Here is a 70665-nt window from a genome sequence, read left to right as displayed (position 1 = left end):
TTCCTTACATTACTTGTTACTTGAAAAAAGTTGGATCTCTGTGGGTGCCTGCATGTCTTTGGACTGTGGGAGGAAGCTGTGTACCTGGAGTGCCCTGCCCTGATGGCCGAGTCAAACTCATGACCTTCTTACTGTGAGGCATCAATGCTAACCACTCTGTACCCACGCCATCCTAAAAAATCCTAAACTGGAAATGTGTGCCTCCCTGCAGCACTGGGCTCTGTTACTGTTATGTCAACATAGCAATAATGTACAAAAGTAAACTTGATATGTTAGCCTCTAAAAAAAAATAAAAAGAAAGGAAACAGACCACAAAAAAGACCCAAGAGAGAAACATTTTCAGCATTTTATTTGATTCTGGTGTGGCTGGCACTGAAACACAGGTACACGGAGTCTAATTACTAACAATAATAAACTAACAATGCTAGTTTGTTGTCCCATTGTGCTGTCCGTGTGCAGGCCCAGAACACAAACATGCACTTTTTAGTTCATTATTTCAATGGATGTAATGCAGTGTAGACATACAGCTGTAAATGCACCCTCTGAAATGATTCTGTCGGACACACACTAGTGTTAATTGTTGCTGTTGAAATGCTGAATGTCATGATTACATAATGAAAGAGTTATTGCAGAGGTACTGGGTTACATTGTGTTTCACTATGCCTATTATGGAGGCTGCCTTTTTAACTGTGTATAATTACTGTCAACAAAATTAGTGGGAATATATCTGGTCTTTAGTGCATTTGCTTCCTCGGTGTTCCTCAGCACGTGGGCCTGGAGTGACGGTAGTTTAAGGTTTGCGTTTACTCTTTTCAAGTTTGTCACTAGGAACACAGAAGCAAATTTACTCTTCTTAAGAGTAGATGTGGAACAGCCATCTCCCCATCACGTTTTCATCTTTTCATACATAGCAGTAACCAGTGGTATGAACCAGACGTGGGAACCAACAGCCCTCCAATTAGTAGATAACGTTTTTCCGTTCTCCTCCTCCAGTATACAATTTAGCATTGTCTTCCTGAAGTATGGACACGTTGGTCTAAAACTTGGATAGACTTTTGTCACAAGGGCGACCTATAGCAGCAGCCGGAGGATGCATGTGCAATTCAAATGATTTGGTCAGTAAAATTGGAAAAGTTCTCCTATTTTAATAAAGTTTTGCTCCTTTGAAACCAGGAAAAAGGCATTCAAAAACAAAGACTGTACAAGTTAGCAGAAAATATGGAAAGAAGGGGGTTTTGTCCATGCAACTGTATGTGACCGTGAACCTGATGGTGAGAACTTTGCAGTTCACAGTGTTTTCAAATTTTTGCATTCCTGTTGTGTTTATGACATCAGAACAAAGCCAATGGCCTTATTTATAGTTATGATCAAACAGTTACATACACTCTTCATGGGCATGATTGTGACATAATCTTGGGCTCTTAAGGATTTCTTTAAGCTGTTCTGTGGCCAGGGTGGGATGATTGCACAACATATATCTTTAATGATTTTAAATAACAAGAATCATGTGCACAAGTTTGAATTTATTTTGGATTTTCTCTAATTCACACAGGGTCAAAAGTATGCATAGAGGCTCCAGTATATGCTTATGAAACCACTAGCATTTGATTCAATGTCCTTTTGCAATTCAAAGCTTTTAAACATAGTCCACAAACCTTTGATTGGATTGAGTTTGGGGCTTTGGGAAGGCCATTCCAGAAGCTTGCTTTATCCGTTCCAAAACCAGCTTTGATGGAGATCATTGTCATGTTGGAACACCTATTTGTGTCCCAGTTTCAACCACCTGGCTGTTGATTTGAGGTGAAGTTGAAGAATTTGGAGGAAGTCCTTCTTCATTATTCCATCCAATTAGTGCAGAGTACCAGTACCACTGTCGGCAAATAGAGCCCCAGAGCATGATGCTACTACCAACATACATGACAGTACAATGTTCTTAGGTTTGAAAGCCTCACCTTTACTCCTCCAAACATGTCTCTTGTAATTGTAGCCACATAACTCAATCTTTGTCTCATCAGCTCATTGGAGCTAGAGGACTGCTGCCTCAGAGCAAGAAGGTCGTGGGTTTGATTCCACCATTTGGCCAGGGCAAACCGTGGAAACCAACCAGTTTAACTGAACTCTGCCAATTCTGACAAGCCAGATCCTGATTTATATTACATTATATTACATGTTGAGAATCAGTTATCAGTTAGAATCAGTCTAACCGCTCAGTTAGAGCTGATGGGTTAGAGTTTGGATACTTGTCATCTTATTAAATTTTAGGTTTTCAGGTTAATCACATGTTTCTCATTGCCCCATATTCCTTGATATCAACACATGAGCTCCTGACATAGATGAGACTTAGGTTGTGATAATTAGAGCTGGGCGATAGAACGATAACGATATGTATTGCGAAATAACTTTTTCTCGATAGAAAAATTAAACTATTGAGATAGGCCTCATCTTGCTTGTCCTCTTTAAAAAAAAAAGAAGAAGAAGAAGAACAGCCTATCCAAATTAACTAGCGCAGAGCCGAACCAATCACAGCCGCAGCGTCACGTCACGTGACTTGTTACGTACAGCACAAGTGCCAAGCCACACATGTGTATTTGTTTGGGAAGCAGCCAGCCGCCGTGCCGCCCGGTAATGGAGGAAATGAGTGTGCCGACTAGAGAAAAATCAACCGAGAGCTTGACCAGAGGTTACCGAAGAGAAAACAGATGATGGTTCCAATGCCGGAGAGATTGTCGAACGGAAGAGCCACAGAAGTTCGGTAGTGTGAAGCTATTTCGGCTATTTCAAGTCTGACAAAAACAGAGTAGCGCGCACTGTAAATTGTGCCGAACGCAAGTCTGGAAATACAATAAACCGGTGCTGACTGGAAGCGCTAATTCGTCATTCGGCTTTTGTTAGACTAAAGTTATATATAAATAATTGCACCTAGGATTTGAAGAATGTTCCGGTAGCATCTTTATTTTAAAACTGTTTGAAAAGCTAAGCTATACAACAAGGAGAGATTGAGAATTTCCTTTTAGTTCTCAGTTTATCTGATATTGACAAAAGTTAGTCAATTTTGTCTGATCTTCTGTAAAACAAAGTAAGATTGATTTTTAGAATTAATATTTTGTTTCTAAGTGGAATTGACAATTTAGTTTGTTTCGTTTGTTCTATTTTGAAACTTAAACGCTTTAGCGGCTGCCTTTTGTGTAGTTTGCAATATTTGCCTTTATTTATCTGAAAAAGTTGTCAGGCGTTGTGTGGAGGCGAGGAAGAAGGAACCCAAACGCAGGACTCACAGGTAGGTGAAGACTGGTGGATGTTTATTATAAGGAGTGGAGGAACAGAGGGTGAACGGACACTGACTGGCTGGAACACTGAATGGCTGACTGACTGAGAGAACACGGGGAGGACAACATCACACGAACATCATCAATGACACGACAAAGAACGAATGGAAACAGAAGACCTAAATACACAGACTGATGAGGATGATAATGAGAGACCGGTGAGTACACAGCTGAACATAATCTGGCTAATGGCACGAGACGAGGTGACAGGAACAAACAGGAAGTGACGAAATAAACTGAACGTGAACAAAACGGAAAGCACTGGGTCACCGACCCAGGAACCCTGACAGTACCCCCCCCTTCAAAGGACGGCACCCGACGGCCAAAAGGGAAAAAGACCAGAACAGGGCGGGCGGAGGGGGCCCAGGACGGAGGGACGGAGCCCACAGAGAGACAAACAGTTCAGGCGGGCGGCCGCGTGGCCGGCGGCCGAGACGAAACAGTTCAGGCGGGCGGCCGCGTGGCCGGCGGCCGAGACGAAACAGGTCAGGCGGGCGGCCGCGTGGCCGGCGGCCGAGACGAGACAGTTCAGGCGGGCGGCCGCGTGGCCGGCGGCCGAGACGAGACAGTTCAGGCGGGCGGCCGCGTGGCCGGCGGCCGAGACGAGACAGTTCAGGCGGGCGGCCGCGTGGCCGGCGGCCGAGACGAGACAGTTCAGGCGGGCGGCCGCGTGGCCGGCGGCCGAGACGAGACAGTTCAGGCGGGCGGCCGCGTGGCCGGCGGCGGCGGCCGCTGAGCTGGTCCGGTGGGCGGCCGCGAGGAAGGCGGCGGCGGCCGCTGAGCTGGTCCGGTGGGCGGCCGCGAGGAAGGCGGCGGCGGCCGCTGAGCTGGTCCGGTGGGCGGCCGCGAGGAAGGCGGCGGCGGCCCCTGAGCTGGTCCGGTGGGCGGCCGCGCCGGCGATGACGTCCAGAACGTGGCTGGGGCAACGGTGCGGCAGCCGCAGGACCAGGCGAAGCGGAGGCTGGCGACGCGGCAGCCGCCGGACCAGGCGAAGCGGAGGCTGGCGACGCGGCTGAGGCCGGACCCGGCGAAGCTGAAGCTGGCGACGAGGCTGAGGCCGGACCCGGCGAAGCTGAAGCTGAAGCTGAGGCCGGACCAGGCGAAGCAGAAGCTGAAGCAGAGGCTGAGTCCGGACCAGGCGAAGCAGAAGCTGACGCTGAAGCTGGGTCTGAGGCTGGACCAGGCGAAGCAGACGCTGAAGCTGGGTCTGAGGCTGGACCAGGCGAAGCAGACGCTGAAGCTGAGTCTGAGGCTGAGTCCGGCCCAGGCGAAGCAGACGCTGAAGCTGAGTCTGAGGCTGAGTCCGGCCCAGGCGAAGCAGACGCTGAAGCTGAGTCTGAGGCTGAGTCCGGCCCAGGCGAAGCAGACGCTGAAGCTGAAGCTGAATCCGGCCCAGGCGAAGCAGACGCTGAAGCTGAAGCTGAGTCCGGCCCAGGCGAAGAAGAAGCTGACGCTGAAGCTGGGTCTGAGGCTGGACCAGGTGACGGCACGGGAGCCGGGGGTGACGGAGCCACAGCTTTAGGGCCAGCGGGCACGGAAGCCCCTGGCTGTAGACAGGCAGGGCCAGCGGGCGCGGAGGCCCCTGGCTGGAGACAGGCAGGGCCAGCGGGCGCGGAGGCCCCTGGCTGGAGACAGGCAGGGCCAGCGGGCGCGGAGGCCCCTGGCTGGAGACAGGCAGGGCCAGCGGGCGCGGAGGCCCCTGGCTGGAGACAGGCAGGGCCAGCGGGCGCGGAGGCCCCTGGCTGGAGACAGGCCGGGCCAGCGGGCGCGGAGGCCCCTGGCGGGAGAGCGGCCGGGCCAGCGGGCGCGGAGGCCCCTGGCGGGAGAGCGGCCGGGCCAGCGGGCGCGGAGGCCCCTGGCGGGAGAGCGGCCGGGCCAGCGGGCGCGGAGGCCCCTGGCTGGCGAGCAGGAGGGCTCACAGCTGGCTCTGGGTGCTGTGGCTGCAGGTCCGGGAACTGAACTGACTGGACGGGAGGCGACTGGACGGGAGGCGACTGGACTACAGAGGACTGGACGGGAGGCGACTGGACTACAGAGGACTGGAGGACGGGAGGAGACTGGACTACAGAGGACTGGAGGACGGGAGGAGACTGGACTACAGAGGACTGGAGGACGGGAGGAGACTGGACTACAGAGGACTGGAGGACGGGAGGAGACTGGACTACAGAGGACTGGAGGACGGGAGGAGACTGGACTACAGAGGACTGGAGGACGGGAGGAGACTGGACTACAGGGGACTGGAGGACGGGCTGAAGAGCAGGTGAGGGAACTGACTGGAGTGGAAGCTGAACAGCAGGTGAGGGAACTGACTGGAGTGAAGGCTGAACAGCAGGTGAGGGAACTGACTGGAGTGGGAAAGCTAAGGGATGAACAGAGGTTGGCGACGCTGATGGTTGAGCTAATGACAGAGTTACCGAGGGGGATAAGATTGCGGCCTGGGCTAATAAGGCTGGTGCCTGAGCAGGGGAAACTTCAGCTAGCCTAACCAGGGACAGTGCGAGGGCGTGAAAGGTTGGATCAGGAGGTGGATGAAGAGGTGAAGTAGTAGGTGGGCCGGTTAGCTCTTCCAAGCCTCCAGGGAGGTCAGGCTGGGTTGAGGCTGCCCTCAGCCTGGGCGCTGGGACAGGCATGGGAGGTGGCTGGACACCAGTCACCCCCACCCGGGAAACAAGAGTGGATGTGGAGGTAGACTGCGTCGCAGCTGCCTTCCTCCTGGGAGCTGGCACCGGTGTGGGTGTAGGCCGGGCCCTAGACATCTGAGGAGGTGAAATGGCTGAAGAAGAAGGCCAAATCTGGGCTGCCGTGCTGGTGGGGAATGGCTGAGTGATGGGTGTGGAAATGGTGACCGGGTGTGTGCTACTGGCAGGTTTATCAGAGTTCGGTCTGTTTCTTCTGCCACCACGATTTACAGTCTTTGCGGGAGCACAGCAGAAAAACTCTTCCCAGTCTACATCATCCAGGAGGGAATCTCCCCATGAATCGGAGATGAGTCCCTTAGTTAATCTGGGTGAAGTGTCAAATGAGGAGGGTGGAAAACAATTACTGGAACTCACCACCGGGAGTTGTTGACAATAGTCCGTGTTATGGCGGCGTGTGCGCCGCTTTCTCCGGGAAGAGGAAGCGGCCGGGGTGAACAGCTGAGCCTCTGGCGCGGTAGCCTCCATTGAGCCGAGGTGGGAGGCGTAGCCGCGGTGTCGTGGCGAAGGTGGAGGTCCGGCGAATGAGGCGGCGGGTGTGTGAACGAGGAGCGGAGCGGCGAGAGAGGGAGCGGCCGAAACGCGGCCTGAAACGTCCGCTCTCCGCGGCAAATGCTCCGGGGCAGGTGAGGCAGCAGGTGGGGGAACGCGGCGTCTCCGAGGCCCGCCCAGAGCCAGGCGAGTCCCCTCGAAGACGTGCTCTCTCTCCGCGAAGAGCCGCTGTTTTCCCCTGACCAACTCTGCCCAACGGTAAAGCGCTGCCACCTGCCGCTCGTTGAGGTCCGAGTCCGCTGGGTCCCAATCGTGTCTTCGTGGCACGGGTCGTGTCATTCTGTCAGGCGTTGTGTGGAGGCGAGGAAGAAGGAACCCAAACGCAGGACTCACAGGTAGGTGAAGACTGGTGGATGTTTATTATAAGGAGTGGAGGAACAGAGGGTGAACGGACACTGACTGGCTGGAACACTGAATGGCTGACTGACTGAGAGAACACGGGGAGGACAACATCACACGAACATCATCAATGACACGACAAAGAACGAATGGAAACAGAAGACCTAAATACACAGACTGATGAGGATGATAATGAGAGACCGGTGAGTACACAGCTGAACATAATCTGGCTAATGGCACGAGACGAGGTGACAGGAACAAACAGGAAGTGACGAAATAAACTGAACGTGAACAAAACGGAAAGCACTGGGTCACCGACCCAGGAACCCTGACAAAAGTCTCATGTTCCTTAAGTACATCTACCCTGTTGAACTTATTATGGGAAATAAATATTTAAATCAAAACAAGCTGCTGATTATTTATATAGCAACGGCACATTTAAATCTTACAAATATAGTTATTTGGCTTATATCATGATATATATCGTTATCGCCTGAAATGAAAAAAGCATATCGTGATATGAAAAAAACTTCAATGTTATCTTTCCTCAACAACTATCAGCAGCTGTTTCACATCTTTCTGATCTGAGATTCAAGCTCTAGACCCAATGTGAGAAATTAAATGTGCATGTATCACACTACACGATCAAAGGGGTGAGTATACGAGTACAGTGGGGTCGTTAAGATGACCTGTGAGTGAGGGGGTTTTCTGTAGTTATGATGTGTGTGAGTGTGCACATTGTATGTCAATCCAACATCAACAGACAGACAGTGGGAGGCAGAGGAGCAAAGGCCTGAGGGTGAACAGCTGAGTGTGACTATAGAGAGATTAAAAAGGGAATGTGGGTCTTAATCCACTATTGTATCGCAGTCCTCTGAGCCTCCACTCGCTGAGAGGGGCAAAGAAAAGGCCAGCATTCCTCCCAGTCCTCACTACACAGCACACAGACCAGGGGCTACAGACGCCATTCTCTAGCCATCTGGCCTTAACCAAACACTGAACAGCCCCTCAATTCTGGTCTGCTCCGGCCCTCCTCCCCTACCTCCACGCGCAATCCATCTCCTTCACCCTCTCACCCCCAGTTACACAGCTATGTCACAAGCAGGTTGTTACTACACTAACCATATTGAAGAAAGTGGAGGTGCACAGCTTTATTTTTCTTTTTTTCACTTCAATTTTATGTATATGCTACCAAATTGCAACAATAGTTAACTCGAGGAGCCTACAATAATACAGAGAAAACTTCAACAATCTAACAACCTACTGGAGCAACCAGGAGCAACAGTGGGAAGGAAAAACTCTCTTTTGACAGGAAGACACGTCTGGCACAACCAGGCTCAGGGAGGGGCGGGATAAAAGACACGTTTCTTTTACCAGGTGCAAATTTATCTTGGTACAATAAAAATACACAAATTAAAGATATGTCTTTGATTAATCGATAAATATTGTTCAAAAGGATTTTTTATACATGATCTCTTCAGTAGGGGTGCAAAGATACACAAAATTCACGGTTCAGTTCGGTTCGATACTTTGGTGTCACGGTTCGATATTTTTTTGATACAAAAAAAAAATGTTCATGCCTTTTTAATTTGTCATTTATTAAAATTATAAATATATATTTTAACTCAAAAGTACAGTTTTTAAATGTAATGTTGCTGAAACAACAAAGTAATAAAAAAAATAAATCTATCTGCTCGAGAAATCACTCATCTTTGGAAAAGAGAGTTTATTACAGAGAAATGTCTCTTTCCAAAATAAAAGCTATACTATACGCTTCTTCTGGGCTATATTCTCAGCAGCATATTAAACATATCAGGTCCCCATAAGGAGAATCATGTGCTAACGGCTGTCTAAATGACTCGGGTAAAGTTTGTAGCATGCGTGCTTGTTGTTTTTGTCTGCTTCCACTTGTCTTTGCACTAGGATGATGTCGGAGTAAATGTGCAGTCATATTCGTTGTGTTCCCACTAGTGCTGTCAGCGTTAATCTGAAATGACGTTAACGCCACAACACGGCAAATCTCCGTTAACGAGCTACCGCGGATCGCCCCGTGCGTGGGGCTGGACGGCCAACACGTTAACGAGCTAACGGCGCTAATGCACTAGTTCCCACCATGTAATTGAGCATTGCTGGCACATCTGACATACTGTTTTACTTTAGTCCATGACGCGCTTACCTTCAGGGTCATACGTCACATGAAAACCAAAATAGTTCCAAACGCCAGATCTGAATGAGGGTGGGGGAGGTTCAATTTGCCATGTTGCAACGAGCTTAACTTCTGTCTGCTAGCTTGCCCTGCGCTCAGTGAATCTGCGTTCGACTACTCCGCCTAGGCTGCACTGTCGAGCGCAGATCCACTGAGCGCTCAACACAGACAGCATCGTCAGAAGAAAAGTTGATAAAATAAATTAAAAATTTTGTATTGTTCGATACATATGCGTACCGAACCGAAAGCACTGTATCGAACGGTTCAATATCGATACGAGTATCGTTGCACCCCTACTCTTCAGTAATGGGGGAAACGTTATGTCTGATTTTTACATCAAACATGCACAGGGTGACCATGAACACTTGACATCAAGTTAATGAGTCATTCAGTGCCTTTTTCCTGTATCACAGCTTTTGCTAAGCAATGCATCACAATGCCGTCCTCAGCATGAATACTGAAGTAAAATATCTGAAGTATCCTACAAATATAGTACAAGCAGCTCGAGATAAATGATTAGGGCATCATCACCTTGCCATATCACTAAATCGCTTCCTTCCAGATGCCGACTTTCTGTCCTTTCCCATCGTAAGAGAAGTAGGTCAAATTCCTCGCTGCTCATATTCTAACATCTACCTCCTGCCTGAAAGTGTGAAGTAAACTCAGTGCTGTGTTTCAATATATTTGAGCAGCGAGCCTGTGGTTTTGATCTAATGGGAATATTCTGTATTTTTGCAACTAATAAAGAGGAATTTTATTTAGACAAAAAAGAGATCATAGTTTTGTATTTGTTAAGTTGAAAAACACAGGTTATATTTCAAGAGCTGAAATGAGACGAAATGAAAACATCATGAAGGAATGACAGTGATTGGCACTGCTGCGGGTGAAATATGTAATGGAAAGAAAAACTGTGACTGATTCCATTTTTTGCCGGCAGAATCACATTGCTCTGTGGCAAACGTGGATTGAGCAAAGATAAGCCTTAGGATCTCCACATTTGACAGACATCTTTCATTTTTAAGGCCCAAAATTGAAAGGGTACAAAATGTTTGAAGTGTCACTAAATCAGTGCAAAGTACCTTGTAAAATTAAAAGATTATTGCCATTAAAAAGTAATGTGTTACACAACATTATTGCCTTTCATTCCCTTCCTGCAAAAGGTACAGTGCTGTGCAAAAGTCTTGAGCCACACTGTTTCTTTGTATTTTGTTTCCAAGGAGCCAGACTTGTAATTCTCTTGAAGTGATCTGAAGCCGTCTAGTTCTTCAGGCTCTCTGAAGGATTTTCTATGGCTGTCTTTTCAGTTTAGTCCTTCAGACTGAAAATTTCAGATGAATGCTTTTTTCTTTGTTAAGCCACTTAACACTGACTTATGAATGCTTCAAACATAAAAAGGCACCTAACTGAAGTGATGAACCGGTGTTGTTTCTGCACATAACAGACAACTTTGCAAAAACCCCATTTCAACTTTTGTCTTTAGGCGCTTTGTCACAGACACATAATTTGTTCCTGTGTCTTTAGTTGAATCTGCAAAAAGGCCACAGGCAGCAAAGTTTGATGGGCATAAACATAGTATTTTGCAGCAACAAGGCGATTTCCAAAGAGCACACCACAGAGTAAACTGCACACCAGAGACATGGTGTACATTGTGCCCTTAAAAATTCGGAGGAAACTGGACAAGCACAAGACAATATACAGCAGATGAAAAGTATCTGAAAGTCATGTCCTTAAGAAATTGGGGGGAAAACATGCAGTGAATATCTGACCTGCCCTTCAGTTAATCCATCTACTGCTCACCAAAGCCTCATTGGAAATGGTCTCAGAGGAAGCTGTCTAGAATCAAGGAAGAGAAACCGGGAAAAAAAACTGAGTTATGTGAAATTTACACAAGAAATTCCAAGTTTTGAGTTTTTCTGAGTTTACCTCTCTCCTACCCCCCTGTAAAACATGCCCAAGGCTCTGTCATGATTTGGGTCTGCATTTTAACCAGTGGGGTTGGGATTTGATGGAATTATGAATGCAGAAAAATAGTGTCAGTTTGATTCACCATCCATCTGGAATGTATCTGACTGGCAAAAGCTTCGTTTTCCAGCATGTTGATGATCCCAAACAAGCATCAGTGCAGGAAAATGGAAGACTATGGAACTCTGTCAATTGTGGATTGGCCATTCAGCACATTTCAGTCACACATAAACACAGTTTTACCATCATTGGGGAACGTAATTATTTGTTTCATATAGCTCCTGAAATACACATTTGTGTGGTCAGTGCATAACTCCAGTAAAGTGAGCTCAGCTCGTTAGAGTGCTTCTTGTCTTTTAGAGTAATCAACTACTCTGTTTTTGTTTATTCGTTTAAACAATTAGCACATTTGTTATAGGAACATTCCTGCTTAACAGACTGAATGACTGTTCCAAGCTTGATGCATGATATTGTAACAGATTCTTACTTTCAGGAATATGTGCAGGTATAATCTGACTTCCCAGAGAAGGCCTGATCTTAATATTCTCATGAAACACCATCCCTCAGTAACTATGTACCTTTTTTAAGGAAAAATGAAAAATGGCCTGTTTTTGTATTTTCCAAATACAAGGAACCCTTTCCTGAAAAATACAATTATAATTTGGCATGCAGCTCATAAATATGTGGGCGATCCTCCATCGCTTTCGCAGGTGTGAAAAGTTCACACCTGGTAAAAGTGATGGAGGTTTTAAAATATGGAAAAATAAAGGCATTCAAAAAATTAAAGACCTATATGCAGACGGCATGCTGCTCACATTTGATCAGTTATGTAAAAATTATTTAATACCCCCAAAGCACTTTTTTAAATATTTACAATTGAAAAACTATTTGTCATCAAAACTGCAAAGGATTGCTGAACTTCCACCATTGACAAAAATAGAGGAGGTATGCATTAAGAATACAAAAGGGAAAGGTTTTCTCTCTATATATTATAATTTACTGATGCTTTCCTCCAAAGACTCAGCAGCAGATAAGCTGGATGCTTGGAGAAGGGAGATCCAAGAGGACATAGATGAAAATGACTGGAACCAGGCTTGCTTAAAAGCACAAAAACAAACAATAAACACACGCTTTAAACTACTGCAATATAAATGGCTCATGAGAACCTATATAACACCTGTCAAGCTTCATCATATGTCCAATGATATTCCGGACATCTGTACTAAATGTTTAGTTGAAAAAGGAACTCTTCTTCATTGTCTATGGGAGTGTCCTAAAATCCAGGACTTTTGGAAAGATGTTATCAAATATCTGTCCAAAGTGTTTAAGGTAAAAATCCCTTTAAAAGGAAAACTCTGTGTACTTGGAATATATCCAAGGGAATTTAAGCAATCGGAAAAAAAAACTAAATTACTGGACTATGGACTACTTCAAGCCAGAAGAGCCATTGCGCTATGTTGGAAGAGTATGGATGCTCCCTCCATGGGACTCTGGAAGAAGGAAATTTCAGTCTCTCTAGGCCTGGAAAGACTAACATATATTGCCATGGGCAAACAATGGGACTTTGTGAATATGTGGAAGCCATATATGGATATTTTAGGGAGTGGAGGTGAAGGACATTTATGAAAAAGAAGGAAAAGAAGAAGGGAAGGAAGGGAAAATCTTGTCTATCCTATCCCATTGTATTTTTGTATTACTGTGAGAACTATGCTCATTTCTACATTTGAATGTGATGTAGGCAGGTTTGATGTATGGATGGATGTGTGAATGTGAGGGTGTTCAACATTTGTTTGTATTGTACTATAAAAAATTTCAATAAAAATATATGGGGAAAAAAATGGCCTGTTTTTGGATTGAAACAGCAGCTTTCATCATAAGGTGACAGAGCTGCTGTGGTAAAACCATCAAAATAAACAGAGAAAATTGTAAATAACCACAATGATGGCAGAAGCTCCAGTTAAAGAAAGTTAGCACAGGGTTTCAACTAGTGTCTACAAAACCGTTTTTACTGTCTTTGGCACCTTTTTATTGGCTGCTATTCCAAAAATTTGCCATGTACCTGCTGCCTCATGAAGGAGAATCACTCGTTCCTCTGTCTCTTTCATTTCCCCTTTTTGCTCTCTTTCCCACTTATTTATGTATTTTCAGTCACATTTACATGTGAAAATATTTGCTCCTCATGTGCTGTGTCCTGTTGTCTGACCCCATAACACCTTCTTCCACCACATTTCCATGTCTCCTTTACTCGCTCCCACCAACTTTATTCTCCCATCTGTCTTCTTGTAAGTGGGTGGCAGTGAGCCAAGTACTGACCAACTTGCTTTCACCATAACAACCAGCTACGACATCTTGATTTGATGGGACTGAAGGTTACCCAAGAATCACTGCCATTCCTGAAGGCTGGGGGTGCTACACCCAGCCTTCAGGAATGAGTAGTTTAGGAAGAACGTACAGGTAGGAAATGGCAGTTACGCATCACTGTGGTGTTTAACCTCCCTGAAATACTACATGGAACTCCCTAAAGAGTAGCTCATCCTATCTCACAGGGCAAAATGTAATAGATCCCTGTACTTTGCACATACAGACACACACACACAAGCAAGCTACTGCCACTCTGCTTTTAGATGCAGTGAAATGGTGCGTTTGTGTGATAATGTGGAGTGTGTGGAATTCATAAAAAAGTCATTATTTCCACATCCTATTTTAAGAGCTCCGATAAAAATGTCATTAGCCGAATAGTGCTATAGTTTATTCAGGCCCATTAACTCCTCCACACTGTGCTAAACAAACAGTCAGGCTAATCCCGTACCAGAAACACTAAGTCAGCCAGATCCTGCCAAACACGACTCAAACATGCAAGCATTAATAACATTACTACATCAAGACAGTCACCAGACAAAGAAAAAGTAAAACTGAACATAACCTTGTAAAAAAAAAACCTCCTAAGACCCGAACTCTTCCACGGCATGCATTTTTAATTTCTCTTTGATATTTGGACATATTGGGGCCCGATGAATGTAAAAACAAAGAATTACCAGATTATTTTTGTTTCTAAGAAAAATAAGAGCCACATATGAGGATATTCGATTAAAATTTCGATAGAACAGTAGCAGTATAATGTCCTCGTAAATAGACATCATTTGTAGAGCAAAATTGAGTATTTTGGTCTAAATAACCCAAAATGTGATGTCCACATATGTGGACGCCAGGTCCTAGGAGGTTAAAGCAGATTTTGCTAAGAAATACAAACCAAAGCTTTTGGGGGCATTAAGCTAGAAAAACAGTGAAATCAAACTAGATCTTTTTGCACACACTGTACAGACTTACCAAAATAAACAGTGGATGTACTGTCATGTATTTGTGTTTACTGAGTGTATTATTTCTCTTGTTTCTGTCTTATAAAAAAATAGAAAATTATATGAACCATTGCATGCAAATATAAACTATACTTCTGTAATAATGGATTGGATTTACATAGCGCTTTTCAAGGCACCCAAAGCGCTTTACAATGCCATTATTCATTCACTCTCACATTCACACACTGGTGGAGGCAGCTACGGTTGTAGCCAGAACAGAAGCGAGGCTGCCATATCGCGCCATCGGCCCCTCTGGCCAACACCAGTAGGGTAAAGTGTCTTGCCCAAGGACACAACGACCAGGACAGAGAGCCCGGGGATCGAACCGGGGACCTTCCGGTTACAGATACGCTTCCCAACCCCCTGAGCCACGGTCGCCCATGTAATGTAATCACAAGCCCAATTCCAAATATGCTGGGATACTGTGTAAACTATAGCTGAGACATTTAATTGTTTCATGAAAATATTAGCTGAGTTTCATCAAAGCATCTTAAAAAAATTGGGAGGGGACAACAAAAAAGGATATTTTAAAAAAACAGGCGCATGAACATTATGCAGCTGGTTAGCTTAACAGGTAACAGGGCAGTAACATGACTGCGTATAAAAAGAGCATCTTAGAGAGTCAGAGTTTCTCAGAAGTACATCTAGGCAGAGTTTCACCAATCAGCACAAAACTGTGAGAAACTGTGAGAAAATTTCAGAATAATGCTCCTTAACATAAAATTTCAAAGACTTTGAATATTTGATGACAGTATCATCAACAGGTTCACAGAATCCAGAGAAATCCACATGCAGATTACCAGTGTTGGGAAGGTTACTTTTAAAATGTATTCCATTACAGATTACAGAATACATGCCCCAAAATGTATTCTGTAACGTATTCCGTTACGTTACTCAATGAGAGTAACGTATTCTGAATACTTTGGATTACTTAATATATTATCATGCTGTTTACAACTACATGAATGTACTATTGCTGTGATTTATTACTGTTACTGAAGGTCCGCGGCTCCGAACCGTAGTAAAGGGACCTCTGACTAATACGGTGGGTTCTGTGTCGGGCTCGTAGCCGAAAACTAGCTTTACTTTGTTGTCTGGGTCAACTTTGCTAGCGAGAGACAGAGAGAGGAGTTGAAAGGCTGCTCCAACAGAACTTATTGTTTTTGGAGGAAAACACGAACACGGTGTACAGTCGAGTCTTAATAGCTTACTTACAACTGGGCTCGTCAGGCTCTCTTCTTGGCTGCAGTGGTTATTATTATATTTACATGCTTCCAGCTCCCGTTTTTGCTCGATGACAGCTCGTACTTTTCGACTCTCTTTTTTCTCCCTCCCTCGCTCACAGACACATAACGTGTATGACAGTCCATTCTCCCTGGAGCACGGACTACACTACCTATGATGCTACATTCTTTAGAGCTATACCTGTAGCATTCTGCCTATTAGCTTAGCACAACAACAACAACAAAAAGGCCTCTCTCACCCAGGAAACACGCAGAGAGAGAGTGTCACCCTGTAACCATGGCAACCGTAACGCTGCTGCCTGGAACAACAGAACGTAGCTGTCAAACAAAACCCAAACAGTCCTGACCCGCGACAATATGAAACAGGGAAGTACCGCCGTGTAATCCATTTATTTCAACAAAGTAACTGTATTCTAAATACCACCTTTTTAAACGGTAACTGTAATGGAATACAGTTACTCATATTTTGTATTTTAAATACGTAACGGCGGTACATGTATTCCGTTACTCCCCAACACTGCAGATTAATCAAAATTAGAAACATGGCTGCCGTGTCCTCTTGGCTAAAGAAGCAAGGAACCATCCAGCTTGTTATCAGCACTCAGTTCAAAAAGCCTGTATCTCAGATCGTATGGTGGTGCATTAATACCTAGGCACATCTGGGAATGCCCCATCGATGCTGAAAGGTACATACAGATTTTAGAGCAACATTCAGGGAAGGTCTTCCATATTGCAGCAAGACAATGCTCCAAACAACTTGGCTACGTAGCATAGGAGTTAGAATGCTGAACTGGCCCGCCTGTAGTCCACACCTTTCACCAACTGAAAATATTTGGTAGATCCTGAAATGTTAAATATGAGAAAGAAGACCCAGGACTGTTCAGCTAGTACTGCTGGGATGTTGTGTGATTTGCAGATGTTTGCATTATAGTTTTTTTTTTTTGTTTGTTTGTTTGTTTTTTTTACATATTTTACACAGCGTCCCAACATTTTTTTGGAATTAGGGTTTTAAGCTGACAGCTGGATTCTTTTATCTTTTTTTTGTTTAGATTTCTTATATTTTCATTCTAATTTATCCAAATGACAACACGATAATAATATATTTGTAGATTAGTAAATCAGTAGTGGCCCAGATCAGAGGAAATCAAGTGAAATGGTGCAAATAAATTGTAAAATTAATAGACTACAAATTGAAAAGAGAAAAAAGCTCATTTCCCTGTCACCCTGTGGCAGTCCCAATCTATAGATCCCTCTCAGCTGTGGTACCATGCCCAGACCCGCACAGTTGTGATCGCAGTCCTATAGAGGAATAAGGAGACAGTTCATGGTGGAGCTGAAGTCATCGGCAAGGCATCCGCCAGAACAACCACCAAAACAAAGCATCCCTGTGTCCCTCTAACACAAGATTGATTTTAAACAAGAGGCCGGACTGGCAGCAGCAATGGAACTAACAGATACAGTTTGACCTTGTTTGCTCTGTACTCTCATCACTGTTTGATGATCATTGGTATCTCTGCAGGTCAATTAGCTAAACATTCCCACTGAAAACTGTAATATTCTGGGCCAAAATGAAAAAGTAGGAGGAATGTACCGTGGCTGTACACGAGTTCTCGGTTAAGGGACAATACCACACACACACACATCTCCCAGAGCGCTGAGCAAGGCTTTATAGAGATAAGCAAGAGGCTGATCTTGAAAGTTGCAGCCAAAGCACTGGACTATGGAAAGTTTCCTTTGGATGTGGCGCCCGTCGCCCCGAGGAGCACAGAGACGGAGGTCATGTCCGCCCTTGATAGCCTGCTGTTTTATTCTCCTCTCTCCAGAGTCACAGTCACAGTTAATCTCAGCTCAGCGCCCCGCTGTGCCCGACCCCAACCTGCCACCACCGTCTCCGTGCCCGCCACATCACCATGGCAACAGGGACAGGCTGTGTGGCAAGCTCGTGCACGAAGTCACACACTTAAAGAGTAAAAATTAAAGATGTTCTGAGTTGCAATACACATGAAAATATACTGAATCTCTCTGAACAGTCAGAGATGGCTGTACCAAACACGGACTGGACTTCTGTAGTCTACTGTACTGTAGACCCCGCCTTCTCTCTCCCACTCGCTTTTGGAGAGACAATGGTCAAATCAATAGGCCACAAATACACACAGAAAAACAAAGTGGCCTGTGTTACGTCCCTGCTGCTTTCAAATAAACAAGAGTAAGAAAACACAAAGAAGGCACTGACACCACACACACACACACACACATGCACACACTGCAGTGGAGCAGAGGGCTCCTGTTCATTTATTCTATGTTGTAGGAGTTTGGGAGCTGGTTTATGCATGGCAGCCGAGTGCATCTGCCCTTCACATTAATCACACTACAAACTCAATCTAACTAAATTCAAGCATTTTCAATCAACGTTTTCTTGCTAAATCTTTAGCAAGATCCTTACATGCTACATATCTGTATGTCTGAAGAAAATACAGTATGTGGGTTAGAAAGAGCGTGTGTGCGTGTGTGTAACTGTTGAAAACCTATCAGCATTCTGTGAATGATGCTACAATATTTATTAACTTATTATCGGGACTACCATACTTTCACCATGTGTGTGTGTGTGTGTGTGTGTATACAGATGGCCTTTCTGTGTTGGTATGACATCATCCACATGCTAAACCTACACAGACATCACATCACATATTCCAGAGTCATAGCTGCCTACACTCAGCACAGAAGCACATCAGATAAAAGAGACATTTCTAAAAGGACCTGTGTTCTACAGAGAAATAAAAGAACCAAATGTGGTTATTCAAGATATAATGGAAGCTTGATTGGGTGCCACTACACTGCATTGCATTTGAGTTTTAATACGCTGCTGATAATTCAGCCCTTTGTCTTATGGTGTGTGAGCATTACTTCCCAACATGGAAGCTAAAAAACACACAGAAGGTCAAGAGCTTAACTATATGCTGCTTAGGTCATCTAAGGAGGCCCGACTGTGCTTGTTTAAAGCTCTTTCTTAGTGTTTTTGAACACTACTATTGTAGTTTAGTATACTTTACAGTTTAAAATAATCTCTATTTATCCTTGACGCTGCCACTCAGTTCACACATTGTCTGAAACAAATTTCCACCCCTTTTACCCTCCCTTTAAGCTAGCTTACTTCTGATTGGCTGCCTTTGTATACAGAAAACAGCAGGTGGGTGGGGCTTCTGTGCTCAAAGCCAAAGCTGTGTTCCTGACCCTATTAGGGATGCCCACACTCTATGACATCATACAGAGTCAAGAGCAGAAAAAACTGTGTGAAGTGGTGTGTTTGGAGCAGTCTGAGCTGGCCTCAGTGTTTACAACTGTGTTTATTACATTTTGGTCCACTTTCACAACTCACTGTTTTCAGAGTAAAATCTCTAAGGAGAAGCTCAGTGATTAACACTAAAGAACAGAGAAATAAAGTTAGTTAACTGGAAAAAACATAATGCTGCATTTAGCTGGTAAATTTTCCTATTAACTGTTAGGCTGACGTGACCTGACAGATAACATCATTTCATACAGGCGATATCAAAGTGTTTACACTGTAAATGCAGAGAAAGTGTTTGCTGGGATTATTACCAAATCCACAATCAGTTCTGCTGCCTCAAATTGGCCAAGGAAGATTGAAACAAACAAACAAGAAGATAGGAACACCTGATTTACCAGTGATGAAGTCACCCGCCTCGGAAAAACTGGATCGGTATTTTAGAATGGACGCTTATTACTGTATTCAAGACAATTTAATGAGGTTTACACTAAAGAGAAGTGAATATGATGCTGCTGATGGCAGCCTAGCATAAGAAAGCAAACCAACCCTGTCCAAAGCAAGTTACACAGTTCACTTACCAGCATTTCTAAAGCTCAGGATGCGTCATGTAATATTTCTAAAATAGAGAATGGAAGAAGTTGGCTGGAGCATATTCGAATATATATGACTTTATAATTTAACAAATAAACACTAGAAAAGTGTATTCAGAATTCATCTGTACATGACTGAAAAGTCTGCTGTGGAGCTACAATCTCTAACGTGACGTGAAATCTCTGGTCAGACTGACTCCACTGTGACTGATATTTATCTTGCTGTACTAAAGCTGCAATAACTTGCGTGTTTACCTTTTTTTACTGTAATTAAATTGAGAGAAAAATGAGTTCTGAAAAATGTGTTGTAAAACAAAAAAGTAAAAAAAAAAAAAAAAAAGTCTGTTGTGATTGTTCCTGCACTGCCTGTCTCTTCTATCCTCATCTCAGTCTGGGTTTGGGGCTTCAGGCTTCCAGATAAAGCAGACTCTGGCTCCTGGCTCTGTGCACCGTTAACAGATCAGCTGTGGACCCTCCAATTCAAACATGCTTCATTCTAAGTCATGTGTTCTTAATGATTCCAGGGTATACTAAATTGGAGTAGGGTATAAGCATTTCTAGCAAAACATTCATGAAATAATATTCTGTGAAATAGTTGTAGAAGTGCAACACATTGTCTTAGCTAAGTAACTGCTTTGTGTGTTATCTGTTTCAAAGTATTTCATCTTTTGTTTTTGTTTATTTGTGTATTGGGATCCTCTTTAGGTCAAACCACAGCAGTTGCTAGTCTTTCAAACCATAAACCAAGAAAGAGCAGTGACTTAGGCAGCACTGAGTTACATCGTGTGTGTAGAGATGCAGCTTTGTGAGGTGGTTTACCTCAGTTTGAATTATGCTTTGAAAACGGTCTTAAATTACTAAACTGAAGTTGCATGTAGGATAATTCAGTACTTGACATGGATATTGGAGCTGATTGGCTAATGGCCGATGATAACATTGCTTTCATTTAGCACAAAAGTAAAGAATATGGTTTAACTATATTGCCTTGATCCATTTGATAAGGATCCTACATGGAGTTTTCTTGACTGAAGATGTCCCGGTGCCTTCTCTCTGTTCCCTCTCTTGGACGTTTAAGCTTCACTATCCAGGACAATGCACCGTTCATACACTGCAATACAGTTTTAACATGTTTTTGCTAAACACAGAATGTTTCTTTGAACTCACCCGAACTTGGAAAAGCAATAACATTCAGCATGTTTGGAGTTCTTTCAGGTTGCAGTTTTCCCTGCTGGTTTATAAAGACGCAGGAGAGAAATCTGCTGAACTTTAAGAGGTGCAAAACAAATCACAGCAGTGATTCTGTGGAACTCTCTTACTCAAAGTGAAACTGCTGCAGCTCAGTGTCAGCGTCACATTACTCAAGAATGCGTCTGTGCTGCCATCCAGTGTCTGTCCGGAGTACTGCAACAGGGATATATTGTAAACATCACTTATTATTTGAGCAGTTGATATGAAGGTTTTTCACACCTATGCCAGGTTTCATATGACATCACCAGTCAAGTAAAACAGAGACATGGGTGTTTAAAGTGAGACGATTCAGAGCTAGGGCCAAATACACATGTTTAGAGAGTGATTGTGGGCACATGTGAAGATTGTCCATCAATGTATTGCTGCTTATCTACTTCAGGGTCACAGGGTGCTGGAGCCTATCACAGCTGTCACAGGGCAAAAGGAATCACAGAGGGGAGATTGTCAGCAACCACATACTTATACATACTCATACCAAAATAATGAATGTATTTAAAGAAAAATAACATTTTGTAACACAGCTTTTTATTTAACCACCCACAGAGTAGACAGTAGCTGGCCCCACATGAAAACAGTGGCTGTTTGATCACAATTCCTCCTTGTTGCTCTGAGAGTCTGGTGCTGAGGTGGAGTCCTTCTTAACTGCTTTTACTGTCTTTTTTGCGGCTGGTTTTGTTTTCTGTTTATCACCCTGCTTCGCTTTTGTTTTTGCTGTCTGTTTTCCATCTTTTGCAGCAGCAGCTTTAACTTTGCCTGTCGTCTTTGCCTTCGTTTGATCTCCAGCTTTAGGCTTTGTTTTAGGCGCAGCTTTGGTTTTAGTGGTTCCTTTACTGGCTGTTTTCGCCTCCCCCGCATCCTTCAGCAGGTCAGTCTGTGCATCGCCCGACGTGTTCAGCTTGAGCTTCTGCTCTCCTACTTCTTTTTTTCTGGCTGGAGCTTCTGGTGGAAGCGGCTGAGACTCGGTTTGCATGGCCTCATTTTTACTGAACTCTGCATCCACTGGTGTAGAAAACATCTTCAGCAAATCCTGAGCCTGGATTCTTTCCTATGGGACAAAAAAAGAAAATGTTTGGGAGACTGCAAAATGAAACAAGGAACAGGTGTGAATCACAAATTTTCTTTGAAGTTGTGCTGGCAGTCAGAAAACATAACATCATTATCTAGAGCTGAGTTTCATATTTCTGCACAGCAATAACTGACTGTGTGCACTGTTTTCATCTTAGGCTGTCTTTATAACTTTGTGGAAATAGTCTGATGCACTAAATCCTGACCCATCTTTCTCCATTTTGGAAGAAGTTGTTGTTTAAAAAGATTGCACACAGACCCAAACCTAAAGCCTATGCATGCTCACATCTGGTTACAGTGGTTTTCCTTACCTTTTCCTCGTGAGCAGGATCCAAGGTGAACCACAGAGCAACAGCACACCTCTGGCCCCGGGTGACAGCTTTGACACCGTGGGGGTTTTCTTTCCCTGCTCCAAAACCAACCACACGACCACACTTTGGATGCACCTCCGCCTTGAGAAGACACACACCACGCAACACAATCAACAGCGATGTGGTTAAAAATGCATTTTTGTTAAATGCACAGTGGCTTTAAAAAGTATTCAGACTCTCTCAGTCAAACCCTGTGGATAAACTTAGCAGTTTGTCCACATGTACACGTAATAATCTATAACAGGAACCTCATTAAAATTAACAGTTTAGATCTCTGTGCAGGTTTTCCACAGGGTGTAATTCCTGCTTTTTAGTTGGGCCCCTTAAAGAAGGTCAAACATCTGCCATGAAGCAACTCCAGTGCTGTCACGACTATTTGATTAGGGTCATTAAAGTGCTGAAAAGTAAACTCTGACCCCATTCTCTGATCTCTGCCTTCTAGAGCAACTTCAGGTGTCTATAGTTAGAGCAATAGTTAATGTCAGTGTTTTTAAGTGCATATTTCACTTTACATCAAATTTAATACTAAATTTGCAAAAGACGTGCACATCAAGTGCTCCTTAAAAGTAAGCACATTAACGTGAGTTCAAAATGTGCACCCTACATGATCCAGATGTGTTTATTAATGTGAAAGGCCTTGTAATTGTCTCGTATATGCCATTTTCACAGGTAATTATAGGTCTAAATCAGCGGTCCCCAACCCCCGGGCCTCGGACCGGTACCGGTCCGTGAGTCGTTTGGTACCGGGCCGCGAGAGTTGAGGCTCAGGTGTGAAATGTGTGGTTTTCAGGGTTTTTACCGGTTTTCAGCGTTATTTTGTTATTGTTTTTATTGTTTACTCGGTTTTCCTGGGTCTTTTCACGTGTGTTATGAATAAATCTTTTTTTCGGTACCGGTACTAGTTTTATTTTGTTGTATTTATCCGCGACACCTTAAAGGCCGGTCCTTGAAAATATTGTCGGGCATAAACCGGTCCGTGGCGCATAAAAGGTTGGAGACCGCTGGTCTAAATTAACCACTTGCCGGTCCTATGCATCAGGGATTTTTGTATTTTTAGGTGCAACTGTTAATAAAGCTAATGAATCTAATTAGAATCCTATTACCATGTTTACACAAACTATAGAAAAGCCAAAACAACCAGGCAAATCTAAAATAGTGTAGAGGGGGAAATAGCAAGATTATGTGCTGAAATTCCCATGGTGACCCATCCAAGCTGAATTTTAGACAATTTCATACTTTTATTAAATGTGCGAGACTTTTCATTGTGAGGTTTTCTTAAAGGACATCTTTTTGTTTTACAGCATTCCTCCTCACTTCAGCCCACTGTCATTTTCCGTAACAGCGAGAGACAATCCCACCAAGGAATCGTGATCGCTTTAAGATTTAAATGCCGTTAGCAAAATACAGCCGGACTGCCAACTCTATAAAGAGTCCAAGAGGTCCCAAACTTTTAAATTTCACAAAAACTGAGACCACCCAACGCTTTACCCTTTCCAAAGGTCTACAGAGAGTTCCTTGGACTTCATGGCTTGGCTTTGCTCCGGGCATAAAGAGTTATTTGTGGGACTTTTACTCCTTATGGAAACACAGCACAAGCTTACAGTTAAAGCACATTTACAGCCTGGGACAAACACATGTTTGATCCCTATGGACAGTTTCCCCATCTAGGATAGGGTTAGAGATGGGATAAGGATAAGCAGTAGAGAATGATTGAAACAACTCTGACTGGGGTGATTTTTTTTCATAACTCTTCCATCCATAGCCAGTCAGAGTTTGTTTTACTAGTGTTTTATTCAGCAATAAATTGCAGATATACACACAGTTTATGGATGCTGCTTGCTAACCATTAACTTAACTTAGCATTAATAAATCAAAAAAAACTAATAAATAAAAACGTTTGGAGGCAGCTAAAATAAAGCAGTCTGAAAGAAAACTTTACAGTTTTAAAAAAGAAAGGAAAAAACATCAGATATATATTTACCGTCACTGTTTTGGCATCAAGCTCTGTGAAAATGAACTCTCCTCCTCCAAAGTCCTCATTCAAATAAAGGATGGCACTGCAGGAGTGAGACACCAGGAGGTCAGCCGGTCCTTGTCATCAGGGTGGGTTGTGTAGACAGAAAGTGTGTGTGTGTGTGTGTGTGTGTGTGTGTGTGTGTGTGTGTGTGTGTGTAACCATACCTGTAGTCTCTGTAAGTATATGCAGGAGGTTCCTTTACACACTCGTTGACCTCAGAAACCAGCACACAGTTGTCGGCGTGGACGGGGTGACTCATGTCCTTACGGCCGTCCTGCTTCTCTGAACAAACAGGAGCACAGAGAGAACATTTGGACAATTTAGGCCCAAAAACTTTGTAAAAACAATTAGCAGCTAGCTGAGAATTCAACAGCTAAATATGTTTATTTGTGTATTTATTGTCAGGAGGTAGTGGAGACCAAAATGGTACTGAATTCAGTATATTTTACTGCACTAACTTCAGTTATTACATCACAGTTACAATTTTGTTGCAAGCACCGTGAGGCAACTGTTATTGTGATTTTGTGTTACATAAATAAAACTGAATTTTACTTGTGTTCTAAGGTTCTTCTCTACAAAGTTGTCTGCATGCTGGGTAGATAAAAATCAAACAAATATGCGTTTTTCTTCCTGCCACTCGTGCTGCAGTCTGCTGATTTTATGTCTTGATGCATGCACAATCACCTAAGTAAGGAAAATCCCAAAAGGTTTCTGTTCATCTGGATGTAGCATTTTCAGTGGGAGAAACATTTCGTCACTCATCCGAGTGACTTCTTCAGTCCAGGACTTTGAAGTAACAAACTAAATCTCTGTTTGTCTGTCTGCCAGCTCTACGATGAGGAGTTGAGCAACCAAACACATGGCACAGGTGCATCTTAGACCCCTGAAAGTTGTTATCTATGTAACACATTATGATGTTACCATGTTGCCTAGCAACCACCAACCAACTGCCACTTACCTGTCTAACCATCATATGATTTTTATTTCACAACAGTAGCATCTAATTTATATTGACAAAAATCAACTATTATTAGATATACGATATGTTACAATGGCATCACGTTACTTGGCAACCACCTAACAATGGTCTACAGTGACATTTATATAGTAGCGCGGGGCAGGACGGGCATGTCCTAGCAGATCTAACAGATAAACGAGATCATTTGGGAGGGTTGGGGAAAAAATGACACACTGTCAGTGGTTAGCTTACCATCGATGGCAGAGCGACAGACCAGGTGGGAGTATGTGAAATAGAGTGGAGTGTCCAGACGGAAGTAGGACTCTAAGACCTTCCTCACTTTCTCACTGAGGTCAAAGAACAGACGAGCGCTCTTCAGAGGGACCTTCCCCTCCTGGCCAAGCTGTGAGAAGCAGAAAAACCATGTAAAAGCCGGGACAAGGAGGAAAACAATGTTGAGTCTGTTTTTATATAGAACTATAAATACAAAAGTGTTCCAGGAAAGAGCATCTTCCCTCTAAAGAGAACACGTCTTAGGTTTGCAAAGCTCCAGGTTCTTTGGACAGACAAGACCAAAGTGGAGATCTTTGGCTAGAATTCCCAGCGACATGTTGGGAGAAAACCAAACACTGGCTATCAGCACACGCACATCGTACAAAGTGTCAAGCACGGTGGTGAAGGGGTGGTGATTGGTCCATGCTGTGAATAAACGAATGCCTGCAAACCTCAATCAACTGAAGCAATACTATAAAGAAGAGTCGGTCAAAATTCCTCCACAATCATGTGAGATGCTGATAAAATAATACATCAAACAATTACGTCAAGTTATTGTTGCTAAATATAATTCTACAAGCTACTGAATCAACAGTTTTTCACAGGACTGAATTATGTCGTGAAAAAGTGATATACTGTCAGGTTCTAAGTAGGGATGCACCGATACCGGTATCGGGTATACTCGTACTCGTTAAAAGTCCCCCGATACCGGGAACCGATACCACGGTCTGAGACCTGTCTATGTTTGAGTGGCATGTAAGGGGTTAATCACAGGCCCCGAGTGCCCGCCCCTAGGCCCCGGCTGCAGCTCAGAGTGGGGAGAAGGCGAGGCGAGACAAGTCAGCCGTGTGGAACTATTTCAAAGTGAACGAAGACGCGACAACAAAGGCGGACTGCAAATTGTGCTCAGCGAAATTTTCCAGAGGAGGCTCTAAAGGTAGCGCATTTAACACAAGTAATTTAATCAAGCACCAAAATCCCAACACAACAACGAGTACAAAGAGTTTACCCACGCTTATTTACCCACGCTTATTAGCACAGAGGAGCATAGCTGATGCTACAGCAGTGGGACAGAAAATAGTTGGGCATTTTAAACATTCCGCCTTAGCCTACTCCCGCCTCGAGGACATTCAGGGACAGCTCAACCAGCCAATAAAGAGACTGCAGCAGGACGTACAGACGCGCTGGAACAGCACGTATTACATGCTCCAGTCCCTCATTGAGCAAAAGCGAGTGCTGGGCGTGTCCGAGCACGAACTCCCCGACTATCTCACCGCTCACCAATGGGCTCTTATGGAGACGACTGTTGCCACGCCCCCTTTGAGGAACTAACTAAAAAAGTGAGCAGCTACGACGCACTAGCCTCTGATGTCATCCCAGCTGTGACTGTGCTAGTGAGACTTCTAAACAGAGAAACAGACGAACAAATTTAAAATTAAATTTTGTTTTTTTATAATTATTTATTCTGTAATATGCTGCATACAACATGCTTTTCATTTTAAATAAATGTTCTTAATTCCAAACTAGTCCCTTGTTTGTTTGTTTTTTGTGAAATTATAGGACTAAAGCTGTTACCTGCAAATTTAAATCATGTTTTTATTAAGTACTCGGTATCTGTATCGGCGAGTACTGAAATGCAAGTACTCGTACTCGTTTCTAAAAAAGTGGTATCGGTGCATCCCTAGTTCTAAGTGATCGTTCCTCTCTGTGTAGACAATAACTGACCAGTGTTGCCAACTCCTCAGCAAGGAAAATCGCTATTGGTTGTCCTAAAAGTCGCTAGAAGTCGCTAAATGACGTCATCACCTAATTTGCATAATTGGTCATGCTAATGTAATTGTAACCTACGCTGCTGGAGAGAGAAATAACATCGTGGACGAGACATAAAGTGAGCAAAAAACGTCCTAAATGCATTTAGAATTTATTTAGAACTACAAATTAAATTTCTTTTAGCAATTATTGTTTTTTGTAATGTCTTTCACGTCTTTTTTTAGCGACTTTTTTTAGAAAAAAAGTCGCTAGGAGGTCTGAAAACTCGCTAAATATAGCGACAAAGTCGCTAAGTTGGCAACACTGTAACTGACGTGTTGAGTCACACGTGTCGTTTTGGATCCTACTATTTAATTACCTCAAACAGCTGGAACCAATAAGCATCAGGTAAGATTTACAGGTGAGTCTCTATATTAACCTGCTGCAAACATGTTTATTCTCATCCGCCAACTCGAGCACATAACCTATATGTTCTGTTGTTTTGATGCTGAAATGTGGAAAAAGTCTGCTGTTAGACTAAAAAACGTATTTTCTGTTTCCGCATAAAGAACTGGCTTTGATCTTTTCCGTAGCTATGATTAAAGGTAAAGTCTGTGCTTGTGTTGGCATCTCTTATTTGGAGGTTTCCTGTTAGTCTGCTTTATAGACCTTGACAGCCTTCAGGACGGTGACTCCCTGGTACATCTCGCTGGGGGAATGTGGGGATGGTCGTCCTCTGTAGCCATCGCCTTTTAGAGCAGCTGCCTGTGAAATCAATGCAACGTTAAGCAACTCCTATAACAACCGAGCTGAAAAACACACATACAGGACACGATCAGAATGCAGGTGATGTGAGGAAATCTTTGCTGACACGGACTGAACTTTATTCCTTGGGGCTACTCACGTTGGAGAGACGGTGCAGCTCCCTGCACTCCTCATCCGTGATCACACCGTCCAGCAAAACCCGCTGGGAGCCATTCAGCTGCTTGGATGTCATGGTCACCTTGATGTCACTGTACAGCAGAGCGCCGTCTACAAGATAAGGTCACAGTTAAAGACGTGAGGGTAAAGACTGGTTGTACAAGACTGACATTTTATACCCCGGTTCTCTGAAACGCTCACCTTCCTGTGGCACTATGATCTTGGTCATTTCTGAAGAATCCTTCTTCTTTTCCTCAACCAGATTCTCAATCTCCTTCATCAGGTTTCCTATCTCCTCTGTGATCCTCGCTGCAGTCTCCCTCTCAGCCCTGAGACACAGCAACACACACGCAGATAACAACACTGACTTTAAGTGCACCTTCATGCTCGACCTGCGCGCGTGTGGCGGTGCTCTTAGTCTTACTTCTGTTTCTCTCTCAGTTTCTTAGGCATGACATCGTCGGGGGTCCACGAGTCCTTTAAGCAAAAATAACAGAGAATTCAAAGATCACATTTATTTATATCCCAGCATATAGCGTCATAAGTAGTGCAGAATGTGGTGAGATGTAAAATGAGTTACACTTACCGGATCTACAAAAGTGATTCCAAAGGCTTCATAACCAAAGTAGAGGAGCTCTTTCTCCAGGAGCGACTGCTGAATGTACCGTTTCACCACCTAGGGATTACAAGTCAGCAGCAGCCTGTAACCTTGGAGTCATTTTTGACCAGGATATGTCCTTCAACGCACATATTAAACAAATATGTAAGACTGCTTTCTTCCATTTGTGAAACATCTCTAAAATTAGAAATATCCTGTCTCAGAGTGACGCTGAAAAACTAGTTCATGCATTTATTACTTCCAGGCTGGACGACTGTGATTCATTATTATCAGGATGTCCTAAAAACTCCCTGAAAAGCCTTCAGTTAATCCAAAATGCTGCAGCAAGAGTCCTGACAGGGACTAGAAAGAGAGAGCATATTTCTCCTGTTTTGGCTTCCCTTCATTGGCTTCCTGTTAAATCCAGAATTGAATTCAAAATCCTGCTCCTCACATACAAGGTCTTAAATAATCAGGCCCCATCTTATCTTAATGACCTTGTAGTACCATATCACCCTATTAGAGCACTTCGCTCTCGCTCTGCAGGCCTACTTGTTGTTCCTAGAGTATTTAAAAGTAGAATGGGAGGCAGAGCCTTCAGTTTTCAGGCCCCTCTTCTGTGGAACCAGCTTCCAGTTTGGATTCGGGAGACAGACACTATCTCTACTTTCAAGATTAGGCTTCAAACTTTCCTTTTTGCTAAAGCATATAGTTAGGGCTGGACCAGGTGACCCTGAATCCTCCCTTAGTTATGCTGCGATAGATGTAGGCTGCCGGGGGATTCCCATGATGCATTGAGTTTTTCCTTTCCAGTCACCTTTCTCACTCACTATGTGTTAACAGACTTCTCTGCACTGAATCATGTCTGTTATTAATCTCTGTCTCTCTTCCACAGCATGTCTTCATCCTGTCTTCCTTCTCTCACCCCAACCAATCACAGCAGATGGCCCCGCCCCTCCCTGAGCCTGGTTCTGCCGGAGGTTTCTTCCTGTTAAAAGGGAGTTTTTCCTTCCCACTGTCGCCAAAGTGCTTGCTCATAGGGGGTCATATGATTTCTTCTCCTTTATTTTAGTAGGAACAAATTGGTCTGGGCTTTTTTTTACAATGATTCTGATGGACGCGTGTTAGTGGTGATGTATGCATTCAAAGAGCAAATCTGTGTTGTGCTTGTTCAGCTTCTGTTTTATCTCCTGTGCTTTTGTAGCATTTTTTGATTTGAGGGTGTTTTCTTAGGCTGCAGTGTGTTGGAGCTCATGCAGCTCTGCTCTCATGGTGCACACACACCGTCAGGCTGTGGATACAGGTGTCTGGATGTGTAATAATACATCTGCATCTACCTTTGGAGCCTTTATATTCTAAAACACAGGCCACAGGCCGGAAACCTCCACCTGGGAAATAATCACTTAGTCATTAGTAGTGATGGATAACCATAATAACCCACTTTAAATAGTGTGTTATGTGGACATTTAGGGCCCAGGGCAGCTCAAATCTTTTTTCAGAATCAGCAAACAGTTATGTGCTTAGATCACCACCAGAGCCTTTTTTTAATGTGTCCCTGAGTACACGTGAGTGCTGATGAAGACCATTTTTCTGCCACCACACTTTGTTCAGGCTAATTTACTGCTGGTCACTAAGGATTAAGATAACACACTGCTAAGAATAACTGCACTCGCGGTGAGGTTGAAGTAGAGGTCGAAAGCCTCTGTTAAACACAGTGTAACTGTACCTGTCGGGCTGATATGGCTGCTGCTTTGTCCTCGCCCAGCACGGCAGAGTAATAGTTCAGGTTCTGGTTCATCACCTCGTCCTCAGGGTGGAACAACAGGAAGGTCTTAGCACACTCTATGGCCTTCTCGTACTTCTCAGCTGGAAAGAAAAGACAAAAATCCATGGAATCATGGATGTGAAGAAAAAGGATGTTGTTGGATTTACAGCATATATCCTTGTTCTTAAAGACATCCTGTACCTACAGGGGACCCTAAAGTTACAGAATGGAAGAATTTTATAATAATGATTTATATAGCGCTTTTCAAGGCACCCAAAGCGCTTTACAATTCCACTATTCATTCACTCTCACATTCACACACTGGTGGAGGCAGCTACAGTTGTAGCCACAGCTGCCCTGGGGCAGACTGACAGAAGCGAGGCTGCCATATCGCACCATCGGCCCCTCTGGCCAACACCAGTAGGCAGTAGGTGAAGTGTCTTGCCCAACGAGCAGGACAGAGAGCCCGGGGATCGAACCGGCGACCTTGCGGTTACAGCCAAGGTCGCCCCAACAAGTTTTAGCTTAAACGTGTTGTTAAACATTCAAAAAATGAAATCAAATTATGAAGAAAGTGTGAAAATATTTTAAAGACCTTCATTGTGTTACTGCTATATGAAGTTAGTATGCTAAGTTTGGAACAACCACGTGGAAGAACTTATAACAAAAAAAAACAATGTAACAATGATTAACATGACATCTTATAGTTTCAGAATATTTGCCTCTTTGGCAGGTGGCTAAAACAAAACCTGGTGTGATACGGAGACTGGTCAGTGGTCACCTGGTGGTTCAATTCAGTTTTATTTATACAACAACAGTCGCCTCAAGGTGCTTTATATTGTAAGGTGGACCCTACAGTAAAAACAGAGAAAGGACTTTGGTGACAGAGGGAAGGAAAAACTCTCCTTTAACAGGAAGAAACCTGCAGCAGTTCAGAGGTTAAGAGCCTAAACTCTTACAGGACAGGGTTATTTTTCATATTGCTCTTTTAAAGGCTGCCACTAGGGAGAAGTAAAATATAATAATATGAAATTTTACATAAAACGCTGCAATTCTTTTGGTTAATTTTGAAGAAATACATTATAAATACATGAAGTACAAGAGAATGTTCTCTTTTTTATTTACTATATAAATAGTAGGGGTGCAACGATACACAAAATTCACGGTTCGGTTCGATACTTTGGTGTCACGGTTCGATATTTTTTCAATACAAAAAAAAATGTTCATGCCTTTTTAATTTGTCATTTATTAAAATTATAAATATATATTTTAACTCAAAAGTACAGTTTTTAAATTTAATGTTGCTGAAACAACAAAGGGATAAAATAATAAATCTATCTGATCGAGGAATCACTCATCTTTGGAAAAGAGAGTTTATTACAGAGAAATGGCTCTTTCCAAAATAAAAGCTATACTATAGCTTCTTCTGGGCTATATTCTCAGCAGCATATTAAACATATCAGGTCCCCATAAGGAGAATCATGTGCTAACGGCTGTCTAAATGACTCGGGTAAAGTTTGTAGCATGCGTGCTTGTTGTTTTTGTCTGCTTCCACTTGTCTTTGCACGAGGATGATGTCAGCGTAAATGTGCTGTCATATTCGTTGTGTTCCCACTAGTGCTGTCAGCGTTAATCTGAAATGACGTTAACGCCACAACACGGCAAATCTCCGTTAACAAGCTACCGCGGATCGCCTGTGTGTGGGGCTGGACAGCGAGCTAACTGCGCTAACTCACTAGTTCCCATCAATTGAGCATTGCGTGGCACATCCAACATACTGTTTTACTTTTGTCCATGACGCGCTTACCTTCAGGGTCATACTTCACATGAAAACCAAAATAGTTCCAAACGCCAGATCTGAATGAGGGTGGGGGAGGTTCAATTTGCCATGTTGCAACGAGCCTAGCTTCTGTCTCGCTAGCTTGCCCTGCGCTCAGTGAATCTGCGTTTGACTACTCCGCCTAGGCTGCACTGTGGAGCGCAGATCCACTGAGCGCTCGACACAGACAGCATTGTCAGGAGAAAAGTTGATAAAATAAATTTTAAATTTTGTATTGTTCGATACATATGCATACCGAACCGAAAGCACTGTATCGAACGGTTCAATATCGATACGAGTATCGTTGCACCCCTAATAAATAGTTAAAGTATTTAACATATGTACCAAAAAGCTCTTTAAGTCTACAGTCACACAGAACAGTTTTAAAAAATGTGGCATGACCAAAATGATTGCACTTAGTTGCAGTGAGTTGGGCTCTTCAAAGCAGGTTTGGTGCATAAAGACAATGATAAAACAGCAATCACTCTACTGTCAGTGTTGACAATCATGTGCAATAATCTTTTAATCTGTGATCAACTGTAACAAATGGGCAAAAACTGCAAATCAATTGAAAACTAAATACAAAGAAATTCACATGAATTACTTCCATTCAGAGTCCAGCAATAAATGCTGATCTATTATCATATAATATTTGGTTTATTTAAGAGGTAATCTCATTCATGTTAGGTGCAGGTCTGTGTTTTTGCTATTAAAGTCGTCAAACAGATGATCCGTGTATATGAGGCCATAGTTTAGACTTCTTTTCTGCATTGTTGCTAAGGACAGTGGATGCAGGCACACCTGACTTATAGAAAGCACTGTGACACTCACTGTTGTAGTAGGAGAACTGCAGGTAGTTGAAGTGTGAAGGCAGGAAGTCCTCAAAGGGCTTGTCTCTGCCAGCAGTTAAGGCCAGCTCCACAGCACAGTGCTGCTTACAGCTCAGCACCTGCAGGTAGTGGTCTGAGGGACACAGACACATTTATACAAGTATTTATAGCACATGCAGCCTATTTTTCATATTTGCCATACAAATGTCTCCCTTGCATGCAGCTTCACATCAAATTCTCAGCTCTGTTGGAATCTTTAGTGCTCACAAGCCAAGGATATGCTGCCTCACCACTCATACTCTGGAACAGGTCTGCACTGTACTCCATGTAGTTGTATCCATCATAGTCGTAGGCTCCCTCACACAGAACTCTGCACTCCTTATCAGCTATGAAGTACTCATCTACGGCTGATTCAAAGTGTTCAGCCGCCAGGATGAAGGAGTCGTCACTATAGGAGCTCTTTCCCAGCAGAAACTGGGCCTGAAGAGAGAGGGCACATCACAGCTACTGCAACAGTCAGCTTCATCTGTTCAAGGTCAGTCAGGCAGACGAAGGAGTTTAAATCTTTCTGCTTGAATCATCGTTAGAGACTGCATCATGTGGCAACGTGTAAAGAAAAATGCCCTCCTTTCTTCTCGTCTGTTTTCCCCTCCAGCTGATTATGACTTCTCTCCCTGAGCCTGGTCCTGCTGGAAGTCACTTCCTATTAAAAGAGAGCTCTTCCTTCTCGTTGTCACCAAGTGCTAGTTCACAGGGGATCGTCTGACTGTTCCTTAATTTGACTTAACTGACCAAACTAATGAAATGTCAATAAAAATAAACTGTAGATAAATTATAGACAATCAGCAGAGGATGAGGCTACAAGAACATAACAGCATTATCAAAGACGGAGTTTGCTTTCACCATGTGTGGCCTGGCCTCCAGATCTTTGAAGTCGTCCTCCTGTACTCCTGCCATCATCCTGTAGTAGTCCAGATTCTGTCTCATCTCCATGTGATCTGGGTTGGCCTGGAAAAACGTGTTGGCAGCTGCTACTGCTTTGGCCAGCTTATTGATCTGAAAGGAAGAAGAACACACATACACAAGCTTATTTTCTATTCTATTTAATTCAACTGGAAAACTCGTGCAAGCTAACATGGTATCAAAATATCTCATGTAGGCACAGATACATTAACAGTTAGTTAATGTATTAGTGGAATACATTTAATCTACTCTGATTTTACCTTTGTTTTGGTGCACTAAGCCCAGTAGTTGCTCTTTACTTTCCAAATGTTAGCTAGTTAGCTAACTATATACACCAGTCAATATTGATCCTGACATATTGAGACGTCAGTAATGTTCACAGACTATTATTTTAACTAATTATGTTACATGTTACATATTTATGTTTAATCGTTCTTATCGTATGTTTTGTACAGGTACTTCAGGCGGTGTCTGTCAACTTTCACTCGCTTTTATTTTGGGGGTAATTAATCTGCTATAAATGATTTTGATACAATATCATTTTAAATCTACACATTTTTTGGTCAGGTTACCCATAAGGGCCAAACTGTTATCTTTACATTTTCTGGGGTGGATTTCAGTTTACTCTTTACTATCTGAAACGCTAACGTTTAGGCAGCTCAGTAGGTAGAAAGACTTAAAAGATTCTTTGGCAAGACTGAAGCCCAGGTTTTCCCCGATGCATCCATCACAGTGTAACTTTGATCATGGTAGGTTAAAAGTATTTAGGCATAGGAAAAATATCCTTGTATAAACAGAAACTGAGACTTTTAGTAGGAAAGGGCTTTGATTGCTGAGAGTAGTAAAGCAATATAGTACCAGTCCTATTTCTCAGATTTTAAAAAATTTCAAAAGTTCAGAATATATATTACAATGAAATCACAAGTAAGTGAATCGTACTAATGTAAGGCCAGACTGAACTGCCCAAGTTGCAGTTGTGTGGATTTAGTGGGTTACAAAATAGTCTAACAACCTAACAACATCCTAAAAACAACCGAACTTGAAAACAGGAAGCCATTTTTTCTGGTTTTCCTGCAGTGGTACATCATACTCATAGGTAAGCATAATACAGCACTGTGCAATAGTCCTGAGCTATCCCTCATTTCTTTATGAGGCTTTTTTGAAGTGGTTTCGAGCAGCAGGTCTCCAGACCTTTCCAAGGTTTTCTTTAGACATTGGCTGCTTTTTCACACATTTTCACTCTCATAAACACAACATTTAGTCCCACTCGTTTAGTTGAATCTACAAAAAATGGCAACAATAACACAGTTTGACAGATGTAAAAATAGTATTTTGCACCAACAAGGTTAATTCCCCAAAAGATGAAAACCTGGTAGGCAGTTTTTAGGGTACTTTAAAAAACTGATGAATGTTCCTGAAGAGGCCCGGAGAACTACTCCTGAAAACTACTTAAAGATATGATTTTTTTTTTTTTTTTAAAGTCCCCAAGAGAGTTCAGGCTCTGTGGTAGAATAAAGATGGTCATACTAAATACTGAATTTCAAATTACACAAACTCATTATATTATATACCACTTTTCCTTATGTGTTTGCTCAGCTCACTGAATAACTGCACCTACTTCTTCCTTGAAGTATATGAAGAAATGAGTCGTGGCTTGAGACTTTTGCACAGTACTGTATGAGTTATGACAGCTCTATGACTTTCTGATAAAAACTAACTTTAACATTTTCTTCAGCCTGAGCTTTTAGGGGCCAACTTCCTGTTTGACGTTTGTCCCGCACACCTCTGCCATGTCACACACAGTTTCATAGAAAATATTTTTCATCAGAGCAGAAAATAAATCCTTATTTTCACACTAACCCATTCATCTTTACGCCCCCTAACTTGCTTAGTTGGAAAAATATCTTGTTAAAAACGAATTTAAGTCTTCAAAAAAATAAGAAAAGAAATAATTGTTAGCCCCTACTTATTTCACAGATGAAGCGTTTGTGGTTTGCCAGCAGGAGCTTTTGAAAATAAAATTTTAGGCCTTTAAAGCGCTCAATTTCACGTCCTAACGTCACACCCCGCAGAAGCTGACTCCACCTTAAGACGTGGCATGGTTGTCTTGGTTTTGGGGGGTTGGGGCAAAACAGTAATGTGCTCCACATCAGCTCTAACTTACAGGCTAAAAAAGAATCAGTGCTAAAGTTTCTACTGTCCTAGCTCGCCTAGAGCAAAGCGAGCTTGTGTGCAGTGAGAGACAGGCCACACTGCAGCTGCCAGCATCGTCTTCTACCTTAAAATACGCCACTTGTAGGTAATTATATGGGCTCCTCTTCTTGAACTCCAGCTCTATTTCCTCGCTGACGAGATGCAAACTTGGTGCGCCGACTTTCTCAGTTTCGCAGGAGTTCACACAGTCGGCCCGCTTCAGGATTTTCTGGAAGAAGCCCAGGTCCTCCACAGAGCCGGTCCCCGGTATGGGAACTCCCAACCCGGCCAAAGGCTCGCCGAAAGCGGTCTGGTTGGCGCAGCTCTGGCGGCACTGAGCTTTAACTTTGCGCAAAGTGGCTTTGTTTTTGAGAGCCTTCTCCATGTTCAGAATCACCGATAACCAGTCCCCCTTATAGTAAGCTTCCACCGCCGTGTCGAAGAGGAAATCATAAGGCTCCAAAACAAAGTGGCTGCTCACTTCAGTGTCCGATGTGCACGCAGGCACCACGACAACACAGAGGAATGTGAGCGCATAACGGAGCTCCATGGTGGCAAAGTGTCAGGGCTCTGCAGCGGGACCTGAGCCTGGACCTGTGGCCGACGACGAGCCGGTACGCAGAGAGAGGTGTTACTACTCCTTTCTCCACCAGGAGCTTGACTGGAGGTGGGATTTGAGCGGCGGAGCCCCCCTCGGCAACACCCCCACCCCTCATCCTTAAGCATATGCATACGCATCAGCCGTATGCAACATGATTCCATATAGTGCGAGTTGGTTTAGTGCTTCAGAGCTTCAGAGCAAAATATTTTCACCAGTTGAATAAACACAAAATGACACAGATTTCTGAAAAGGTCTGGTTGTATGAAAGTTTATTGACAAAAATCCGAGAAAAGGCAACTAACCAATGAAAACTGTGCTTTTAACTGTTTGCTTTTTTCCACTGATGGATCTGTTCGGAATTGTCCTCATTCACACTTTCACAGGCTCCCAAATACAGCTGTTGGTGCGTAGGAACACAGCAGTGAGGTTCTGGTGAGGCAAGGAGAAGACACGGCACCCAAAGAAACCTGAAGTCTGTGGAGAAACTCTAAAAATCGTATTATAGGCCACTGATAGAGCCCATCAATGGCCTAAAATGTACTTTTTAAAAGTTTTCAACGTGTCTGACTGAAGCTGTTAATGAAGTTGTACTGCTGTGATGCTGGATGTTGGAAGAGAATTCCCAAACAGCATGATGGGCAGTACATCTGAAATGTGTCACAGTATATTGTAAAGCTTAACATTCTTCTATTTAATCAAGATCGCTGTTCCACCGCTTTAAGCTGGTCAAAGAATATCATCGAATCGTGCAGACGATGTGTAGTTTTATTTTTGTTGTATTTATTTATAACTTTGCGCAAATAGTAAAACAATAAAGAGAAACAGAGGATTTTAATTTCGTTACAATAGAAAAAAACTTACCAAAAAATTGTTCACTTACCAAAAATATGAAACTAAGCACGCAATGTATTATGGGGAACGTAGTATGCGCGAGGAAGATCGAGCGAAAACAATAAAAATACATCTTTTAGTGAAAGTGTCAGCTTTAATGTGAGCTTTAGCTAGGAGCTTTAAGTGCAGTCTGACTCAGTGGAAAGTGGAGCACAGCTTCCGTTTTGTGTGTATTATACAACTTCGTATATTTCTTAACATTGACATATCTTCATGTTTAAATGCTCTGTCTCGTGTCGACCTGCTATTTGCGAGCCTGAAAGAACAAGCGCAAATGTAGTGAAGTACGAAATACAGAATATAAAAGTTTATATCATTATTGATCCCAATACATAATTATATTAAAACAAAACAAATTCATAATCACTAGTAAGCTAAAATTAACTGTATAATTAAATGTATTTTAAAAAGGCATAAATACGGACAACTATTTTGAGCAGAACGGGGCGGAGATTAGGACCCAGTGATCCCTACTGTATTTTTAGTTGAATACCAGTTGGTTGCAAAACAGGCAAGTGGACAGACTACAGATAGGTTGTGATTATTGATATTACTCGAGAGAGGAGTTTATAGTAAAACTTCAAGGAAGACAACATGGACAAGACGGTCAGCCTGCCTAACCAGCCCGAGAAAACCACAACAGGTAACACATGTACACACTTACTTGATCACCAGTCTCATCTCATCTGACTGTACGCACTGTCACACGAGCTGACCCTCTGTTTAAGTAAAAACTGAACTAGACACTAGAGTTCATGCTGAGCTTGTGGGTTAGCATTTTCTAGAGTTACATTACATGCGTAACCAGTGCAGTCTGCGAGGCGGGGGACCGTGTGCATTTAAATAATTTGGTGTTAGTGTTTTAATAACATTATTGTGTCATATGTGAGGAAGTGTTCAGAGGTAGGACTCCTGTAGCTTTTCGTATAGAAGCTGCTCCCAGCAGGTTAACCCCGTCTCTACATCTAGTTTGAAACTGTAGACGTTAGAAAGTTGTAATAAATGTGCCGAGACAAAGGTTGTTTGATCTTAAAGGTACTGCAATTCTGAAATGTTGATTATTATTTTTCTATGAACCTCTGTAATACCAGTCATCATTATTAGGGAGGAGAAAATGTGATATATCAGTAAGACTGAAGCCCAAGTTTCCCTCGATACATATACACACACACACACACACACACACACATATATATATATATATATATATATATATATATATATGTGTGTGTGTGTGTGTGTGTATGAAACGTTTAGGTAGTAAATACTAATTTACAATAGATATATTGGCTACATGTGTTTACATAAAGTGTGTAAGCTATGCTGGGGAAAAAAGAAAATGAAAAACAATGAATTCTTTATTTAGCAGATTTTCAAATGTGCCATGAAGGCACCATCATATTTAAGAAACAATTTACTATTTAGTTTTTCATTTTTATTTATTTTTTATTTTTTTTGCAGTGACTCTGGTTGAGAGCAGCAGTGCTCCCAGTGGGCTGGAACTGGTTAGTTCCTACCAGACCAACAGAGTTGGAGACCCCATGAATCTGGTTGCTCTTGCAGAGCAAGTCCAGAAGGTGTGGATTGGACTCAGTTTTTGTTATTTTTTACTTTCAGGTTATTCTCATAATGAATATGTGTTATATCTGAATATGTGTTTTGTTTTCCCCCCAGGGAGATGAGTTTGTAAAAGCCAATGCCTGCAACAAACTGACAGTCATTGCAGACCAGATCAGATACCTGCAGGAGCAGGCGAGGAAGGTAAGAGCCGTGCACGCTGGATGAGCTGCATGGTCACGTTGCTCTGATCTAAAGGCAACATCTTTGCTTCTCTGCTAGGCTTTGGAAGAAGCCAAAAGAGACTCTGAACTGCACCACGCTGCCTGTAACATTGTGAAAAAGCCAGGCACCATCTACTACCTCTATCAGAGGCCATCGGGACAGAAATACTTCTCCATCCTCTCTCCTATGGTAGGCACCAGCCTTGTTCATGTTATGTCAGCCCAGACTGACAGCAGTTACAAAACTCCAGTACAGCAGCTGTTACATCACGCACGTGAATACTCAACGTGACGCTGCACGTCTGTGTGTTAGTGTTCAAAGGTCGTGCAGCCAGAAGGGAGCTGATAAATCAGATGATCAGGTTGCTCAGGTTGGATGTGGCTGGTTACGCTGCAGCTGTGGATGGTTTTGGAAGCACAAACTGGTTTTAAGAAGATTAACTTTTTCAATTGTAAATGTAAAACATTTGTTAAAAAAATGTAGCAGGATAAGCTTTTTAGAGTTTTATCCAATTTGGATAAAACTCCTACGTTTTTTGTTTGTTTGTGAATTAGAGATACCACCAATGCTACTCTTTTTCTTTCTTATTCGATTCCTTAGCTCCTGGTTTCTGCCCGTACCAAATACTGATCTGATACCAGCGTTACACCAATAAACTGTAACCTGAAACTAGAAATCATTATGTGTAAAGCAGCACGTGGCTAATAAATGACAACAGGACTAAAAAAATAAAGTGAATCTGACAGAATCAGAGCTTTTCTGTTACTTCACCTCACTGGACTGCAGTTTGTATTTACGTGAAATCGTTTTACAAACATAAAGAAAAGCTGTTGTTATTGCAGACTTTGAAGTGCTGAACGTTAGCAAACTAAAGGACAATGAAGAGAGTTTCCTTCATGGTGGATTTTTGATCTCAAAACATTTTCTATTTATTATGACAGTCCTCTCCTCTCCTCCACAGGAATGGGGTCCAAGCTCCCCTCACCCATTTCTTGGTGCATTCAAACTTCAACACGACATGTCGTGGACCCCCTTCGACGAGGTGGAGAAGAGAGACGCGGAGCTTGCCATCATGGACAAACTCGTCAGCCAGCAGACAGCCTTACCTACGTACGCAGGACCCAACTTCAGAGGCCTCACTGAATAAAGAACAGACTCCAGCTTGCACACACTGGGCTTTTCAAGGACATGAGCCAGATGCTAACGCTAGTCTTAAAGGATTCCCAAACTGCTGGTGTCAGTCACAAAAGCTTCACCGACTTTCTTATGTTGCCTTAAGGACACAACTTGTTTAGTTTATGTTTGTACACACACACACACACACACACATCTTTTCTAAAAGTGAAAATCTCTGATAGACTGTGTCTGGACACTTTTACTGTATACGAGCATTTATTAGAACTCGTGTAGCAGAATATTCCACCAACATTCAGCACAAGGATCAGATATAAAGCTGCACCACAGAGCTCATCCAAAAACACAAGAAGCTGACATCCAGCTTTTCTCACCAAAAGGAATTGTACTTCTGCGTCTCGTGTTAGTACAGCATCAGTCTGCAGTTTATCAGCAGAACCACTCCGAAAGGTTTAGCTTTTTAGCACCATTAGTGGTGAAACAAGGCACCTTTATCCAGCTGTATTCTTGAAACTTGGGCTCCTGATTAAAGCCCAACTGTAAGACAATATTGATATATGGTGATTAAAAAAATCCAATATTTTTTTTTCAAATGTGCTATGTGTAGTTATTTATGAGTGAGGACTAGGATAATGTGACAACTAGGGATGCACCGATACCGATACTGGTATCGGGGCCGATACTGTAAAATGTGTGTGTACTCATACTCGTAAAAGTTAACCGATACCATGAACCGATACCAACTTATTTCATTAATCAGAGGGTGGCTTTTCATTTCTGTTGTAGTTTTTTAGATTGGCCACTAGGGGGACACCCGCGCTAAACAGGCACAGGGTTAGGCGAGTGAGACTGGCAGCTCCAGATAAAAAAAGAGAAACTGGAGGCTGCTGTAGCTAGGCTAAACAAAATGTCAGCAGTGTGGAACAGCCAACTTTAACTCAGGTTTTGGAAAAGCGAAGAAAAATGTCAAGAGAAAATCCACGGGCAGTTTAAATAACAGAGGCTCTGACTCATTTTATCGCTCTGGATGACCAGCCAATGCCGGCCGTGGAAAACATAGGATTGCACCGTCTTCTCAGCATACTCGAGCCGCGATATGAAATTCCCAACTGCCCAGACAGTGCCAATAGTTCAGTGGTATTTTGTTAAATTACAATGTGGAGACTCTGCAATAATTTAACAGAAGTGCTTATTTTTCACTTGAAATTTTTGTGGTCGTTTTTATTAAGATTTTATTTTTTATCGGCAGGGAATATAATAAAACCTGTCTTCCAATTAATTGTATTTGTGTGTGTTAGAAGTATTGGTTTTTGTACTCTGTATCGGCAAGTACCCAGATCCAAGTATCGGTATCGTATCGGTTTGAAAAAATTGGTATCGTTGCATCCCTAGTGACAACTTATTTATGGTCTGACTGCATGAGTCAGCTGGTTGTCGTCCCTGTGGCATTTCCATCAGCGCCCTCTAGTGGCCCTCTTGTGGTTGAAGCATGTTTCTCCAGTGTCTTTATTTTTTCTAGCTTTTCAGCCAAAAGAGAGAAGACCACTACCAATATTTAGACCAATGGCTAATACATGGCAGGGTTCGGGATGTTCCTAATGATTAGTTTACTGTTTAACATCACTGTACAGTAATCAAATATGGCCACTGTTAATATAAACAATTGCATTACTGGTACAGAAGTGAGGGCAACAGTGGTTAATTATCTGGTTGATGAGTTTGCACACTCGTAAGTTATAAATTGCCTTTTCTTAAAAATAAAAGTGTAAAGATGAGATTTTTTTGTCTCCAGAAAATAAGGTTTGTTTAATTGCATATCAACAAAATCAAAGTGCAATTTCTTCATTTTAAATCAACTGTCCCCAGTCAGTCCCATTTACATCTTACTTTGAAAAATATGGATGTTAAAAGTGCATTTCCATTTTTAAAAATCAGCCCACTATTGTCCATCACAGTCAGCTGAGCGCGTCTTCCTGTAATGATGTAATTTTTAGAAGGTAAGAGTTAATATGAGACAGAAGCTCCCAGTTATCCGTGGCAATGTTGAAGTGCACGGCGTCCTCCTCTGAGCTTACCTTCAGCAGGATGTGAGAGCGTGGTGGGAGGAAGAAGAGCACTTTGAATTCTTCTTTATGTGACGCGCCTGATATGAGGAAGGGGAGGAAGTGCTTTTCCACCAGTGTATTTAGAGCTGCTTCCTTCAGCTGGCAGCAGAAGAGGCTCATAGCACTGTCTCCGCTCTCTGAGCAGATTTCGTCCCACAAACCCTCGAACACGCTCAGTGTGCCGCCTCGTCCCCAGTTTGAGGGGACAGGCAGAGGCAGGAAAGTTTGCTGGAAAGATACATGGATGTCAGGTAGGGTGGTGTGCCATGTATGGCCATCTGGAGAGGTGAAGATGGCGCTGGCGTGGAGGCTGGTGGGGTAAGGCTTCCTGGGCTTCAGTGTTAGCTGAACTATGGCCGACGGCCTCTCTCTGAGAAGACATGGGACGCTGATGTCGCCCAGCTCCTCGTAGTGATGGTCTGTGAGGCTGAAGTGAAGGCGGATGCTAAAGAGTTGATCAAAGTGGGAGTCATGAGAGTTGATGTGGACCAGCTGGTACTGTAAGATGATCTCTGAAGCAAAGCTGGAGTCACTGAATTGATCTCTGTAGGCCTCCAGCGATGCGCTCGCCTCCCCCGGGCCTTTCTGTACTTCATCTGAATTTATGTCTCCTGCTCGTGGCTCAGGAGGGGCCTCGATCAGCCTGAATACAGCTCTCTCTGTCTGCTGGATGGTCAGTGTGCTCGTCAGCCCCTCACCTATGAGGCAGGACAGCGACTGCTTTTTGTCCTGACGCCCTCCCTCTTCCATGCCCTGCGCCAACACTCCAGCCAGCTTCTCCCTCGACAGCGTGGTCAGGAGGGTGTAGTAGAGACGGGCGTGGTCCTGGATCTCCATGTCTGCGTAGTGGCAGACGAGGAGCTGCAGGACGTCAGCCAGAGGAGTCAGCAGCGAGTCCAGACTTGGGTGGACGAGCAGATGGCGGCAGACCCTGAGGATGTCGTTTCCCAGACGCCAATCGCCACCTGTGCACAACGAGGATGACGAGGGAGCGACGATGCTGGAGAGGAAGGTGAGGCTGCTTTGCTGGATGATCTCTCCTTCCTCCGCCACTCGGGCCAGCATCTTGAGGTGCCGGCTGAGGTCGTGCGAGGTGAGCTGGGTTAGCGGAGCCTCAGTAATGACCCTCTGCAGAGCTTTGAGGAGCCCCACAGACCAGCTGGACTCAGACAGTCTGTCCTGGGTCTGGTCAGCCAGGTTGATGAAATGTGGAGCCAGCTTGGTGTGGTTGAGGTAGAGCTGACACAGCTGCTTGGTCAGGTCGTTGGAGTAACGCTCCACGTGGCAGAAATAATACAGGAAAAGGAAGGCTGCTCTGAAGAAGGTGACGACGAGCTCTCTGCTGCACCCGTTCTCCACCATGCTCAGCAGCGAGCTCAGGTGCTCGTAGAGGTAGGCCAGCCCCTGGCCTCCCTGGCCTTCCTCCCCCTCCTCCAGGTACACCAGGGATAGCATGTTGAACCGGGCGAGCAGGGTGGCGCTGTCATTAAACACGGTGGGCACCAGAGCTGAAGCGAGCTGCGGCGTGAGGAGCACGGGGAGGGTCTCGTCACCGTCGCCGCAGCTGATGGGCCGGTTCTCCGGGAAGTGCAGGATGCAGTCCATGTAGAAGAGTTTCTCAGGCGTGCTCAGGAGCAGGTGCTGGGAGAGCACCACCAGCCGTTTGAGGACGAAGGCTTCGTCTTCAGAGCTGAACAGGCTGTCTGTGAAGGCACACTTCAGCAGCAGAGTGGCATGAAGGAGGCTCACCTGACGGCATGAAAAACACCAAAACAATCAGACTGATCACATCCCAAAACTTACCAAAGGGAAAGACAATCTGTTTTATTAAAAAGAAAAGCAGAAAACACATATTTGGCAAGTTTTTAGAATAAATCATGTTTGGAATTGAAACGATCAGGCTGAAACAGAAAAATGTCTTCTTTTAACAACAGCCCATCACTCCACACAATGAGGCCTGTGGATATTCCACACACCTCAGTTCTGTTTTCTTAACCTTTAATTCAAGTATGTAATCTCATTACGGCGGCTGCTGTAGAACACGCTTTAGTCAAGAGAGATCAAAACCATGAAATATAAGCTGTGTCCCATAACGGCCGCGGCAGGCTGGCGTCATGTGGTGTTTGTGTAAAAAGCACAGTTTTGTATCACTATATGTTAAAATATTTGAATAGTAACACTTGGCAATAAATCAGGTCATAAAATGTAAATGACTTCAATTCAGAAGATGAGGCTCGAGGCGAGGAGGAAGAGGGCGTCGTTTTATTATGATAGTGGTGGTTTTGTTGCTTTCTGTTGTTTTTTTCTGTGTCTTCTCTGACGATAAAACATGTAAGGCGCTTCATATAATGAGTCTGAAGGTGCAGGAATAAGTTGAAATGTTCCTCCACAACATGCAAACAACTACTACTTCTCTTCTCCTCCGCCTTTGACGTCTTACGTATGTGACTGGTCTCTAGGCAAACAGGCAAAACTTGATTTATTCAAAATATGGCGTGGGATCAGGGTGGTTTCCTCATCAAATTGTTGGAAGACGTAATTACACACTAATCAATATATATTGCTGAGTATAATATTCTTTTCCCCCCTATTAAATAACTTTAAAATTGACTGACGGTACCTTCAAAGTTGAGGACAGACACCAACATATTTTATCTTGTAGGACAAGACGTGCAAATGCTGAAAGACTTTTAACCACACACTTTCAGCCGTCTAACCAAAAACCCAGTCGGATTATAAACAAGGAACTAGAAGTGCAAAAACGCCAACTAATTTCCTGCTTTAAGGAATCACAGCACTTCATCCTTTACTGATTCCCCTCCCCCTTCAATTCATGCCATGTAACACAAACCTCACTGGTGCCCAGGAGCCGCAGCAGGTGAGTCCTGAATATAGCTGGAGGGACTCCAGGCACCATGGCAACCACCTCTGTCAGTCTATGTAATAGTGTAGCCTGACACAGAGGAGTGAGCAGGTAGGACTCATCCAGGAGGGTGGAGAGGACTGATCGCAGCTCCTTACAGTCAGGGCCGGTGTGCAGAGTTGGTACTGTGCCCATGGGTCCCAGGATGAGAGAAGACAGTATGGCTGAGTCCTTGCTGCTTGCCAGGCCTGACTCCTGGTCTGCTTCCCATGCAGCTGATGTGTTCCCTCCCAGAAGGGCTTTAAGGTGCTCAGCACCAGCTCCTATTTCCTGGGTGAGCTGATAGATGGCATTTCTTAACACCAGAGTGTAAAGCTCTGCATAAGCCTGGTGGAGCCTCGATGTTTCCTGCTGCCAGAGCCCACCCAAGAGCTCAAGGCGCTGGGAGAGGAGGCCGGGGCAGCAGGCCTCCAGTTCCCGCAGGCACTCGCAGGCTATTGCCCGAAGAGGACGCTGGCTGCCATCCGTATGGATGTCGCTGGTGTCCTGGGCTATTTGAAGGAGCACATCCAGAAAGTCTAGAGATGCACGGGAGTGGCTCTTCACACAGGAAGTGCAGATGAGGACGGAGGTGAGAGCCAGGAGGAGGTGACAACGAAACTGGACAGACTTAGGAGGACACTGGGCGAATACTGACATGAGCTCCAGGGCTGTCTCCTCACCCACAGAGTCCGAACAACACAGCAGGGTCGGGTGCTCACACAGCGGCGATAGCAGGAGGATCTGCGAGTGGTAAACACATAGAAGATAAGAACACTGCACACAAAAACATTAGCTTGCCCGGCTTTCCGTTACTGCCACAAATCCTTTAAAAAAACAGCAAGTCTGTAAGTACAGTCACATATATGTTACTGCTTTACATTTTCAAACTTCTCCGTGTCCCAAAGCTACCAAACAACACAGCTTGCTCGTTGCTGTCTTGCGAATGTAGAGAGTCAAACACGGCTAATTTAGTGTCAGTGGCTAAGGTACACACGTCCCAGAGTGAAATAAGGGAACAGACAATGAATATGACACACTGCACTGTACATGTTTGCCAGCTGACACAATACCGACGCTTTCTGTTCACTATATTTACCTTAACGCTGTAAGTGGCTCTGTCATCGCGGAGCTCGCGGAGCAACTCCGCCAGGAAAGCCTCCGCGGTGGTCCCGGAGAGGAAGCCGGACGGACTGCGGGAGAAAGCAGAAATCCTCTCGGCCCAGTTCGCCGCCATTGTCTCTCAAATCCAAGACTTTATCGGCTTGCAAGTTATCATTTCAGGAACTGTTACTGAAATCCGCTGCTAGCAAAGTTGTCTTTGAGAATTAAAGAAACCAGGCTTCGCAAACATCCAGCATCCACTGTTGATAGTTGCCGTTTCCGTATTGTGTCACGCGCACATTTAATACTTGCAGTGTTATATTTACCGCCCCCTGCTGCTTTGGAGGATATATCCAAAGAAAAAATTTTTTAACCCAAGATATAGCTCTAAAGAGCGACTGGTTGTGTCCAAATTCAGGGGTAGCATGCTTGGAAGGATCCACCCTACCCCTGAATTTGCTACCCTTGAATTAGGACACAGCCACTGAATGTAGAATCCCATGCTGTGTCCCATTTCAGGGTCTGCACGCTTGAAGTACGCATTTTAAGTGCGGTTACGTCACCGCCACGCGACGACGGCTGTCCCAATTCGAAGTGTACTTGAAATGCATACTCCAAATGCGCCATCGATTTCCCCAAATATCAAGCGTGGTCCGGTGCACGCTTCGTGGTCCCATATATCCCACAATTCATAGCGTGGCGGTGGGTGTGGATAATTTTGCAGCAAAATAAGGCAGAAGGGAGCGGCCGAAAAGTGAACTGTCAAAAGTAAGTACTGAATATGACGTCACTTATTTATGTGTGAATGTTTAATAACGAAGAACATTAAAACATTGCTGTTGGCCACATGTCGGCAAAGTTATGTGACACTAGTGATGTTTGTACTTTCAGCATTAACTTGGTTTTAAAGCCTCTACTTCTAAATATACATATAGTCGACCTTAATCTTACAGAGAATCTGATGATTTTATGGATAATTAAAGTCAGTCATATATCCACAAACACAACAAGCTGAAAGTCAGTGATATAGATTATATATATATATATATATATATATATATATATATATATATATATATATATATATATATATATATATATATATATATATATTTATATCATAATAATCTGACAATAACTATAATATTGGCCATATTATATTTACATTACCATAGTGAGATGACTTTAGTCTCATGAACAACATTAACTAATTATTATTTACTAGCTAATCTTAAATGACTGTTCAGTACAGAAATGAAGCCCTTGAATCATGTTTTACAGTCCTGTGGTCTCAGCCTCAGATACTCAACTAATCAAAGTGATGTCAGAACAAAAATGAATGGCCAACAAAACAATTTTCTCCTTCATTTCTGTCAAACTACAAACAAAGCAGTATGTAAGGTGTCTCGCGGTTAGTATCATGGTTGCTAGGCAACCTGAACAGCGCGACGAAGCATATACCGTCCCATTTCACAAGCCTCTCACTTCCGCACTTCTCGTACTTATAGTACGCACCGTATGTAGTACGCGTAGTGGGCGTACTTCAAGCGTGCAGACCCTGAAATGGGACACAGCCCCAGTCAACTAAGCTCAGTGCCTCAGTTCCTCGAAAGAGTATAGTCAGAAGTGCAACAGAAGCTCAGGAAACAGCATGGTCCTCATTAAAAAAATTAACATGTCATCATTCTGTGTGATAAAGTGAGATTTCATTTTTCATATGAAAAACCCGAGCATAAAACAGCGAGGGAAACTTTTAAATTTTAGTCTCGCCACCACATTGACAACATCTTAACTACAGGGTTCTTGTTTGTATCTTTGTTTGTTTTTTGTTGTTGTATTTTTCTGAAGGTCCTCATCATATAAATACCCAGAAAATAATAATAATAATGATAATAATGATAATTATTATTATTATTGTTATTATTATTATTATTATTGTTGTTGTTGTTGTTGTTGTTATATTATTATTATTATTATTATTATTATTATAGTTGTAAATTTGCTACTGTTTAATTTTCTTAATTGTCACCCGAATCAAAACAGTCACTTGGTTTAAGCGCTAGATGGCGCCAGTACATAAAGTAATATTTTACTCACAACAGAAGAAGTGACGTTAACCAATCAGATCTACCGACTGCAAATCAATAAGGAAGGCGCCAATTTTATCCGTTGGCTGGAGTTGACGTTTTCAGTTCTTTGCTTTCTCTTTATTTTTCCAATTTATTTGCGACAATGTCTGAAAACACTTTTCCTGTATACACAGCGGATGCGATAGTGAACTTTTATCGAACTGAAGTTCTCACTGGTCAAGAAGCAAAACACTTTACAAAGAGCGACTTGACTCCTCATCCAAAGGTAAGGTCCGCTTGGTGTTACAGAGTCTACCTACAAAATGTTCCGCGGTTTAGAAAAAAAGGTAAAGCCCGGAAAAGCAAATTACATAATGAGCTGGAAAGGCTCATTGTCATTTGATTTTAGAGTTGGTATTACGGGCCAAATTAATATGTATGGGGGGGTTAGCCCTCTTTACAGTTTCACGCAGTTAATTAATTTGTCGTGGATAAATGCAAATAAAAAGGGAGAAACACAGCAGAGGATAATTTTGAAGAATCTCCTTGGAAAAGTCTTAAAAGGTCTTTAGTTTGATTTCACAATTGACACGTTGACGTGATGCAGAGACATGACAGTTTGTTTTCTTACACATCTCTTAAGGCTGTGCTTATGGTAGCATAATGTACTATATTTTTAAATGTAAAAGTGGAGCCGAGTTAACTGCATTATGCTGTTTTGTGTAACATAGATAAGTCATTATTAGAAAATGTTAATATTGTAATGTTAAAGACAAGTTGTTCAAGTATTAAAGTTTCCTCACTAAGTTCTTGGGGGGAGGGCGATCCTGATAACTCACTGTGCATTAAAAGTCTTGTTCAGAAAAAAATACTCTTTTTCTTTGTCCATAGAAACGAAGGTGGATAGAGCTGAGGTCATTATGATGAGTGAACTGCCCACAATTTCAATGTTCAGCAAACAGGCGACCTAAATACAGTAAAATATATAACAGCCAAAAGAAGACAACTGGGTTTTGAATTGTTTATTTTCTACATGAATGATCTGGAAACAGTTGCTGATTTAACCGATTTTGCAATTGATCATTTAAACCGATTCTAGTAAAGAATCGGGTGTTCATTATTGTTTTATTAAGGTGTGGTCTCATATTCAAGATCATCTCCTGCTGAACATCTGAACTGATTTAAGTGTTGCCAGCTCATTTGAGATCTTACAGTGAAAGTCTTTTCATGTCCTCTTGTACTTGGTCCAGTGTGGTGGGATTTTGTGTGGGTATTGGCACAAAAAATTACAATGCTTTTACTGAATTGGAAACGCCACATTTCTCGTTATTTCCACGTAACCTCTCACTTTGTAGAATCCTGTACTGATTCATCTTAATCTTGGGCGTACAGATTGTTGATATAACCCCATACATACGAGCTGGAGAGAAGGGAAGAAAGACAGTCTTTCTTCTGGTCTTACTCCTTACCTGATGTGCGGTTTTGGAAACGGGCTGCTTCAGCTGAAAACAGCTCACACCTTTTTGGTCACACCTTGGATACTGTTCCATTCTTATCTGCTCACATTAAACATGGCCAGGATTTGATATTGAGGTATGTGAACAACTAATCCCTGTGAGCCAAAAGCTCACTGAGAGTAGACAGCACTAATATGGTCATCTCAGTTACTCAGGCCTGTTTATGAGGGACAGCCAATCAAAAGAAGATTGGCTTAAAGTAAGGGAAGTTAAAATAGCTTGTTTCAGATAGAAGATAAAATGAGGGACTTCAGCAAGGTCCAGTATAGGATAAATAAGCATTATTTTGCATTTTGAATCATTCAAAGAATTGAGAAAAAAATTGAGCGCAATCGACCCCTCTAACCAAATTTGTAAAACAGTAAACTATTCTGGTCACAGTCACATTTACAAAGAAGTCAAATAATGAAAATACTCTTTATTCAGAGCCCTGACCACAGGTCATTACTTCTGCACAGAACAAACGTTGCCCTTTTTTTCTTTAACTGAAATCATGTCTCAAAGAGAGACAAGATTTCAGGGGTAGCAGGAGGACCTCTTCTTGCACTCTTGGACACTGAAGAGTGAATGTAAGCCTCGGTCTGTTTGTCTTTTAGTACCCTGAGATTCAGGTGGAAACATAGTGTCGAATAAGATAAAGGATGAGAAAAAGATCATTAACAGAGCACTTTCCTCTCTTACAGCCAGAAGCAGTTCAGACCTTATACATGAGAGTGCTGCATCTCCTGTATCGTTTCAGGCCTGAGTGTCACTCCATGGTGAGTGTTAAATATCAAATTCTGCTCTAAAATGCTCAGACAGTGAATGTTCCTTCTCTTAGTTGGCTTGATGATGATGATGTCTTTTCTGCAGACCTTTTTGCAAGCTTGTATTTTAGTTCACAGTGAAGGAACGTGTTCAAATATGACACACAGCATCCAAGCCTTTATGTCTGCAGTGCCTGTAGTTGAATTGATATGTGTGATCTGTCTTCATAGCAGTGAAAATGCTATCACTGACAGAAACATTATAGAACCTTTTGAGTGTATGAATGTCAATTTCTGACGTGAGAGCAAATGCAACATGTTCAGCTAGCAGCTGATGTTTCTTTTGTCTGTGGCCTGGATTTGTAATTTGTTTTCCACAGGTTCCACTTCTGGAAAACATTCAGTATCCAGCCTATCACGAAGGGGCAACTGCTATCATGAGTGTCTACACACGCATGTGAGTTTACCCATTTTCTGTCTGGGATATCAGGCCGCTTGGTTATAGCAGAAAGTCCAATCACGATGAGGGACAGTAACCTTGATTATTCAACACAGTTATTGAGACTGATGACACAGTGTGATCCTGTAGGGAGTTAGGCCCTGGCTAGGCTATGGTATATCATATGACTTCCTCCTATTACATTATTATCAGTTCACTGGGGCCAAATATCAATATTTCTATTACAAGTCCAACTCAGTAGAAGGTGGGAAGCTGTATAAAATGTAGATAAAACCAGAATGAATGAATCTGCAAATCTCATAAACCCATATTTTGTTCACATGGAACTTTTTTGGGAACTTAACTGATGCATAACTATAATTGAATAATAATAAATGCATACCAACACTATAGTGAAGTAAAATGGAGAAATAAATGATTGTGCTGCAGCCTGCACCCTGAAATAAAGCAAAGAGGTTCAAACTGTAGATATTTCTGCATGTATGAGGGAACAAAGTGTAGCGTACACTGCTGGTTTTGTCTAATCTTAGTTTACAACTGTGAAATGTTTTTTTGTGTGTTTATCGTTTCTTTCTAGGCGGCAGTTTCTGCCTATGTGTTTGGTGTTGGATTTTTCACTCAATGATCTGCTGGCTCCAAGTAAGTCTCACTGATTTCATTCAATAGTTTGTGGTTTGTATCTTGCATAAAATACCCCTCATACATTCAAATGTCTTTTTGTTTTTTATTTTTTTTATCAGCAGTCTAGATCTCCCAAATATTCAAATTTAGAGATTGTGTTTAATGTACAATTATCTTTGATGATGATCTTGGCCTGATTTCTCCAGAAAAACAGAGGACTCTAACCATTCTGAGCGCCATCATGAACTTTCTCCACTTCAGGAAGCAGAGGATGGAGGTCGTCTTGGAGAAGCAGACTAAATTTGTATGTTTTCTTGGGGAACACAGAGAATTGTGTGGAATGGGGAGCAAAATAAAGGATGAACCTCTCCTCTGTAATACTGAACTAGCTTGGATTATTTTGCTGAGGGACAATTTTCAAGACGGTCTTTTAAACTCAACATTTTGTTCTCATAAATGACTCCGATATGCATAACTGTACCCGTTTACTAAGACTTTAGACGACATGTTGCAAATCACTTTTAATCATGAGAGTAGAATATATTGCAAGAAGGTTCAGTACGTTGGATTATTGTTTTATATACCATTCCAATGTGTTTGTTAGCCTCGCAGTAATACTGTTGCTCTGTGTGTTTTCAGCGGGCAGACATGGACAGACTGCAGGCTTATACTAAAGGCATCAGGGAGGCAGAGAAGAAGATTGAGATGCTGACGTAAGTGGAGGAACGATTCTGTGACTTTTGTCGGTGTTGTTTGGTGTATGGCTGGAAAAACATGCCATCCCTGAAACAATCCAGGCCACAACCATTTAATAACATTTTTATGCTCATTAGTGGAGACAGCTGCTAATTTTTCCAGAAAGAAGAGCTAATCCAAGGCTGTCTGCTCCATCAGAACTCTTTCCTTTTGCTTAGGCTCAAAATGAGAAACTACAGACTGAATTTTTGTTTGTCTCACTCACAAGAAAAATAACTCTGATCCCCGTGTGCCACTATAGGCAGATATTTAAGGTAAGGGATCCCTTACATTTTAACACAAGGTGATCCCTGTGTTAAGATGGGTCCCTGTCCAACAGGAATCTCCCACACAGTTTATGTGACATATGTTATATTTCCCGATCTCACTGTCTGGGAATGCACAATGTATGACCTTTTTTTTATTATTTAAAGCAACAGAATGATTGACTAATAATCTATCAATTGTCTCTATTATGAGTAAATGAACAGTTATGCAGGCTAAGCACTGCACTTTGTCTTGTCCTTACTCAGGACCATCCCACCAGAGCAACAGGCTGAGGCTGATGAGCTGGCAGCCGCTCTCTCTGAGCTACAGTCCACCACCATGCATGAATACCAGGAAGTGGTAGGGGGTGATGAAGCATGCTCAGTGTAGTAAAAGGTATTGTGTGTGCCATCAGTAAATACAAAAACAAAACACTTTTATTTCCAGAATGCCAAAAACGACAGCATCACAGAGTGGAAAGCTACGATAGCAGAGAAGACCCAGAAACTGGTAAACTGTCCGAGCACTTTACGCTGTTGTCTGTGTGCGCTCGGAGCTTTGAACGGCAAATATAAGTGCGAGTTTGTGTGCATCAGGCCCAGGTGAAGCTAGATGTCAGCAACCTGAAGGAAGACATCAGCAAACTGAAGTCTCAGATCGTGGAGTCTCCAGAGGAGCTGAAGAGCCAGATGGAGAAGATGAGGGAGAATGTGAAGAGCATCAAGAACTCCATCGTGAGTGGAAAACGTCTTTGACTCCAAAAGCTGCTGCGTTGAGTTGATGTGTTTGTGATCCACGTGTATGATGGCTGTTTTCAGGAAGAAACAGACGAGCGTGGGGTGGAGCTGCAGAACATGGTGCAGGGTGTGACTCACACCGAGGCTGAGATCCAGCAGATGTACAGCCTTCTGCAGGACCTGGAGAGCAGCATGAGCAACACCAAGCAGCGGCTGGAAGAGGTACAATATCAGAGCAGCTGCTCTCCTTTATCTATACACACACAGACCGGATGTACAGAGTGGGACACCTGGAGGAAAAATTATGTAATGTCTGTTTGATATTTTTTCTATTCCTGAAGCTTTTGCTCACATGTGCCTCACATTTGCCTGTGAGCTTCTTTTTTTTATACACTGCGCTGTTGCAGTATATTGTTCTATTTAATTTGACATCTGACATATTTATTATCAGCATGGAGACGGTAAGTAGTTGTATACACACTTAAACGTTTGGGGATTGAGATTTGAAGAACTTGTCGGCCCAGCTGTGACTGACGGGAAGTTCTCTTCTTGTCAGAAGTTCATTAAAAGAAAGCAGCACAAAAACAATCAGCCTGTTAATCCAGTAACAAGCTGCCGAGCTGCAATGCTTGAGTAAATTGTTTTTGCTTTAAACAAATTGAAAGTCAAAGTAATATGAAGACACTTTGCTTACTTTGGTACTTACCCAAGTGCCCTGTAGTTGTGCATTTTCTGCCAATGAGCACAGAAGCGCCATCCATCGGCTGTTTGAGGGATAAAACAGAGAGGAACTAATACAGCTAATACAGCTACAGGATGAACGAATGAGCTGCACTGAGGCCCAAAATCATATTTGTACTTGCTTTTGACTCTTTTCAATTTTCTCTGTCCTGAGCTGATGTGACACAGCCAAAGGACTATATATACCACTATATAGTCCTTATATACCACTATATTATTATATATTATAGGAGCTAAAGTCATTTAGCTTTAAAAAAAAATTCTTGTGTTTAAAGTTCAAACTCAACAGTGCAGCAGTGCAGTTGATCATTGATTTGTGTATCCATGTGGTTTGTGTGAATGAGTAGCACCAGGAGCTGATGGCTCAGTATGAGAAGAAGCAGAAGGAGCTGAAGAACCTGTGCATGGAGGAAGGCCAGCTGAAGCGAGCTTTGGGCATGAAGCAGGATAAGGAGTGCAAACAGAACATCCGCAGGCAGAAGAAGAGAGAGACGAAGGAGCAGCACGTTCAGGAAGTGTTGGGGTATTAACTTTAGTGGAGTTAATAAACGGCAGGATTCATGATGCGGTGGTTTCACAAGAGCGTTGTATTTCCGAAAGACTTAAATGTGATAAACTGACATATTTAAAACCAAACTTAACTTTTCTGCAGGCAGTGTGACCAAATCCACCAGAAGCGTGAGGACATGGCTGACAAAATCCAAGAGATCTCCGCTGAGACGCAGAAGCTGAAGAGCAGCATTAAGAGCCTGAGAGACGTGTGCAGCAAAGAGACAGAGAAGGCTCAGGTACAGGCAGCTCCCGTCTGCTCGCTGTTCATTCATAGTTTGAGAGTAACACGATCCCCTTCTGTGTCCAGGCTCTCTATGACACACTGTCCACATCCATGGATGAGCTCCACAAGAGGATTGAGATGCACACCATGGACCTGAAACTCAATCTAACCAAGATGTCTGCAAACTTCTAATCTCTCTCTTTTTTTTTATTGTAAACCTGTATTTACTAATCTGTTGTCGTTTTTTGTTTTTTTTACTCTTGTCTTTGTCTTTCTGAGTATTTAAATTCTATAAATAAAGTTTGTACATTAATGAACTTGTATTTTGTCATGTTTTGACACATATAAATAAAACCAGTCCAGGAAGACGACTGATGTCAAACATCAACCGACTAGTACAATACAACCTCACACTGCTGGACTGGCCATCAGCCCACCGGTGATTTTTCATTTTTATGGGCCAATGTTGTTTGTAACGGTATGAACAATGAAAGGTGGTGGACTGGACAACTGGTTAATCAACTCTGGGCTGGACCAATTACAGCCGAGGTCAGATGCACCCTCCCCCTTGCTTGGGCAACGGCCCTGAAAGCAATTTCATCAGACAAACAGAAGAAAACGGTACTGAGAGGAAAAGGAATGCGATTTCTCCCATACTTCAGCTAGAATGCATCTTTACGCTGGACAGCTGCCTCCTCTCCTCTCCCCCTCCCTCTCCTGTTGCTACTTCAATCATGAAACTGATCAATGATCAGCTGATCGGCTTTTCTGTCACAAGTCCCGTCTCTCTTGTTTATCGCCCACTTTGCGCCAGAAAGAGGAAACCAGTGGATGTCAGGTAGGGCATAAACAGGGAAAGACGGGCACAAAGAAATACTTTTCTTTCTTATTCTCATTTAAAATGTCTCGCTTTTAATAAATAATTATCTGAATCTTACAACTAAAGTTTTTATCTGATGTAAAATGTATAGAAGTCACATCACCTTACCGTTGATCTCATATATGCAAAGTATGCAGAGCTGATGTAGATGCTGCATAAGCAAGACCAACAGCACGTGTATGTTTTAACTAAAATAACACGTGTGGTGCTGGGACACCAGGGAGGGACTAGCTTTAATAGTGGATCTGTTTAGAAATGTAGCCTTATCCATTGAAGTGTTCATTCCAGAATGTAAATATTGTGTGGCTGTTGGGAATTTCTGTGGTTGAGGAATATTAATGAATACACAAATAATTTCTTAAGTGCTCACCAATAGGAGGGGAGAAGTTGCAAAGTGCAGAGAAATGAAGATTTGTAAACCATTTGAACATGTGGATGGTTACTGTGAGGCTGCAGCAGATCTGTAGATGGTTAAGAAATTCTTTTAGAAACTATCTGCATGGCTGCTATAAAGCTGATGTTTATGACACCTGTTTTAAAGAGCACACAAGTAGGTTGGATGGTGGGAATGATAAGAACCTGGAGATATTGGTTTGTGTCCTTTCACTCAACATTCAATTTTGTTTTTATTTTCCCTTGTATCTATGAAGCGCCTTGAGGCGACATTTGTTGTGATTTGGCGCTATATAAATAAAATTGAATTGAATTGAATTTTCTTTGGTTTAGACACTAGAACTACATGTTTAGGCTAAAAATGAAAATGATATATATATATTGCAGTTGTGACATGAGGAATAAGACTCGCCTCACTACACAGGGCCACTGCTAAAGGACATCTTTTGTATACATTGGAGACACCAGCGTCTTTGGCTAAACATCAGTATTTGACTTCCTGGAAATGAGAACAGGTTCACTGGTCAGTGATCAAACCTTTATCAATATGATTGTTTTCTGCAGTAAATTTCTATGGTAACATACAAATCCACACGTTCATTATCAAAGTGAATACAACAATCTTACTAACAACTTTCTTCTTCTATGATTTTCATGTGTATCTGCTGCTGTGTGTTAGTTGCAGAGCTATCGCTGAGGTAAAAGACGATCAGCTGACTCCTAGCTGTTTGGGCAGGCTGCTTCTTCTAAGATGGGCTGTGACTTCTTGGGCTTCTTTAAGAGAGCCACCTGAGCTCTGACGTCTTTAGCCTGAGTCCTGGCCAAATGCAGCTCCTTCCGCAGCTCGTTGATTTCAGCTATCAGAGTCATGTTTTCCTGCAAAGTCCAAAGTCGTGGCTAGATAACTATCAATTCAGCAGGTCTTTACTCCACATTACACTTTCACACTCTGTCATACAGGATATGTTAAGACTTCAGAGTTGCATTGTTAATGACTAATGCCAACGTGCTGTTGTGATCTGGGTAATGACTAACCTTCATGATTTTGGTGTAGACCTTTTCGTGCTCCTCTGCAGATTTGACCAGCCTCATTTTGAGGCCATTTACTGTCCTCTCCTGTCGATCACACTGGTGACGCAGCGCCTTCTGAACAGTATCATCTGCATTGGTTCTCTCCACCTTCCAAACGGGACATACACTTGACAGTTTGATTTCAAGCCCTCCCAGCATCCAGGCAGCTCTTGGGGTATTTCTTAGCACACTTACCCTTTCAGTCTGCTGGACATATCGAGCGTATATCATCTGTATGTTGTTCTTCAGGGTTTTAGGCTCCTGGATGAAGCCGACGCAGTTGTGCAGGTCTGATTTCAATCGCTGGAGATGCGTCTCCAAATCTTTGACCTGACAACAAAAAACAAGAGAAGCCCATTCTTATATTAAAAATGATTTTTATTACACTTTTATCCTCAAAGCTAAACGAGGATCTATTCTGCTCACTTCCAGCTTCATATTTTTATTCCTCGATTTTACTACAGTACATGTAGCCCAGTAGATTCACAGTTAAATACAATCATCATTTACCTTATACTTGGCCTTCATGCAGCTGTTCACCTTGTGTCTGAAACAGGCTTTAGCTTCGCCACCCTACATTTCCTCTGATTGGCTGCCACTTGTAAGCAAGAGCTTTTGGGTGGAGCCAAAGTCCTTCTAGGACCTAATCTCGCCACTTGGCATTAATGTTAGCAGTACCTCAAATCTGATTAAAAAAAAGAGTTGCTGATTTTGATTCTGGCCCAGTGGGTTTAAAAGGTTTCTTTGCAGATTTCTCCATTAGACTTCAATTCAAGATTCTCTGAATGCCACTTCTTTCTCAAAAGAGTTAGGTCTACAATTATTTGCACAATGACACAGATTATGTAGTTTTGCCTCTTTACTTTAAAAAAGAAGCGTTGTTTGTTTACTGACCTTCTGACTCTCTTTGCACATCTCTTTGTCTCTGGTCTTCAGTTTGAGCTTCAGCTCAGAGACGGTGAGCTTCAGCTGAGCATTGCTCTTGTCGGTTTGAATCAGCTCTTCCTCCAGCTGCCGAACACGAGAAATAGCACGACACTGTAACTGGTAGTGTTGACACTGTTTTAACTTGACTGCTAATGCAGTCCTATCAGATCAATTAAAAACAAGGTCAACCAAGCACAGCAAACTTTATTTCTGTCTAACTTTTTAACTCAACACTATTCAAATGGCAAGAAAATGTACAGGAACCCTTATGAATCATCTACATTTATGTATTCAACAGTCTCCACATATGTTTTCTAACCATGCGTGAACACAGTGCTAAGCTTTTTCATCTTTCACATACCTGACTGATCCGCTCCTTCTTCGCACTGACGTCATGTTGCAGAGGCTCAGTTTTCTGCTTTAACTCATTCAGCTGGAATTCAAGAACAAACTTTAACTTCTCCAGTTCCTGATTCTTTCTCTTCAAGCACGAGATAATGTGATCCTGTGAGAACAAGAACAGGTTGAACGGTTTTAGAGTTCAAAGGTTTTCATACATGAATTCTGAACAATGTCAAGAGAATCTGGTCCAGATCAGTCTCCATATGTCACGTAGTCAAACTGAATTAGACAGTACAATTTTACAGCTAATGTAGAGAAGAGCTCAGAGTTGAAGTGCATGTAGGAGAACTTGTCTGTCTTTCAGTAACCCAGCGCTTTAAAACATGCTTATATTATACTTATATGCTTATAATATGCTCATATTCCCATAAATGTATGCACAGTAACACGGCACTTAAGCTTCGCTGAGAAATCTACACTGCACCTGCATCACAACTGCAACAAACCTACAACATACCCTGACGTGCTCCTTTGTAGAACCAGAAGACATATCAACGCAGCCCACAGCTGCTGTGACTGGCCTGTTCGTCCTGTGTATTTCTGCCTATTTTTCAACGCAATCATCATCTCATCTATAATGACTCATAAATGTCAGCAGATTCCTGGAGGGAGATCTGTGAAGCTATCAGGATGGTCATGAAGGAATGTACAAAGAAGGAGAAAAACTTGAGGAACAAATAAGTGAGCAGTGAGCACAACAAAGAGCAGGAACTCGGGGGGCGAGAAGTCCCCAAATCTTATTTGTTTCTATCAGCTGGGTGTCAAAACCCATCATTAAAATGTCACTTTATGCTTTATAGAGTTAAAGCTAGTGTTAAATGATAAATGTCGTCACTTCTGACTCCACATGTGTAATGTCGAGGCTTCAAAATGTAAAACTGTTTAAAATTCTGCTTAGTGGACGTTTGGTTGACAGGGAAATGACAGCTCTGATCTCGGTCACCTTGTCCTGACTGGTCTTTTCATGTCCAGAGATCTGCCTCTTCAGGTCTTCGATGTCACTCTCCAGGGAGCGGATCAGCCCAAGCAGCCTCTGCCGCTCTTGCTTCAGTTTGTTTATATCAGCGCTCCTGTCATCAATCTGCTTCTGTAGACTGATGAACTGTGAACACACCAGCGTCCAACCAACCAAAGAGGAGACACACAGAGAACAGCAGCTGATGTGAGCAGACAGACGGGAGACAGAGCTGATGCTCTGCAACAGAACCAAACATTCAGTGAATAACAGAAGCTTTGTTCACCTTTTGTGCCATGATGCTATTTTTTCCCTTCAGATTTGTATTGGTCTGTTTCTCAGTTTTCATTTTCTCCTCATAATTGGTCTGGATCTCAAGAATCTTCCTCTCCTCGTCCTCTTCGGCCTGCTTTATGATTGCTTTAAAAACACTAATCTTCTGTTCGGTGTCCTCCTGACACTAAACGAAAGATTACCGGTTTCATTCAACTGCTGCACCATTTAACTTACCACCACCTCCTCTTCCTGCTCCTTATTACTGACCTGAGCGAGGAGCTCGGCCTTCTCCTGTAGCTTGGCCTCGTACATCTTTGTGAGCTCCTCCACCGCTTGGATTTTTCTGTCCTCTGCAGACCTGAGTTGCTTCTCATAGTCTTCCTGCATCCTTTGATGTTTTTGCTGAAGATCCTGGTACTTCTCGTGCTCCACAATCAGCTTCTGGCTGTATGATAGCTCTGTGTGTGATTAAAAGAGTATGAACACCAAACACTTACAAAAATAAAGATAACAGATTGTGCTGATCCTGTTCTCCTGTTACCTAAATCCTTCAGTTCTTTCGAATGCTTCATAATAAGCTCTGCAGAATTCTGCTGATTCTCACATTCCTGCTTTTCCATCTCTGTCTTCATGGCCTGCAGTAAAGGCAGGATACCTGATTCATCAAGGGCAGCAGCTACTGACTCAATCGATCAACGTCAAAAGTCACCCACTGATGATTGCTAGTCTTGGGAAGACATTTTGACCTTTAAGTTGTAAATCTATGTGAAGCTGAGCTCTCGTGTAACAGAGGCACACCTGTTGGGATGTTTTCAGAGATTCTATCTGCTGGACAAAGTTGTCGGACAGCTCTCTGAGCTTCTCGTTGTAGTTCATGTCCTTCAGGCGGAGCTGGTACTCATTCTCCATCTGCAGCTCCTCCAGCCGCATCCTCATCTCCAGCATGTGCTGGGTCTGAAAGTAGACGCAGGAACATACATTCAATACCTCTTCTTTTAACCATAACATGACAGTTGTCACCTTGTTGCAATTCTTTTAGCTTTCTTCTAAAGTGTCGTACATAAATAACTTAAAGCAGACACATAAACACATGAAGTGTACCTCATACTACTTGGAAAGAACAGATTGCTGTAGCGTCTGCAGTAATGTGAACCCCAGACTCTGCTTAGTGTGAAAGCGAGGCCGTCGATTTACTGGCTCACCTACATTCCCACCCTGACCTACAGCCACAAGTTGTGTGTAGTGGTTGAAGACCAAGCAGTGCAAATGAGCTTCCTCCAAAGGCTCGGTGAGGAGCCTGTTCATGTAGGAGGAAGTCAAAGTAGAGCCACTACTTCATCACATCAAAAGGAGTGAGCTCAGGTGGTTCAGGCATCTGACCAGGAGGCCTCCTAAACGAGGTGTTTCAGGCATGTACTAAAGAGAGAAAGGCTGGAGAGAGATGCTGGAGAAGTTACATCTCTTTGGGAACACCTCGAGGTCCCCGAAAGACCAGGATTAGTGGTGAGAGTGAGGTCTCTGCTGAGATGCTGCCCCAGCAACCAGGACCTTAGCTTGGTCCTGGTTGCTGGGGCATCATAAGAAGCCGAAAATGGTCGTATGTACAGAGCTGGGAAGTAACAAAGTACAAATACTTTGTTACTGTAGTTGAAAAGAATTTTCAGGTATCTATACTTTACTTAAGTAGGTATTTTTCTGACAGCTGTTTACTTTTACTCCCTAAATTTTAATCAAATATCTTTACATTCTACTCCTCACATTTTTAAAACAGGCTTTTTTGATACTAGTATCTGTACTTAAGTACGAAATATCCGTACTTTTGCCACCTCTGTATCTACGTGTGTATATAAGTATGCATGGATGGATGCATGCTAGCCATGTATGGGGAGGCTTCATCTGGCAAAAAAACCCTCACATGCAGTACAGCACTAAGGATTGTTCCTTCTAGGAAGTAGAAGTAGACTGGGGGGCAGAGGCTTCAGCTTTCAGAGACCCTGTCTACTTTTACGATCAGGCTTAAAACTTTTCTTTTAGATGAAATATACATATACACACACATATAGTTAGGGCTGGATCAGGTGACCCTGAATCCTTAGTTATGCTGAAATAGGCCTAGGCTGCTGGAGACTTCCCATGATGCACTGAGTGTTGCACTGAGTGATGTTCCAAAGCTATAACATTACAAACACATAAATGACCACTTGCACTGATGGTCCAGGATCAAGAACTTACAATGCTTTAGGAACAAGACCAACAGGGGGGTGTCACACTATGCACTTACTCACCTTCTCCTCCAGGTCTGACCTGGTGATAAGGATCTCTTCCGTGTGGACGATGTGTTTGTTGATCTTTAGACCTCTGCCCTCCTTATCGATGATTTTCCAAATCAGCAGACAGCCGTCTTCAGACACTGTCAGCAGGAACTGATCATCATACGTGATCGCCATCTGAGGACACACATGTTGTAGTGGGTGGACTCTTTGCTTCTTAATGATCAGCATCATAGTCAATCGATTTTTTCATACACGATGTGAGATTGTGTGTGTATCAATCTCACATCACATTAACACACATAATTTTCCCTAGGGATCAATAAAGTATTCTGATCAGTTTAATGAGCAAATCAGTGCTTCTGCTCACCTTGGTGACAGGCCCAGAGTGAGCCTGGTATGTCATCCATTCCTTCTGGATAGGTAATGGGTATTTAATGGCCCTTACAGTCCCACTGGAGGTCCCGGTGAAGACCACTCTACCAGAATGGGACACTGCAAGAGCAGTGTGAGCTGTCTCATCAGCTGGAACCTCCCTCAGTACCTGTGGATAGGATACAATAATGAACCCAGTTTAAAAAAAAAGGAAAAAAAGAAAAGAAAGAAAGAAAGAAAAAACAACAACATTGCTGCTGCTTGAGATGTTTTGTTGATTTGCAGCAACTTGAAAGAACAAATCCAGGAGTCAGCTGTGCTTGCTAACCTGACAGTCTTGGATCTCCTTCAGAGTGAGGTCTGTTCCCACAGCCAGGATGGTCTTACAGTCTGAGGAGAAGGCCACACCTGTATAACTGCAGGACTTTAGGACGCTTTCTGACTCCCGCTTGCCACTCTGCGTGTTCCACTCGTACACTGCCCCGTCCACCCCACAAGACACGACCCGGCTGTCGTCCAGGCTCCACTCAATCCGACACACCTGTTAATTGAAATACCAGTAAATAAGAATGACAAATAAGCACTGGGACTCCTCTGTAACACATACTCCAGCTGACTCACCTTTCCATTGTGGCCCTTCAGATTAAGGATATTGTCAAAAGAGGTGACAGAATAGATTTGAATGATGTTTCCATTGACAGCTGCAAACATGTGGCCACCGTTGCTGAAAGCACACTGAAAAGAGAAGGAGACAAAGACAGAGTCCAAGCACAAAAGTTTTGAGTGGAAAATGTGATAATTCTCCACTTTAAGATGAACTATCAGATATCGCAGTAAATGCTGAAAACGCTAACCCAGGATTCAGTATTTATGGATTTACAGAACACAGCTGGATGAGACACAACAGAAGGGGGTAAAAATCAATCATTTCACCCTTGAATTTAGTAATACTCTGATTATTTCAGTATTGGCTGTTCAGATTTACTGCAAACACAAATGCAAAGCAACCTCTACCTCTCTACAGCTGCGCACAGTGAACTCCTTGAAGGTGTGGATGTCATCAATAAGCAGGTTCATCAGCCTGAGTCTGTCTGAAAACCCCACAAGGATGAAGAGGCCTGTGGGATGTAGTGCCACACTGTACGCCTCCTCCTGGAACTCCTTGCACAGCTCCAACACTCTAGTGACAAAACAGAGAGAACAGCAAGAGCTCAGAAACATGGCATGTCATTTTGTTATGCAGTTTTATATTGTATCAACCTGATGAAAACTGATTGATATCTATAAAAGGAATTGTGTGTATGTGTTTTACTTTGTCTCGTAGTTCCAGATGCGGACAGAGCGGTCCAGAGAGCAGGTGGCTACGAGGGGCTTGCGTATGCAGATGGACAAACCAGTGATGGAGCTGGAGTGGAAGGACTGGGACAGGAACTCAAAGTGTAGTTTATCCTCCTAATGGAGTTGCAAAGATAACATCAACTTTAAACAAATCAAATCACTTTTATTGTCACATCACATGTGCAGGTACACTGGTACAGTACATGCGAGTGAAATTCTTGTGTGCGAGCTTCACAAGCAACAGAGTTGTGCAAAAATACAATAACATAAAACAAGCAAAATATAAGAATGGCTAAATCTGAGACTAATAAACATATGTACAATATATAATAGTATATGCGTTTCTGGATGTGTATACTAAATATGTTTTTCTACGTGTGTGTGTGTGTATACATATTTTACAAATTAAATAGAGTAAGCAATAAAATATTTCAAATATACAGAGGTTTGTAGTTGGATATTGTGCAAAACAGTGGCATTAATGTACAGTCTGGAGTGCATAATGTTGAAGTTCCAGTAGTGGAGGTGAGGTGTCTATGAAGTGTTCAGCAGTCTGATGGCCTGGTGGAAAAAGCTGTCTCTCAGTCATCTAAAGAGAACTCTGATGCCTTAAACAAGTGGAGAAAAAAAGAGAGTGGAGGTAGACAACAGAAAGAAGACAATGAAGGAAGAGAAGGAGAAAACAACAACAAAAAATATTTTTTTACCCTTTTTCTCTAGAGAATGGATGGGCAATTAACTTTTCAAGGGGCCACATGAGAAACTGGCACTGTTGTGGAGGGCCATGCTACATCAGAATTGAGTTCAGCCTATAATCTCGACTCAATTCTGATGGGGAGTTTATCAAAGGGTGCAATGTCTTTACATTTAAATGCTAATCTACCACTGACCTCATGTGGGCCACATCTACTCTAGATGATGTCAAAGAGAGGGAATATCTGTAAAAAGGTTACCTTAGAGAACTAACTTAAAGGCAGAGAAGCTTGTTTCAGATAAAAAATGAACTGAGGGGATGTATCGAGGCCGAGTATAAGACAACTAGTCCGTGAATAAAAATATGGAGCTGCAAATAAAGACAAAATTATTTTTTGCTGGATTATTTGAACTGTTTTCCATGTTTCTTGGATTGACCTTTTTCTTTTCATTCACAAGACTTCGCTACTGTTTTCTTTGCTACAGCATACAAAGACTGTTAAAAATATCCAACTGGAAATGAGCACAATTGGTCCACCAAAAGAAAAGAAGAGGAAGTGAGATCATACATAGAAGAAAAAGTAAAAAAGCAAAATAATATGTATGTATTTCTGACTGCCGACCAGCTACTATAGTAATGATCAAAGAAGAGGTCAGCGTGAGAATGGATGTAACAAACAGCTCTACATCTGAATTGATGGGGGCATGTGGAAGAAAATAAAATACCAGCTAGGACAGTTGAAGCAGTAATTTCACAAATGATGAACGCCGTCATTGGTGGTGCTGGTAGGTGTAACTGTAGAGCACCTTGTTCATGTCCACAGAGGACAGGCTGACACTGTACAGCTGTCCTCGGTTTGTGCTGATGGCCAAAGTCTCCTCTGCTGGACTGATGCATATGGTGTCAATCTGCTGGTATTCTGCCAAGGTCACACCGCTGCAGTATGCATCTAGAGGGATCTGACACAAACATACCCATGTGCACACAAAGACTACACTTTCCACCTTTTCTGAAATAAAGCTTGGACGTTTACCTTTATCTCCCTGGCCTTTCTGTAACCATTCTCATCTGTCTGCACAAACAGAAAAACGGTGCCAGGACCTCTAGAGCATGCAAAGCCTTTGGAGTAGGACAGGATTGCTGTGATGGAAGGGACAGAGGGACCTTCATTCACATTAGCATCTTTGATCTTCTTTACCTCCAACTGCCTGTGCAGAGTGAAGCGGTTATAAGCAAGAACATCACTCATCAAAGATGGATCGCTGCAGTGACCACAGTGAACCCATTCATCTGGTCTGAGATCAGCTGGTTATCATTTGTTATACGCATTTCCATTCCATGTTTCAACATGTCTGCCAATTTTTCCACTACTTTTTTTAATCATTGCCACACGTTATGAGTGATACTAGCTGCTCGGACATTTAAAGTCTTTATTAAATCCATCGGCGTGTATTTGTTGGACAACAATGAAGTTAGACACCAGGAATCATTTATATTTGCCCAGATTAGCAGGTGCTTTTGGTAGCCATGAAAAGCTCTATGCTAGATATTTTTGGGGTACAACTGACAGAATTCAATAAAATTAGTTGGTTTTGAAGTCAGATTATTCACCATTATGATTATGGACTTGACCCTGATTGGGTCAAAATTGGCAGGAACAGCATGGGGTGGAGATGAGTTACAGAGGCTGCTTCATGTAAAATAGCACCAGTTCATGTGGTCCAGCTTTCTCACCTGGCAGGCTGGCCCTGCACACAAGTCATGCTGATCTCTCTTCGCAGGTCTCCAGACTCAAACACCAGCAGCCTGCCAGTGTCTGTGCCAGCGATCACCCTGTGCTCTGACATCCAGGTGTGGCACAGGAAATTGATGGACTCAACCTTTGCAACACTGCTTGGTTTCAGGGCCCCCTCTGAGTAGCGGAACAGCTTGAAAACACCGGTTCCGCTCACACAGAGCTGTGTGTTGTTGTAAGGGTTGAAGCTGACCTGATGAGAAACAGTTACTATAATAATAACGTGTTCAGCATGTGTTGCATTTATACAAGCTTCACTGATGCAGCACAGATGACTCACCTGGGTGACAGGATTATTTGTGTTTGTTGTCTTCAGTGTTGCCAGGAGTTTGTGTTTCTCCCAAAGCCAGAGGATCAGCATCCACTCAGGGCTCCCTGTCAGGCCTATCAGGTACTTAGAATCAGGAGAGAAAGCAATGCAGATAAACTCTTGAACAGACATGTCTCCTGCACTCAAAACCTTTCTCTTTCTGCCCTGCTCATGCTGCAGGTCAAACACAGTGACGGTGGCCCTCTCTCCATAATCTGACACTGCCAGGTAGCGTCTGTTGGAGCTGATGGTCATAGCACGCATTCCCTGACTTCTCTCTGAGCCTGGAGAGACGACACCAACAGAAATAAATGCTGTTAAATACTAAAAAAAACAACTTTCGTACTTGTATTATATATCAAGAGCACCACCAGGGTAGAAATTTAGTTACTTATGTTAGTTAGTTGTGACTTAGACGCACCTGAAATGAACCGCTGCCATCGTTGGACGGTGTTGAAACACACGCAGCTGTTTCCGCTGGGGAAGACGACGGTTTGCTCGTCAAAGAAACACAAATTGTTCCTCACACCAGTCCGTACACCGAAAATGAAATGAGACTGAGCAACTACAAAAGACATTTTTAGATGTCACTTAAAAAAATAATAATATGCCAGCAGACTTGAAAACTGAAGAGTGTCTCCGCGCATAACAAACACTTCCAGAAAACATTAATACTTCTGAAAGCCAGAAAAGCCCTCGCGGAACCGATTGAGAGTCACGTCGCTAGGCAACGCTGGGAAATCCCGCGAGACCACGAGAACTCGTGTTGTTTCCAGACCGTTGTTTCTAGTGATGTGCATACTACTGTTTTCTTTTCCGATCCGATACCAGCTAAAATTCAGAGTGGTATCGACGATACTGATTCGATATGGGCTCAAATTGTGGTCATAAATATTTGAGCCCATAGAATCTTTCAATTTTTTTCCTATGTCCTCCCTAGAACAAAAACAAATGTCCTCCCTAGAACAAAAACAAATGTTTACAAATTACTATTAGAGCTGGCCTACTGGTATTATACAGCTAATATATATATTGTTTAGTATTAAGATTTGCTTGTTCCATATTCAGTTTTTCAGCAAAACGTGTTTGAGTCCATAAGAAAAGATTCATTCTTATATCTGGAGGAATAAATATATTTCAATAAATATTAACGTTAGCCCGCGACTTTGTTAAAGTTTTGAATTTTGGCCCACTTTGTATTTGAGTTTGACACCCCTGGCCTAGAGTATTTAGTTCACTTTGTGGCAGTTTCTTTATTTCTTAATGTTTTTTTCTGGTAGTGCCTGGAACTGAGTTGCTTCGTCAGCAGCTCATTCAGTTGTTGGACAGTGTTGGGGAGTAACGGAATACATGTACCGCCGATACGTATTTAAAATACAAAATATGAGTAACTGTATTCCGTTACAGTTACCGTTTAAAAAGGTGGTATTTAGAATACAGTTACTTTGTTGAAATAAATGGATTACACGGCGGTACTTCCCTGTTTCATATTGTGGCGGGTCAGGACTGTTTGGGTTTTGTTTGACAGCTACGTTCTGCTGTTCCAGGTGGCAGCGTTACGGTTGCTATGGTTATAGGGTGACGCTCTCTCTCTGCGTGTTTCCTGGGTGAGAGAGCGCCTGTTGTTGTTGTGCTAAGCTAACAGGCAGAATGCTACCGGTATAGCGCTAAAGAATGTAGCATCATAGGCAGTGTAGTCCGTGCTGCAGGGAGAATGGACTGCCATACCCGTTATGTGTCTGTGAGCGAGGGAGGGAGAAAAGGAAAAGTACGAGCAGAAACGGGAGCTGGAAGCATGTAAATATAATAATAACCACTGCAGCCAAGAAGAGTGCCTGACGAGCCCAGTTGTAAGTAAGCTATTAAGACTCGACTGTACGCTGTGTTCGTGTTTTCCTCTGAAAACAATAAGTTCCGTTGGAGCAGCCTTTCAATGCCTCTCTCTGTCTGTCGCTAGCAAAGTTGACCCAGACAACAAAGTAAAGCTAGTTTTCAGCTATGAGCCCGACACAGAACCCACCGTATTAGCCAGAGGTCCCTTTACTACGGTTCGGAGCCTCGGACCTTCAGCAACAGTAATAAATCACAGCAATAGTACATTCACTTAGTTGTAAACAGCATGATAATATATTAAGTAATCCAAAGTATTCAGAATACGTTACTCTCATTGAGTAACGTAACGGAATACGTTACAGAATACATTTTGGGGCATGTATTCTGTATTCTGTAATGGAATACATTTTAAAAGTAACCTTCCCAACACTGTTGTTGGAGGATGCAGAAGAGGATGCAGCTGTGACTTGTGAGACGTCGTCTGAGTTGGCTGCTACTCACTGGGAAATCAGAAACATGGTGTCCTTGCAAAAGTAGAAAGAGACCAGGCCTTGTCTTATTGACAATATGTTAGCTCCTCTGGCTCCACAGCCACACAGTGTGTGTCAGTGTGGCAAACAAGTTGTTGTGAGGTGCCTGGACTGAGTGCCTCTTCCATTCCTTTGTGCCCACTGTGATATTGCAGTTCACACACGCTTTGTCCTGCACAACAGAGAGGCAGTAACAGGAGGGTTTTTGCAGCCTAAATAATTCCATGTTCCAGTAAGAGTGGCTGGATCCAGGCAACTAACCACTCTTACTAGATTGTATGATGTCATCTCAACAAGAACAAATTAAGTTGCTGAATTTCATGCAGATGCTACATGATTCAATTACGTTCACCATAGAAACATGGAATTATTTAGTTCAAATTACAAGTTTGGATCTTGTGCATTTAACAACCACCCAATTTCATTTTTTTGAGTGTGCCTCTTGTAGCCATAAATGGTAAGTGGCCCTTTTGTCACACAATACTTACACAATAGATGTGTTTACAGGTTTTAGTGCATATTGTGCATTGCTATCTTGTTTGGAATTACCCTTGGCCCACAGTATATGTCTCATGATAATGCAGCGCATGAAGGCTACAGATGTCTTATAATCAATATCTGTCAAGTCAATAATAACAGATATGTCCTTCAACGCACATATTAAACAAATATGTAAGACTGCTTTCTTCCATTTGTGCAACATCTCTAAAATTAGAAATATCCTGTCTCAGAGTGACGCTGAAAAACTAGTTCATGCATTTATTACTTCCAGGCTGGACGACTGTAATTCATTATTATCAGGATGTCCAAAAAACTTGCTGAAAAGCCTTCAGTTAATCCAAAATGCTGCAGCAAGAGTCCTGACAGGGACTAGAAAGAGAGAGCAGATTTCTCCTGTTTTGGCTTCCCTTCATTGGCTTCCTGTTAAATCCAGAATTGAATTCAAAATCCTGCTCCTCACATACAAGGTCTTAAAAAAATCAGGCCCCATCTTATCTTAATGACCTTGTAGTACCATATCACCCTATTAGAGCACTTCGCTCTCGCTCTGCAGGCCTACTTGTTGTTCCTAGAGTATTTAAAAGTAGAATGGGAGAGAGAG

The 70665-nt window shown here is 42.8% G+C and overlaps 5 protein-coding genes across 5 annotated transcripts; 2 read left to right on the top strand and 3 right to left on the bottom strand.

The window, feature by feature from the left end:
- Positions 1 to 21313: 21313 nt before the first annotated feature.
- On the bottom strand, positions 21314 to 36995 carry p3h1 (prolyl 3-hydroxylase 1). Its single transcript, XM_087840487.1, has 15 exons — positions 36413 to 36995; positions 34075 to 34227; positions 33462 to 33651; positions 33173 to 33304; positions 30484 to 30623; positions 28746 to 28835; positions 28584 to 28636; positions 28361 to 28488; positions 28143 to 28270; positions 27908 to 28003; positions 25469 to 25619; positions 24423 to 24540; positions 24223 to 24298; positions 22182 to 22322; positions 21314 to 21850 (listed from the first exon to the last, which is right to left on the bottom strand). The coding sequence occupies exons 1-15, from the start codon at positions 36875 to 36877 to the stop codon at positions 21392 to 21394; spliced, it is 2520 nt and encodes an 839-aa protein (XP_087696613.1). The 5' UTR covers positions 36878 to 36995; the 3' UTR covers positions 21314 to 21391.
- A 1310-nt stretch (positions 36996 to 38305) lies between these two features.
- Positions 38306 to 42510, top strand: c5h1orf50 (chromosome 5 C1orf50 homolog). Its single transcript, XM_087840486.1, has 5 exons — positions 38306 to 38462; positions 39281 to 39396; positions 39494 to 39580; positions 39659 to 39790; positions 40563 to 42510. Exons 1-5 carry the CDS (start codon positions 38414 to 38416, stop codon positions 40746 to 40748), a joined length of 570 nt encoding a protein of 189 aa, XP_087696612.1. The 5' UTR covers positions 38306 to 38413; the 3' UTR covers positions 40749 to 42510.
- On the bottom strand, positions 40972 to 47145 carry ap5b1 (adaptor related protein complex 5 subunit beta 1). The gene is made up of 3 exons (XM_087840485.1): positions 46842 to 47145; positions 45692 to 46486; positions 40972 to 44589 (listed from the first exon to the last, which is right to left on the bottom strand). The coding sequence occupies exons 1-3, from the start codon at positions 46977 to 46979 to the stop codon at positions 42691 to 42693; spliced, it is 2832 nt and encodes a 943-aa protein (XP_087696611.1). The 5' UTR covers positions 46980 to 47145; the 3' UTR covers positions 40972 to 42690.
- Positions 47146 to 48983: 1838 nt separating this feature from the next.
- nuf2 (UF2 component of NDC80 kinetochore complex) lies at positions 48984 to 55760 on the top strand. The gene is made up of 13 exons (XM_087841245.1): positions 48984 to 49201; positions 51116 to 51190; positions 51559 to 51635; positions 52216 to 52277; positions 52466 to 52563; positions 52899 to 52972; positions 53528 to 53621; positions 53709 to 53771; positions 53858 to 53995; positions 54080 to 54220; positions 55087 to 55262; positions 55392 to 55527; positions 55599 to 55760. The coding sequence occupies exons 1-13, from the start codon at positions 49079 to 49081 to the stop codon at positions 55704 to 55706; spliced, it is 1365 nt and encodes a 454-aa protein (XP_087697371.1). The 5' UTR covers positions 48984 to 49078; the 3' UTR covers positions 55707 to 55760.
- A 1551-nt stretch (positions 55761 to 57311) lies between these two features.
- Positions 57312 to 67914, bottom strand: cfap57 (cilia and flagella associated protein 57). The gene is given in 22 exon segments (XM_087840484.1): positions 57312 to 57522; positions 57525 to 57663; positions 57823 to 57966; positions 58054 to 58188; positions 58753 to 58869; positions 59147 to 59290; positions 60131 to 60289; positions 60429 to 60602; positions 60686 to 60876; positions 60960 to 61053; positions 61217 to 61372; positions 62704 to 62865; positions 63059 to 63232; positions 63392 to 63604; positions 63685 to 63798; positions 64078 to 64243; positions 64376 to 64515; positions 65902 to 66054; positions 66129 to 66303; positions 66830 to 67083; positions 67171 to 67484; positions 67622 to 67914. Coding segments are annotated over 22 exon segments (3501 nt in total). The 5' UTR covers positions 67779 to 67914; the 3' UTR covers positions 57312 to 57496.
- Positions 67915 to 70665: the final 2751 nt, after the last annotated feature.

Source organism: Neolamprologus brichardi, chromosome 5 (assembly GCF_056152115.1).
Source record: "Neolamprologus brichardi isolate AB-2024 chromosome 5, ASM5615211v1, whole genome shotgun sequence".
NCBI lineage: Eukaryota > Metazoa > Chordata > Actinopteri > Cichliformes > Cichlidae > Neolamprologus > Neolamprologus brichardi.
Note: the sequence above shows the minus strand (reverse complement) of the source record. Positions and strands in the feature narration are given on the sequence as shown.

Excerpts from the sequence above, each read along its gene's own strand:
- p3h1 (XM_087840487.1), bottom strand. The coding sequence starts at position 36,877 with ATGGAGCTCCGTTATGCGCTCACATTCCTCTGTGTTGTCGTGGTGCCT. Across the intron at positions 33,305-33,461 it reads CCTGTTCCAGAGTATGAGTG|ACCACTACCTGCAGGTGCTG; the intron begins GTGAGGCAGCAT and ends TGTGTCCCTCAG. Across the intron at positions 30,624-33,172 it reads GCAGTTCTCCTACTACAACA|CTGAGAAGTACGAGAAGGCC; the intron begins GTGAGTGTCACA and ends TTTTCTTTCCAG.
- c5h1orf50 (XM_087840486.1), top strand. The coding sequence starts at position 38,414 with ATGGACAAGACGGTCAGCCTGCCTAACCAGCCCGAGAAAACCACAACA. Across the intron at positions 38,463-39,280 it reads GCCCGAGAAAACCACAACAG|TGACTCTGGTTGAGAGCAGC; the intron begins GTAACACATGTA and ends TTTTTTTTGCAG. Across the intron at positions 39,581-39,658 it reads TGCAGGAGCAGGCGAGGAAG|GCTTTGGAAGAAGCCAAAAG; the intron begins GTAAGAGCCGTG and ends CTTCTCTGCTAG.
- ap5b1 (XM_087840485.1), bottom strand. The coding sequence starts at position 46,979 with ATGGCGGCGAACTGGGCCGAGAGGATTTCTGCTTTCTCCCGCAGTCCG. Across the intron at positions 46,487-46,841 it reads GAGCCACTTACAGCGTTAAG|ATCCTCCTGCTATCGCCGCT; the intron begins GTAAATATAGTG and ends TACCACTCGCAG. Across the intron at positions 44,590-45,691 it reads GGCTCCTGGGCACCAGTGAG|GTGAGCCTCCTTCATGCCAC; the intron begins GTTTGTGTTACA and ends TCATGCCGTCAG.
- nuf2 (XM_087841245.1), top strand. The coding sequence starts at position 49,079 with ATGTCTGAAAACACTTTTCCTGTATACACAGCGGATGCGATAGTGAAC. Across the intron at positions 49,202-51,115 it reads ACTTGACTCCTCATCCAAAG|CCAGAAGCAGTTCAGACCTT; the intron begins GTAAGGTCCGCT and ends CCTCTCTTACAG. Across the intron at positions 55,263-55,391 it reads CACGTTCAGGAAGTGTTGGG|GCAGTGTGACCAAATCCACC; the intron begins GTATTAACTTTA and ends ACTTTTCTGCAG.